Source organism: Bufo gargarizans, chromosome 6 (genome assembly GCF_014858855.1).
Source record: "Bufo gargarizans isolate SCDJY-AF-19 chromosome 6, ASM1485885v1, whole genome shotgun sequence".
NCBI lineage: Eukaryota > Metazoa > Chordata > Amphibia > Anura > Bufonidae > Bufo > Bufo gargarizans.
The window spans coordinates 60,190,421-60,251,368 of record NC_058085.1 but is presented as its reverse complement, the minus strand read 5'-3'; the positions used below and the strand labels follow the sequence as shown (position 1 = coordinate 60,251,368).

Genomic DNA, 60,948 nt, shown 5'->3' with positions numbered 1-60,948 from the left:
AGGACATTTATGGCATATCGCTAGGATTGTGCAGGTCCCAGTAATATCTTCAGTACGGAGCCCAGAGGCCATACATGGGCAGTGCCCTCTCCATTCACTGCTATGGGACTCTCGATAACAGGTGAGCGAGCGCAATCGCTTATTTTTGTAAGTCCCATTATGGTAAATGGAAAGTAAGCCGCACTTGTGCAGCTTGTACTCACTTTACTTCAAGCCCTGTTCAGGAGATAGAAGTGGGTCCCAGCAACATGCCAAAAATACCACAAATAGGAAAATCCCTTTAAAAAGGTGGAGGCGCATGCGGAGGTGTCTGGCAGCAGCTCATTCTCCTCTTATTATGGAGATCACAACCGTATCCACAACATATACCTCAGACGTGGCACTCTCTTTTCATCCCACATTTACTGTGTAAACCGAGAATATACACAGGGTGTTATTACAGTCCTTTTGGGATATGTCTGACTAGCATGTGTCAGTATACCTTTACTCCAACTGTACCAGAAAGCATAGTCAACCATGCCTTCCAATACAAAGGAATTATGTGAAATCAAAAAAGTATAGCCGGGGGGACGGGGGGACCACACTAAATCTAGTGTGAACACAGCCTTACCATTTAAGACCGTGTGCTTAGCACCTTGTCCACGGGGACTGGGAAATATTGCTTAATGATATCTTTATTCTGCCCTTACTCTCCAGGGCTGGTCTCAAATACCATTCCTATTTGCTTGGCAGGTTGTGGAGAGCAGAATCTGCTGTATTTCCAATGACAGAGCTATTACACATCACACAGCTCTCAGAATATCATTGTTTTTTTATTTCTCCATTTGGTGTTACTGATATGGTAGTGGAAGATAATATGGGGACTCGTAGCACAAGTGATCTTCCATACTGTCGTCAGTACTTGTATGCCATCCTGGAGAATGGTCGGGAGTGAGTGACTGACCAGAAGTTGCGTCGATTCTGCAGAGACTGGAATCCATTTTTGATTCTCCATCTGTCCCGTCGAAATTTGATCTTTTTTACCTAAAAAACAAACAAACGCATAAGCTAGAGTTAGGCTACTTTCATAGCTGCAGAAGACAATGCCAGGAATTGGACAGACAAACAAGTTTTCAGCATATTTGCCGGGAGCGGCTGGATCTCCTCCGGATTACATAACAGTCAACAGGCAGACGGCACTATCTGGCAATGCTGGATCAGGACGACTCCAGAAGGCTGTTCTTTGCCGGATAGCACTGCCGCACACTCCTCCTTCCATTACTTTTGCAGGAACTTTACTTAGCCACTTAAGGTAAAGGAGTTTTCCAGCCCTTCAAAAGTATATCTGTATCAGCATAACACATCTAGATCACCCACTTACTAATGTACATGGCATTGCCCAGATTCACAGGAAATCTGCTTTGCCACATTCATCCTATATATATGACCCTTTGTATATTGATCACGGTCCGTTTCCACTTTGAATGCTCAAGCTACAAAAGTCACATATCAGGAGGCAAGTCCTTTAGGCATGCTTGAAATCTGATCCAATCTCAAGCAGCGAGAGCTGCAGAGGGGGGACAGGAGGACAGTGGGGCGATGCCAGTACCATCATTTGAGCTTAAGAGAGTGAACAGCAAAGAGGAAGTTAATGGAGCTGTCATATTCTATGCAACCCCATTAAAAGGGCCTCTAATGAATGAAATGTAATTAATCAAAAAAAAAAAAAAAATCAAGAAGTCAGCTTTATTACCTTTCCCATGTCAAATTCCTCATCCCAATCATCGATAACCGAGCTATATTTTGAGTCATCGGCATGGTTCTCAGCATCTTGGCCCACAGCAGACTCTTCGCCATTCCAAGTATGCACTGTGACAGAAAACATTCACACATTCTCCATATTAGTTATGCCAATATACAGAAAACTACATTTCTCGCCCAATTCCTTGGGGGACACAGGAACCTTGGGTATAGCTCAACTCCCTAGTAGGCGTGACACTAAGTGAAAACAGTTAAGCCCCTCCTCCAGCAGCTATACCCTCAGCCTGGAGAGAGACTATCAGTTTTTGCTTAGTGTCCAAGGAGGCAAGACACTCTCTGCTCTGCAGAGCTGTCTTTTCTCTTTCATTTTAGTTGTTTCTATTTTATTTTATGCTTTTCTCAGGGACAACAGAGCTGGACCTCTCTGTGTCTCCTGGGGTTGAGCTGCGCCAGTGCCGGCTATCCGCACTGCTGCCTCACCCACTGAAGAAAAGGAGGACCAGGGCAGCCCAGCTCCCCTGCATCCCGCCAGCGCTCCTGGGGTCGAGCTGCGCCAGTGCCGGCTATCCGCACTGCTGCCTCCACCACTGAAGAAAAGGAGGACCAGGGCAGCCCAGCTCCCCTGCATCCCGCTAGCGCAAGGGTCACCCACACGCCAAGCCCTCTCCAGCTTCCTGACACCTCGTGCCAGTGGCTGAAGGGGCGACCCTGCTGGAATGGACAAGAGGGTGAAGACATCAGGATGGTGAGAGTGGCTGTTCCAGCCCTGCTCCTGCTCCCCACCATCCTTCTTCTCTCTCTCTCCCCATCTTCCCCAGTCTAGGACCAGGAGCGCCACTCGAGGCCGTCCTGTTTTTTTCTCGCTTTAGGTCCTCCCGCAGGGCTTCCACTCCTCGATCCGCTTCCGGTCCGTCATCTAATTCTTCCCAGGATAGGCGTTAAAAGCCTTTTTTTCAGACCCAGTCCTCCTGGCGCAAGTCCCAGCCTGCTCGCCCTCCCTTGGCCAAGCAGACCCCCGCCTGAAGGTGCGCCCCCACCCACCCGGGTGGGGGGACGACTCCTCCTGTTCAGGGACATCTGGCAGGCGCACGTCTCTGACGCCTGGGCTCTCGAGGTTGTATCTTCCGGGTACAAACTCGAATTCGCGTCCCTCCACCCAGTTCGCTCCCTGTGTCCCGGGGGATCCCCAGTGTGCGGCCAACTTCTTCGCTGCCATTCGCACCCTTCTGGACAAAGGAGTAATCGCTCCTGTTCCTATGAAGGACCGATTCAGGGGGTTCTATTCAAACCTTTTTGTGGTCCCCAAAAAGGAAGGTTCGGTAAGACCCATATTGGACCTCAAGCGGTTAAACCGTTTCCTCTGTCTTCAGAGGTTCCGGATGGAGTCCCTCAGATCAGTGGTGGCCTCTCTGGAAAAAGGGGAGTTTCTGTCGTCTATCGACATCCAGGATGCCTACCTCCACGTCCCGATCGCTCAGTGTCACCAGTGTTTCCTTCGCTTTGCGGTGGGGAATGACCATTACCAAATTGTCGCCCTCCCCTTCGGCTTGGCGACGGCTCCTCGGGTGTTCACCAAGATCCTTGCCCCTGTCCTGGCCTTGCTCCGCTCCAGGGGCGTTTTTCTACTTCCCTATTTGGACAATCTGCTCATCAACCTTGGAGCGGTTCGTTTGGATGATCAACCTTCCCAAGTCCTCTCTTGTCCCTTCCAGGCAGCTTGTCTTTCTGGGGATGGATCTGCCAATGACCTGGTTGGTGGTTACCACCGATGCCAGTCTGCAGGTAGTCTGAGTCCAAACTACCGATAAACATTCTGAAACTGAGGGCGATTCTCCTATCGCTCCGGCATTGGACTCCCCTGCTTCAGGGCCGTCCCGTTCGTGTCCAGTCGGACAATGCCACGGCTGTGGCGTATGTGAATCATCAAGGGGGCACTCGCAGCGCAGCGGCTATGCAGGAGGTGTCTCAAATCCTCCACTGGGCGGAGAGTCATGTTCCGGCCCTGTCAGCCATTTACATTCCAGGCGGCGGACTTACTCAGCCGGACGACGATCGACCCGGGCGAGTGGTCTCTGCACCTGTCGTGTTCGAGTCCATTTGTCTCCGTTGGGGTCGGCCGGACGTGGATCTCATGGCCTCCAGATTCAATCACAAACTCCTCACCTTCCTGGCCAGGTCCAAGGACCCAAGGGTGTACGGTGCCGACGCGCTCGTTCTTCCATGGACGGAGTTCTCCCTCCTATACATTTTTCCACCCCTCCTTCTTCTGCCATGGGTTCTCCGGAAAATCACGGCGGAAGGCATGCCTACGATTCTAATAGCCCCGGATTGGCCTCGCCGGCCTTGGTACGCCGACCTAATGCTGCTTCTGGGAGACCTCCTCTCTCAAGGGCCGATCTTCCACCAGCATTTAGGGTCGCTACTTTTAACGGCATGGCTATTGAGACCGCAGTTTTAACACGACGGGGGTTTTCTGCAGATGTAGTTCGTACCATGATCCGCGCGCGTAAACTGGCCTCGCCCAGGATTTATTACCGAACCTGGTGGGCCTACCATGGTTTTTGCGAGACCCCGGATGTTCATCCTCTTCGTTTTTCCCTCCCTACGGTCTTGTCCTTCTTGCAGTCTGGTCTGGACCTGGGTCTCAGTACGTTGAAGGGTCAGATCTCGGCGCTCAAGGCACCCACCTGGTCTTACTTGCACACTTTCACCAAGTTCTACAGGGTGAACACTTATGCATCGGCGGATGCTGCTTAGGGCCGCCTGGTCTTGCAGGCGGCGGTTTCTTGATGCCTCCGGTGGTTTTCATCTTGGGCTGTGGTCCCTCCCCTCTTGGACTGCTTTTGAAAGTCCCAAGGTTCCTGTGTCCCCCAAGGAATTGGGCGAGAAAATTCGATTTTTCACCCACCCATTGTTTTGGTTTACCGTTACAGTTTAGTTGCCCCTGTCTGGTAGTTGACTTGTTTGGTTTTACATGGTTGGTCATTACCTTATTTCACTACTTGGGCACGCAACTGGTAGTCTCTCTCTCCAGGCTGAGGGTATAGCTGCTGGAGGAGGGGCTTAACAGTTTTCACTTAGTGTCACGCCTCCTAGGGAGTTGAGCTATACCCAAGGTTCCTATGTCCCCCAAGGAAGAGCGAGAAAGATTTTACTGGTAAGTTATACAAAAAAAATCTCGTTTTCCAGAAATTTTTACGTTATCACATATGAGTATACAATGGTAGCAAATCTTACCTGCTGTCCCGTATGCTTTATTACTGGAATTTTTCAGCAGTTCTTGGACAACAGTCGAATTCTTTGTACCATCCCAAGCGGGGCGAAATTTCTTTTCAGCACCGTTAAGTGAATTATTTCGTTTGTATCCGCCTTTGATGTGGGTGTCCCATACAAACACGGAATCTAAGGAGGAAAAAGAATAGAGTATTTTACTAGATTCATTAAAAGGGGTTCTCCAGGCTTTTAATATTAATGACCTATCCTCAGGACCATATCAGATCGGCAGGAGTCCTACACTCGGCACCCCCGCCGATCAGCTATATGAGGATATGGCGCCCATGCAACACTTTTGGTCCTTACCTGTGCACCATGAAACAAAAAACACGTGCCATTCAAGCAGGTGTCCAATGACGTCCGACTAATTGTCATAGAACTAAGCCACTTCCTGGTCCTGCAGGACTAGAAGTGGCCAGGAACAGAGCAGCAGTGTGGATATGGCAAGACCTCAAACAGGCGTGTTTTGTTTTATGGGGCACAGGTTAAGATCAAAGAGGTTGCCTGGCTCTTAGGTCTGGACAATCCATTTAACCCTTTCAGGACCAGTCCCTTTTCCATTTTTGGGTTTCAGTTTTTTACTCCCTGCCTTTCCGGAGCCATAACCATATTTTTTTTTCCTTTCACTGAGCTGTATGAGGGGTTGTTTTTATTTGCAGGATAAGGCTAGTTTCACACTGGCATTGTGAGATCCGGCAGGCTGTTCCAGCAGACAATGTTCCCGTGTCGCCCCATTAAACTATAATTGTGACAACCCAGCAAATATGCAGAGAAGCAGCTGGATGAAACATATTTGCTGGGTTGCGGCCGCATATCCACCAGTGATATCACAACGCTGAAAAGTCTGAAACTAGCCTCAGTTGTACTTTCAAATGGCAGCATTTAATATTGCATACAATGTAGTGGGAAGCTGGCGAAAAATTCCAATTGGAGTGGAATTGGGGAAAAAAATGCAATTCTGACAAGTTTTATAGGTTTTGTTTTTATGGCGTTCCCTATGCAGTAATACTGACCAGTTCCCTTCATCCTCTGGGTCCTTAAGATTACAGCAATACCACATTTGTACAGTGGTCCCTCAGGATACAATATCGTCAGCCTACAATGGTCTGTTCTGACCCATCGTAAGTTGAAACCAGACTCCACATACAATATCTCAGACCCAGATCCAACCAATCAAGACCTCTTCTCTGGTAAAATAGCTGGATTAGTTGCTAGTTATCAGCTATTCCTGACTGTTATATGTAAGGACTTCTGTCTTAATTATCTGCTTATTTTTCTTAAATCTTAATTTTCTCTCATCTTGGATGACATTTTGGGCTTTGGAACCGATTACTCAACATACAATGGTTTCAACATACAATGGTCGTCCTGGAATCAATTAATATTGTAACTTGAGGGACCACTGTATAATATTTCTTGTGTTTTAAATATTGAAAAAATAAAAAACTTTGGAACATATATAGTTTTATCTATGAGGGTTCTATTTTTGCAGGGCGATCTGTACTTTTTATTGACACCATTTTGGAGCGTGTATGACTTTTTATTCATTTTTTAGGGAGTTGAAGTGACAAAAAATGGCGAAAAGGAACTATTACTGTGGTGGAAGTCTGATTCTTTAGTGGGACCCAGCCTACCACAGCAAAGGTACGGCTTCCCCGATTGCAGACAATATCCCTGGTTAACAATAAGAGAGGCTCCAGCACTATAACAAGTTTGTTGTAATTGCCTTTATTTACAGTTGCACATTGACACGTGGAGACACATCCTTTCACTCGTTCTTAATCGTAACTGTGTGCGGTGCCAAATACCCAGGTTTAAGTAAGGCCTCACCAGCCACATGTAGTGGGGGGGAGGAAACCTCACTCTTTCCTGCAGGGCGCAGCACACTCAGTCATGTGCTACACCTGTGATCAACATTCAATACCATCTTGAAATAATAAAAAAAAAGTGTGTCTCTCTCTCTCTCTCCCCCTCTCTATCCATCTATATAAATATATATATCTCTATCTGTCTGTGAGACCAAGCGGAAAACCATGTCTTCCAGGACAAGGGCACGATCCTTTTATATCAACCATAACATAACATAGGTACATACCAAAACCTTGCATGTTACATATAAAGGCAATTACAACAAACTTATCTTATAGTGCTGGAACCTCTTTCTTATTATTGACGTCTGTTCCGTAAACAAGGGGTTATCAGGATACGGTGAGCTGTATTTTGTTTATATTAGCCCCTGTTTGAAACAGCAGAAACCTAGCAGCTATGGCACCGGCTGCACTCGTGAGCGAGCACCTAAAACCTAAAGACAGCAGAAGCCCAGCAGCTATGGCACCTACTGCACTCATGAGCAGCGCTATTTTTAAAGAACGGACTTCAGCTGTACATGTGTGGCGGTCCTGAAGGGGTTAAAGATAAGCTTGCAAATGCCCCACGACAGTTCTGCAGACCAGTGACAAAGCTCTTCTGATGAACTCAATGAATTTCCTTGCATCCTTGGAGGTTATCAATGAAAAGCAAAAATCAAACTACAACAAGGTAAAGAATTGTCATTGATAAGGGGAATAGTAGCTTCCAGTTGTCAATTTAGTCACACATTTCTGTGAGGAGCAACAGAAAAATGTCACAAAGCAGAGGATTGTAGAAGAAGCATTTACTAAGACATGTGACCTAAGTATGCTACAGCAAGTACAACGCAATCCCTCTGTGGCTAGAACAGTATTTCTCTAACAGAGATCCAAAGTAACATCTTACCAGAATTTTCTTCCCGAACCATCTGCTTCTGTTTACTAGATTCAGCTTCCATCTTAACACTCTCTTCTTGAAGCTTCCTTTTCTTTGCTTTTCTAGCCACATGGTCCACTTCCTTGTCAACAACTGGATGGTCAGTGGTACTAAGAAGAGGTCAGTACATAAAATTAGTATATGTATTATAGTTGGGTTATCATTTCCTATTGACATTCTATTTTTGGAAAAAAAGTTTTTAGTATTCCAATGCAATGGATTTACATTTGCTCATTTATGCATTCATTTTAAAGTCACTGTATTTTCACACAATTCCATTTAATAGAGAATGGTGTAATTAGTACATTTTTATTTATAAATGATTTTAAATAACTTTATTTAAAAAAAAAAAACATATCTGCCTGCAACTACCTGAAAGAAATGCTGTAAAGTCATGGCCACTAGGGGTCTCACTTCCACCTAATTTTCAGTCCACTGCCTGCTGTCAGGCAAGATCCGTCCCTGGTAACGTACAGTCAGAAGACGGTTCACAGGAAATGGGTGAGTATCAGAGCTAGCTGAAATCCTGTAGTTGATAAAACAACTGCCTATGAAAATCAGAGAAGCCCATGTGTCTGTAAGTCTGACCCCTCCCTCCTTAGCAGCTATCTGAGCTTCCTAGAAGAAAACAAACATAGTAGTAAGTAAGGTCACTACATACAGTCCTGGCAGATTCAACAGAAATGAGACATCCACTGCTTCTGAGTGAAATGCATCTAGCTGTGCAGCTGAATCAGGGAATAATATGGCTGAAAAATACTTTACAGAAGCCCAAAAAACACCAGTTCTTTCACAGTTATTATTGTACAAAGTAGCACAACCTTTATGCTAACTGCAGAGCCCCATGGTGAGGGAAGCTACACTGGCATTTTTATGGGGACCCAGAGGGGGGAAAAATAAAAAATGATGTGAATGCTGGTGGATTATGGCAGATTTGGCAGTGTGCCGTACCTCCTTGCAATCTAATTGTAGGGAATGGGCAGCAGGTTTGATGACCTGCTGGTATCCCTCCTTGGTAGTGGGGAAACGGGGCTTCTACCTCCTGTATTCCCAGGTGGAAGACCAAAAATTAAAAATAATAAAAAGGATAGCAGACCTGCCCACAGGCATGTCTGCCTCCTTAGGACACCGAGCTAAAACTGATTAGCTCAGTGTCTGCAGGAGAAGCTAACTTTTTTCCCCCCCACCATCGCCTCCTAATGGCATCATCTATACCCACTGGGCCAGATTTATCATTAGCTCAGGTCAGAATAATGGAGTGAAAAAGTCCCCAAAAAAGTCCCAAACGCACTATGCTCCCCAGTTTTCTGATGTAAATTAATCTCTAGACAGATTTACTATTGGGACTATTTAAAAAGTCGCAATTTCACTCCAGTGAGGACCATGCTTATCTTATGAGACTTTTTAATAGAACATGCGACTTTTTCGTAAAGATGTGCGACTTTTTCGTAAAGATGTGCGACTTTTGTAAAGCTGCTTACTGACTGATAAACTGCTACCATCAAACCACATTTATTACAGTCTTAAAAGGCCGATCATAAATCTGACTTGGATAAAACTGACTTTAGCCATATGTTGAAGTGGAGTGAGCTATCAGAGTCATGATAAATCTGGCTTACCTGTCTTCTGTGCCCCAATGACACGAGCAAGAAATCCAGCTTTAGGTATCAAAAAAAAAAAAAAAGTTGACTAAAATAGGGGGATTACACTCCTTGAAAAGTAAGAGCAAACCCTATAGATTTCCTGAAAGTCGACAACTTGATAACTGCAGCTGCCTTAACTGTTGACAACCAAAAGATTTATAAAAATGAATCAAAACCAATATTGTGCCAAAAACTCCATTCCAAGGAGAGGTTTACACACAAACAATGTAAAAATAAGGCTACTTTCACACTGGCGTTTCTGGGTCCGCTTGTGAGATCCGTTTCAGGGCTCTCACAAGCACCCCAAAACGGATCAGCCCCAATGCATTCTGAATGGATAAGGATTCATTCAGAATGTATCAGTTTGGCTGCGTTTTTTAGACGGTCACTAAAACGCAGCTTACAGCGTTTTGGTGACCGTCTGACTATGCGGAGCCAAACAGATCAGTTTTTCACTGATACAATAGGAAACGGATCAGTCCCCCATTGACTTTCAATGTAAGTCAAGACGGATCAGTTTTGACTTAGATTTTTTTTTTTTTTATGAATAATGCAAACGGATCCGTTATGAACGGATACAAGCGTTTGCATTATTGGTGCGGATCCGTCTGCGCAGATACAAGACTGATCCGCACCAAACACAAGTGTGAAAGTAGCCTAATATTAATAACAAGTAGGGATCGACCGATTATCGGTTTTACCGATATTATCGGCCGATATTGAGGACTTTGACCGCTATCGATATCTGCATCTATTTTGCCGATATTCCGATAACGTATGGGGAACACAGATCGCGCTGCTGACAGCGCTCTCCGTGTTCCCTCAGCAGCACAGGGGAGAAGGAAGCAGTGTCTCCCTCCCCCCTGTGATGCTGCTGCTGCTGCCACCAATGAAGAGACAGATAAGAGAGGGGAGGAGCTAAGGCCAGTGCGCTACCAATGATGTTAACTTACTCATTCATTCAAATTGAACAGGAGGCGGGAGCTGGCTGCAGAATCACATAGCCGTCTCCTGACCTCTATGAGCTGTAGCTGCGATCCGCGGTAGTTAACCCCTCAGGTGCCGCAGATCGCAGCTACCGCTCATAGAGGTCGGGAGCCGGCTATGTGACGGCTATGTGATTCTGCAGCCAGCTCCCATCTCCTGTACATGAATAAATGAGAGATTTAGCTTCATTGGTGGCCCTGTGCGTCCCCCCAATATTAATCATTGGTGGCGCAGTGTGCCCCCCACCCCAGTATTAAACACATTGGTGGCGCAGTGCGCCCCCCCAGTATTAATCATTGGTGGCAGTGGCCACAGGGTCCTCTCTCCCCTCCTCCGATCGGAGCCCCAGCAGTGTAAGCCTGGGGCTCCCATCGGTTACCATGGCAGCCAGGACGCTATTGAAGCCCTGGCTGCCATGGTAAGCTCCATGCTGCTGTGTGCACAAAGCACAGAGCAGCAGGGACAGTGTGAGATCCTATTCACCCTGACAGAGATCTATCAGGGTGAATAGGACAAGGGTTCTAGTCCCTAAGGGGGCTAAAAGTTAGTTAAAAAAAATAAATAAAAAAAATTAAATTATTAAGTATAAATTAAAAAAGATTAACAAAAAAAAATACCTACACAATAAACATTCATTTTCAGCAGGTGTAGGAATTATTATTATTTTTTTTCAAAAATGAAAATTCACAGAATATCGGTATAAATTATCGGTCTGAAAGTTCACAAATTATCGGTATCGGTCCTAAAAAAAATAAAAAATCTCAATATCGGTCGATCCCTAACCACAAGTGTAAAAATCTAGAAGAGCATGCTCTCAAAATCAGAGGTATTATTATTTTCAATTTTAGCGACACCATTTTGGTGTACATATCACTTATTAATCAACTTCTATTATTGCTAAATGGGAAGTAAAGCAGTTCTGCCATTGTTCTTTGCATTTTAAATACACAACGTTCACCGTGCAATACAATTAGCATGTAACTTTTATTGTACGGGTCAGTATTATGATGGTGATACCAAATAAGCATATTTTAATTTTATTTTTTCTAGTTTAGCACGATAATAGCATGCTTAACGCACAGACATTTTAGGGATGACGTGAGAGGACAAGTCGCTTCCTCCTCCTCCCTCTGTCCTGCCCTTGCATCGCTTTATCGCTTGTTGCGATCGGCTCTGTGACACCTATGCTTCGGGCCTGCGTGTGAGCAGGGATCGGCGTGTGTAAAAGCCGGCGTCCCTGCTGTTGGACTGTGGTCACACTTCAGCGCCAGCCTGCTCTTCTCTGCTCCACACTCAGCTGCTGCTGCGGCTTAAGCCACTGTCTTCCTACCTTTCCTACCCTCTGTTCCCTCGTCCCTGCCCTTTCCCTTTTGCCCTCTGGTGCCACCTGCTCCTGCTCTCCGGTTGCGGTCATGATCTCCTGCCTGCCTTGCTGGAGGTGTGACCTCTCCCCACGTGGAAGCTGTGGCATTGATCTGACAGCCGCCCAAGGACTTTGCTGTCATCCTGTATTAATACCGAGAAAGAAAGAAAAAGGAAAGAAAGGAAGAGAGAGAAAATAAATAAAACACAAGGATCAAGAAAGACCAGAAAACAAAATCCAGGGACTTGTGATCCTCTGTACTTGAAGACTCTGGTGAGATCTACCCACATAGTTTCTTTTTTCTTTTAATTTTTGTGGGGAAAATGGCACCAAAGCAAATTCGGCGCTCTACAGACCTCTCTAAAATAGGGCAAAAACCTGCAGATACTCAAAAAATTTATCAAAATTTGAAATCCCCTAGTGTAAGTACAAGAACTGCACAAAAAAGGAAGCAAGATGCAAATTCGAAAAAAAAAAATGCTATTGGCAGTTAATGATCATTTTCAGGAGGATGAGGGAGAGAGGGTGGATGAACTTGAGAACCCTACAATGGAGAAAGTTCCATTAGAAGAGATTTTAGTCACTGTTAAAAATAACGGAAAATTGGTACAAGACCTCTGCTTCCTTCTGACCTCTCACCCAGCCTAGGAATACTGTGAAGGAAGTGACTGGCAGTGCTGGGGGTAAACAAGCAAAGAGAAATGCAGGAGGACCCAGAGGAGGGTCAGCATGTGGGACATCACTGCTGATAAAAGTAAATACAGGGCTGGTACTTTACTGCCGCTAGCTGTGGGAGCAAACTTCCAAAGACATCACAGAGGGGAGGGCACATTAGGCAGTGAGCTGCTACCTGATTGGAGGAAGCGGCTGCTCACTCTCCTCTCCCTCCTTCGAGCCCAACCCGCTGATATTAGCGCTAAGCATAGTGCAAAATGTAAATATGTAATGGCCCTGGGGCATTTGGGGTGGCAATTGACACTGGGCCCGGGGCTGCCAACCCAAACGCCCTATTATAATCCGCCATTGCCAGGTTTTTATCTCTCTACTGTTACTAATGCAGCATTCAGTCCGGAAAGGGGGCGGAGCCATACAGCCTGGCCTGGCCCCCTAACCTCACGGTTTGGGGTTGTTTAAGTGCTTATAGTGATAGCGATGTATCATATTTTTTTGAAAGATTGTTTTGTGAATCTACTAATAAAATTATATAAATAAATAAAAAAGCATGCTTAACGCAAAATCATTTGTTTATGTCGTTGCATTCCAGGAGTCAGAACTTATTCATTTTTCCCTCTACGTATTTTTGCGGGACAAGATGTGGTTTCATTGGTGCCATTTTGGAGTACATGGGACTTACTACCATTTATTTTTTGGGGCAGTGTAAATAACATGTTATCTTTATTATACAGGTTGTGGCGAACACATTGTGATACAATAGATGGTGGGGTTTTACCATTTTTACAAATAAAACCACTTTTTTAATGGAAAAAATGGTTTACTTTTGTTTACATAAATAGACTTTATTAAAAGTTAACGTATTTTCTGCTTTATAAGACGCACTTTTTTCCCGCAAAGTGGCAATTTTATTTATTTTTGATCTGATGTCTGATATGGCAGTTTGATATGTGGTCTGATGGAAAAAAAAATAAAGATAATTTCAGACTTTCCTGCTTTAAAACCTAGGTACGTCTTATAATCCAGTATGTCTTATGAAGCAGAAATACCGGTAGTCATTTTTATTTTATTATACTCTCACTAAGGGACATTGCTTTTATAATACATTGGTATAACTTGTATAGAGCTGCATTACAGTCTATGACTGTAACAGTGACATAGTGTAGGAGACATACAGTATGGCGGGCCTAGGGACCTTTTTTAGACCCCAGGATGCCATGGCAACACATTGGCTTCCTGATATTCTGTTTGCAGGGGGGAGGTTGGGATGGTGACAGGGAATCTCTGTGTAACCACCTAGATGCTACAGACGCTACTGAGCTCAGCATCTAAGGAGTTAAGCAGCTGGCATCAAAGTAATCTCCTACCCGTCTGTTACAGCGGGAGCTTGGCTACAGTCAGTGCTGGGCTCCCACTGCGATCCAAAGTGCTGTATCAGTGCAGCCTGTGCATGGTCTCTGCAGGCCCTGCAACCAGAGCCTTTGGCTACGCTGATACAGTTCAAGAAAAATTGATTATTCGATTTTTTTTAATTTTTTTTTAAGTTGTTAGGCACTAAAAGGGCAAATTAATCAAATTAATTTGATTAATCGCCCAGCCCTAGTCAGGGGCCATGTAATATTAATAAATGTGTTAAATATATACTGTACACTGCAAACAGCTGCTATGCTACCAAAATCTTTATTTTTCTAAGCGAGCAAAGCATACCATGTATAAAAATACAACCTAATAATTACAGTGAAACCTCCCTACAAGGCCACCCCTTTGGCAACATAGGATCATAGACAATAATTTACAATCTACTGGCCAGATAGCACATAGCAGACGAAGGTTTAACCTGCATTTGTCACTCCTAGGAGAGGGGTCACTGACTGCAAGACACCCTGAGGACCGACTTCTTTTCTCTTATGCCACACTGAGGAATTGCAGCAATGTACAGTAAAATACATGAACATGGGGGTCTTCAAAATACCACCCACACAGAAATATGAGCTGCTGCTGATATTGAAGTCCGCACCATACTCATTTTTTTTTAAATTGTTTTACTGAAAAGAAGGTGAAGTCAACCATTCAACAAACTTGTATTAAGACATACGAGAAAAACATACATAGAAATGTGAGTAACCATGTCCAACAGAAGTAATCAGTAATGTTACAGTCAAAACAGAGGTGGTAATCAAATCAAAGTAAGCCAACACCAATCAGGGAAAACTACACTGAATGAGAATATGAACAATGCAAATAATACTGGAACCAAGGGACCGAGTAGAGATTCTTGTTGAGAAATACAATCAGCATATACAATATCTGGATCCTCCCTTCCCCAATGCCGTAGTCTCCACTGAGGGCTTTTCCGCACAGATATGGCCACATTATAGTCAATGCAGCTGAACAGGAAAATCAGTGGCCACACCCGGTAGGGAACTGGGCGGAAACGGGGAGCGAAGGAGGGCAAGTACTATGTAAAAGAGCTTTCCTCCACAGGTTAGTGACAGCTGCTAATTAGACAAAATGCCCAGAGAACCCCTTTAGGCCTCTTTTCCACGAATGTATGCATTCCATTCCGTGCATTGGGGGCCCCAATTTGCGGTCCCCAATGCACGGTCAACGTCTGTGGGGCGGCCAGGACGGATCCAGACCCATTCACTTAAATTAGTCCGTGATCCGTCTGTTCCGCAAAGTGATAGAACAAGTTCTATCTTTTTGCAAAACAGAACCCCACAGAATCACTCCGTAGTGCTTCCATTCCATAGCACATCTCCGGATTTGAGGACCCATGCAAGTGAATGGGTCCGCATCCGTGATGCGGAATGCACACAGCCGGTGCCCCATGTATTGTGGACCCTCCGTATGCAGGACGCAATACGGCCACGGGGGACACGCGGTTGTGTGCAAGAGGCCCTAAGCAAAACATGCATCCATGAAGTAGTATAAGTTGTTAAGGAAGAGCTAATCCACAATCCCCATATTGGAGCTAGCTTATTGGGACAATTCCTTTAAAAGTCCATTAAAAGCGGACACTGATGCCTTTCTAAGAAACGGACGTTAACATGGGCCCCTTCGATTGTATGGGGTCTGTCGGTCAGTAACAACGGACAAGATAGAAAGTGTTCTATTTTTTGATGTCCGTTATTCACTGACCATCAAAAAAAACTGCTGTGTGAATAACCCCCTAGACTACCACTGTTCTTAAAACGAACGCGTAATGGCTGTCACAGGTCCGTTTTTCACTGTTGTGTGAATGTGGGGGATTTCCACATAGCTAGTAGCTGGCCTGTACCAAAGGAGCGCTATACACTTCCCTTCTATGAATCTTTATTTTAAAAATATTTTCATATAATGTGACCAGGCGACCTCGGATGCAGACCTAAGAAGGACATGGTACCAACAGTGCCAGAAGATTGGACAAGATCTTCCAAAATCTGGCCATCGAAGGACATGACCACAGCATGTGCGAAAAGTCTGTGTCAGGATAACGAAACCTAGCACAGTTAGTAGACGCGGCCCTGCCCATTCAGAGCATACAAATCAGAGTTAAAAGGACATTCATCATGGTCTTGAAATATTCTCTTTGGAACTGCAGAATGTTGTAGTGAGTAAAGGCTTTTAGGTAAGATAACTTAAAGAGAACCTGTCACCACAAAATACAATGCAATCTGCAGGCAGCAGGATATAGTGCAGACAGATATATTTGTGGGAAAAGATTCAGTAAAACTTGCAATTTATACATTTATAGCTCTGCCTTTTCTAAGTTTAAGGGGTTGTCCGCTTTTGTTATATTGATGACCGGGGGGGGAGGGGTCATCAATATAGCAAAAGAGGACAACCCCCTTTAAGTGTCTTAAAATGTATAAATTAAAAGTTTTAATAAAAAAATTTCCCACAAAAATATACATCGATCTGCTCAGCTCCTCCTGCTCTATAACCTGCTGCACAAATTGCTCTGAATTTTGTGGGACTAGTGTGCTTTAACCAAGTTCACCGGAATTAAAGTGATCCGTTATAACAGATATGTCACTAAATACATTGAAAGTCAATGCATGCTCCTAAAAACACGGATCCGTCACCATTAGCTTACATTGTTTTCAGTGCCGGATCCGTTTTTATGACTGGGCACAAAACTGCAGCTTACTAAATACCGGAAAACAACAATGCAAGTGTGAAAGTAGCCTTAACTACCTTTAGACCGGAAATAAGGGTTGAGACATCCCCCCTCCCATGTATGTACACAGATTTATTCCTATTCATCCAGATTAGTCTTTAAAGTTGTTAATAATGCAGGCGGCTTGTGGTAGAGAAATATGGGAACCATATCATCGGCGTACAATCTAAAGCCTCATTCACTCGTCAGTGTTCTACGGACGTATGCGGTACGTTTTCTCCATGGACAGCACACGTCCCCTTTCACTTTAATGTGTGTATTCACACATCAGTGTTCTAGTACGGTCCGTAGGTGAGTGTTTTTAGCACGGATGCATGCTCTATTTGGTCCTTGTTCACGGATCCATCACGCCCATTATAGTTTATGGGTCCGTGAAACACGGATAGCACACAGACAGCAAAAAATTGACTCACAGACCATGAACCTTCACGGACAGCTCAACAGATGCATCATTAACTACCTTCTCACGGATTTGAGCACGGATATGTGAATGAGGCTCAACTCTGTCCTCCTGGGAACTATGCTCATTGTTGCACAGAAATCTTGTGGATTTTCAGTGACTTTAACCCTTTAAATGCACAGGGTAAAATCTGGAACACGTCGGGTCAATAAAAGGTGGCGTACTTACCCATTTAACTGTATGATGGGCTCATCCTCCACATGCTCGGCACATGGCGCACTCTCCCTCTTCTTTTTTTTGACGGTTATCTCTCGTGAAGTTTCCGATGCAGGTTCTATACTTTTGCTGCCCTCTGGAGCTCTACATTTCTTATGCTTTATTTTACCCTCCTTTATTTCATGACTGTTCAATGTCCGTGTCTCCAAGTGAGACAGAACACTTTCTGTCCTGCCTTCCTTTTCCAAAGATTTCCTTTTCTTCTTCTTTTTCTTCTTTACGATATTACTTTCCTCGCCGATTCCACTGTCCCCATTGCAGCTTATGTAATGAGCTCCCAACTGGTATTTGTCTTTTGCATTTGAGGACCTTGTACCCAGGGTTTCAGTGCTTTGGAAGGATATGGTCAGCGAGGATGTACTATCTGTAGAAAGGCTGACAGGGTGGCTGAGTGGAGGGCCGTGTTGGGATGATTCGACACTGTGCTTTGTATGTTTAACATGTAATTTGATAGATTTCTGCTTGGAAGTATTGCTACAAGTCCCAGGAACACTGTCTGCAGCTTGAAGTGATTTCCTGGAAGACAAGAAAGGTTTTAGATGTCGTTACCCAGCAAGCAGCTTCGGTGAATACACAGAACAATAACTTATGGCTATGACCCTATGGACCACAGCCTCTATCGGCTAGATCTCTTTGCTTTTACATGAGCAAAATATAGAGGTGATGCAGTGTATATGTCTACTAGAAGGGTGACAAAGAAATACTGGAAGTATTAAGACTACCATTAAAATTCTGTACTGGTTTGGTCTATCCCTTCATCTTTTGTTATCAATACAGATATACAATTGTCATGGGGCCATGACAGTGTCAATATTTTATATCGTACCTGATGTGTTAGGTGACTGTTCTCAAGCAGAGAGTAAGTCAGAGCTGAGACTATCTGAAATGTTATAGATAGATATACAGTACAGACCAAAAGTTTGGACACACCTTCTCATTCAAAGAGTTTTCTTTATTTTCATGACTATGAAAATTGTAGATTCACACTGAAGGCATCAAAACTATGAATTAACACATAACAAAAAAGTGTGAAACGACTGAAAATATGTCTCATTCTAGGTTCTTCAAAGTAGCCACCTTTTGCTTTGATTACTGCTTTGCAAACTCTTGACATTCTCTTTCTGAGCTTCAAGAGGTAGTCACCTGAAATGGTCTTCCAACAGTCTTGAAGGAGTTCCCAGAGATGCTTAGCACTTGTTGGCCCTTTTGCCTTCACTCTGCGGTCCAGCTCACCCCAAACCATCTCGATTGGGTTCAGGTCCGCTGACTGTGGAGGCCAGATCATCTGGCGCAGCACCCCATCACTCTCCTTCATGGTCAAATAGCCCTTACACAGCCTGGAGGTGTGTTTGGGGTCATTGTCCTTTTGAAAAATAAATCATGGTCCAACTAAACGCAAACCGGATGGAATAGCATGCCGCTGCAAGATGCGGTGGTAGCCATGCTGGTTCAGTATGCCTTCAATTTTGAATAAATCCCCAACAGTGTCACCAGCAAAGCACCCCCCACACCATCACACCTCCTCCTCCAGGCTTCACGGTGGGAACCAGGCATGTAGAGTCCATCCGTTCACCTTTTCTGCGTCGCACAAAGACACGGTTGGTTGGAACCAAAGATCTCAAATTTGGACTCATCAGACCAAAGCACAGATTTCCACTGGTCTAATGTCCATTCCCTGTGTTCTTTAGCCCAAACAAGTGTCTTCTCCTTATTGCCTGTCCTTAGCAGTGGTTTCCTAGCAGATATTCTACCATGAAGGCCTGATTCACACAGTCTCCTCTTAACAGTTGTTCTAGAGATGTGTCTGCTGCTAGAACTCTGGGTGGCATTGACCTGGTCTCTTTCTGAGGCTGGTGACTCGGATGAACTTATCCTCCGCAGCAGAGGCGACTCTTGGTCTTCCTTTCCTAGGGCGGTCCGCATGTGAGCCAGTTTCTTTGTAGCGCTTGATGGTTTTTGTGACTGCACTTGGGCACACTTTCAAAGTTTTCCCAATTTTTCGGACTGACTGACCTTAAATTCTTAAAGTAATGATGGCCACTCGTTTTTCTTTACTTAGCTGCTTTTTTCTTGCCATAATACAAATTCGAACAGTCTATTTAGTAGGACTATCAGCTGTTTATCCACCTGACTTCTCCACAACGCAACTGATGGTCCCAACCCCATTTATAAGGCAAGGAATCCCACTTATTAAACCTGACAGGGCACACCTGTGAAGTGAAAACCATTTCAGATGACTACCTCTTGAAGCTCATCAAGAGAATGCCAAGAGTGTGTTAAAGATGGGTGAATTTTATTCTATATTTTGTAAATCTAGGATTGTAATGAGTTAACTTTTTCTACTTCCAAGTGCCCACCCACCCCCCTCTTTGTTTCAAGACTGGAAAGGAGAGAGAGGGGGGCAAAGAGCTGTGCTGTGGGAAGTGTCTGATTTCTCATCTTTTACATGTGTTCCATAGAGTGTCAGGCATTGCCTTATGCATGAACAGGTGGAATGCGTAAGCCAATCATATGGCTTGATGATATGTATATATTATTCACTGCCTATAGAGAAGCACCTCTTTAAAGTGTCACATATGACGTAGGCAGTATTCTTGTTAGAATAAACTCCATTACAAAATGGCGATGGTAACCAGATGTTTACATTAGTTCACATTCCAAAGTGGTACTCACTGCGCAGATGTTGAAGTGTTATCTCTGTTTCTCTTATCACTTTTTCCTTTTTGACCAATGAAACAATGTTTTAGCCTCAGAGAGGACTGCCCTCTTCTGAAGATTCATAAACGCTTAGTCCATGTAATAAAGTTAGAGATTGCTTTGACCAACTTCTGTGTCAGTGTCCAGTCTCTCAGCCACGCGTGGATATTAACCCCTGGGGGGGGTACATTGATCAGGAACACCAGAGTGTATCTAAAATGCCCTAATTTAGGGTGGTTTTAACAAGTGTGCAAAGCAGTAATCAAAGCAAAAAGTGGCTACTTTGAAGAACCTAGAATATGACATATTTTCAGTTGTTTCACACTTTTTTGTTATGTATATAATTCCACATGTGTTAATTCATAGTTTTGATGCCTTCAGTGTGAATCTACAATTTTCATAGTCATGAAAATAAAGAAAACTCTTTGAATGAGAAGGTGTGTCCAAACTTTTGGTCTGTACTGTGTAATTTATATATTATTTTTTTTTTCTTGTTCCTTACCTCTCCCTAGCTCATCGTTCGCATCATGCTCCCTCATTTTCCCTCTCTAAGGCCTTATTCCCACTTCAATGTTTGGTCAGTGATTTCCATCAGTGATTCGTGAGCCAAAACCAGGTGCGGCTCTAAACACAGAACAGGTGCAGATCTTTCCCTTAGATCTGATGTCTGTGCAGGCTACACTTCTGGTTTTAGCTCACAAATCACTTACCAAACACTGACGTGTGAATGAGGCCTAAAGAATTCTATGGGCAGCAGCTGTAATCTGATCCCTCAGTCAAGCTATTAATCCATCTAATCTCTGCCTCACTAAACATGGATTTCATCAGTGAATTCAGTGTGAATTATCAGTGCATGTGACAGTGTGAAGTGTCAAAAGAGGCATTTTTATGTATTAAGATATACATCAAATTTTCTTGTCACCTGTATAAGGGTCCATTCACACATCCATAGTGTATTGCAGATCAACAATACACCCGGCCAGCACCCCCACAGAACTGCCTATTCTTGTCCACAACTGCGGACAAGAATAGGACATGTTCTATTTTTTTCCCAGACTGGAAGATCGGGGGCGCACTCCGGAAATGTTGATAGCATATAGCACACTTTGTGCTGTCCGCATCCATTCCTGCCCCATAGAGAATGAATGGGTCCACACCTGTTCCGCAATTTGCAGAACGGATGCGGACCCATTCTACAGACGTGTGAATGGACCCTTATTGATTTATGGGGAAAAAAATAAAAACGAGATTTTTGTATAACTTACCAGTAAAATCTCTTTCTCGCTCTTTCCTTGGGGGGACACAGAAGACCTTGGGTATAGCTCATCTCCATAGGAGGCGTGACACTAAGTGAAAACTGTTAAGCCCCTCCTCCACAGCTATACCCTCAGCCTGGAGAGAGAGACTGCCAGATGCGTGTCCAAGTAGTGAGAAAAGGCAAAGTCCAACAAGTGCAAACAACAAGCCAACTACCCAACGGGTAAACAAAACTCGGAAACCGTGCAGAAAAAAAACCAATGAATGGGTGGGTGCTGTGTCCCCCAAGGAAAGAGCGAGAAAGAGATTTTACTGGTAAGTTATACAAAAATCTCATTTTCTCGCCCAATTTCCTTGGGGGACACAGAAGACCTTGGGACGTTCAAAAGCAGTCCAAGAGGGGAGGGACCACAGCACCAAGGCGAAGCACCCGAAGGCAGCAAGGAAATGCCGCCTGCAAAACCAGGCGGCCCAAGGCAGCAGCCGCCGAAGCCAGAGTACGCACTCTGGAGAACCTGGTAAGGAGTGCAAGGAAGACCGTGGCCACCCTGCACAATGGCATGGCCGAAGCCCAATGCCTCCGGCTGCGGAGGCACCAACCGCTCTGGTGAAATGAACGGTGACACCAAAAACAAACCCCTGACTTTGATGCAGCAACCTCAGCAACAGCCATTTGGTTAAAGCGGAGGAAAGCACCCAGGAGCCGTCAACCTTAGCGCGGACCTCCCGGAACACAAGAGACCGAGCGTCGACAAGAGTCGGAGAAGTCCAAGCAAAAAAACCGCAGACACTGCAAGTAACAGAGTCCCAGTCGCAGGACCAGGCCAGACTGGAGAAGACAGAATCATGGGAAGAGAAAGGCCGAGTGGGGGAATGCCCAGCTTCCTAAAGAACCCCAGGTAAGATCCGAAATCAGACAACAGAACCTGGACGAAGCACGGCCGGGAGCGAACACTAGCGTGCTCGCTGGACTCGTCTGGGCAGGCGGGAGGAAACCCAATGCGAGCAGGCGCAGATCAGTGGCACGGGCAAAAAGGTTGGTAAAACTGGTCTTGTCGGCCCCCGAGCAACGCCGTCCCGTATCCACACGGAGTGGGGGAGCAGAAGGACAAACGGAAGGAACCGAAAGCGACCCGGCCAGCATCCAACAGACGCCAGGACAAGGCAGGCTAAAGTCCCTGTCATTATACACCACAGGAAGGTGTTCTACAGTCCCGGTGTGGGGACTTGAAGGGTAATCTTGACAGAAGAAGTAGTCCCGCCAGGTTACCGAGAAGGTAAGTCCAAGCAGGACCATTGCCCAGAATGGAAAAAATAATCTGCACCCAGCGGGAGGACAGAATGCAGCAACCCGGGAAACAGGCACACAGCTAGTACCGCCAGTGTGAACAATGGAGACAGTATGAGGCCATAAGGAACACCGGAACCATCCATATGAACAACCATGTTCTCCCCAGAGGGGAGGGCAGCGAAGGAACAGCCCCTGAAGCCTGGCCGGGGCAGAAGCCACATCGGAGTAAAACTGTCCCAGCGGAAGCCAAAACAGAGCAGTCGAGAAAAAACAGTAGAGAAGACGGATGACACCCTCCAACCGAAAGGAGGAGTGGGCAACAGGGAAGCCATAGGACCGCTCAAAAGCAGAACTCCGCTACTCCGAGATGTCCGGCTCACCAATTCGCAGAAGGCGAATACCCTAATGAACCGAAAGTGGAGGTCCCTGGGACCTGGGTAATCGAGCACCCAAGAGAAGTTGGGCGACCTGCTCGAAAAGAGCGGCTAGAACCCGGTAGCAAAACAAACTGAAGCACGGAGAGTGCAACAGGAAGAACTCATACCAAAACGCATCCAAGAAGAGGAATGGCAATAGGCGAGGGAACCGCAATCCCGCCAGAGCCAACGTAGACTTCGAGGGACGCTGGAGAAAGCACTCTCGACCATGTGACCGCTTGCGCTGGGAAGCAATGCCACAGGGGAACTAATGAGTACGCATCTAGGAACCACGAACACTCCCCAGGCGGAAGGGCCAACGAACATGGTGGACACCGTCACAACGGAAACACAATATACCCTCCGAACAGAGAATGGATACCACCCAGCTCGCTGCAGTAGAGAGCAAATAGAGCCCGACCAGGTCAGGTGAACAGAAAGATCTCTTCAGAGAAGAGTGCCAGGCTGGCGGCAATCATCGTATCCCAAGAGAAAAACGGTATGTCGCAGGAAGAATGGAGGCATACGTACAAGCAGCCCCGTAAGCAGTGAGAAAGCCAACCCACCTACGGAGGGAGAAGGCATACACGGCCCAACAACGCACAGAGTGCACAAGAGCGTCCGCCCACTGCAAAATAGTCACTCAGCGAAGAGGGCCAGCCACAGAGTCCCACAGAATCCACGGAAGTGCAAAGTGCAACTGGAAGGGGGGGATATACACAAGACTAGTATGGCATGCGATGGAACGCAAGCAGTCCGCCCAGAAGAGAGGGAAATGTACTTGGCAAAAATTGCAGACAGCAAGCGTGCAAAGCCCGCCCCACAAGGGGGTGATGCCCAAGACCAGTACCTACTTCAGAGAAGTAGGACATACCATATCCCGCCCAGAAGAGGGCCATGCACATGGCCACACAGCATCCAGCAGGACGTCCACCTAGTGAAATGGGGACATGCACAGGGTTATCCTAGCATTAAGTGAGTGCAATAATCCACCAAACACCGAATTTCGTGAGAGTACAACTACTCCGCCAATGAATGGGGACAAGTACAGGTCCAGCACAGCATATACAAGGACAGTTGTGAGTCCTGTGAGCATACAAAATTCCACCCATGGAATGAGGGGTGGTCACGCACAAGGCCAGCACCGTATCCAATGGGAGTGCAAGTACTCCACCCATCTTAGAGGCCAGCAACGTATCTGGTGAGAGTGCAGTATGCTGCCCAGAAGGGGGAGCCCTGCCCATGGCCAGTATTGCAACCAGGGAGAATGCGAGCACCCCGCCATGGATGGGGGTCATGCACCTGGCCAGCAGCATACTGGCGAGAGAACAAACACAGCCAGTGAGAGTGTGTGTATGTTGCCTGAGGAAAGGAGACCTGCCCATGGCCGTCAGCGAATCCAGTAAGAGCGCCGTACACCGCCCACGGAAGGGGGAACATGTATATGGCCGGCAGCGGATTCAGTGAGTAGCAAGCACCCCACCATGAAAGGGGGTCATGCACACGGCCAGCAACTTACCGGCGAGAGAACGACTCCAGTCAGTGAGGGTGTATGCATGGCGCCTGAGGGAAGAAGGCATGCCCAAGGCCGGCGGCGAATCCAATGAGAATGCAGCATACCGCCTATGGAAGGGGGTTATGCACATGGCCGGCAGCAAATCCAGTGAGAGTGCAGAATTTCGCCTACGGAAAGTGCTTTCTGGCCGGCAACGAATCCAGTGTGAGTGCAGCTTTTCCCTATGGAAGGAGGCCGTGCACATGCCCAGCACCATAACCGATGAAGTGCAGTATTCCGCCTATGGAAGGGGGTCATGCACAAGACCGGCAGCGAATCCAGCGAGTGCAGCATTCCGCCTATGGAAGGGGGTCATGCACATGGCCGGCATCAAATCCAGAGTGTGCAGCGTTTCGCCTATGGAAGGGGATCACGCACATGGCCGGCAGCGAATCCAGTGAAAATGCAGCGTTCCCCTATGGGAGGGGGTCGTGCACCAGACCAGCACCGTATCTGGTGAGAGTGCAGATTCCATCTATGGAAGGCGGACATGCACAAGACCGGCAACGAATCCAGTGAGTGCAGCATTCCGCCTATGGAAGGGGGTTGTGCACATGGCCTGCAGCGAATCCAGTGAGTGCAGCGTTCTTGTGCACATGGCCAGCACCGTATTCGGTGAGATTGCAGTATTCCACCTAAGCAGGGGGTCATGCACCAGGCAAGCCCGCAGCCCGAGAGAGTGCAGTATCCCAAGAAGGGAAACATGCACCAGCCGGGGAGTGCGACACCATGCCGCTTATGGAAGGAGCATGCATACAGCAGCACTACTGAGATAAGGCTGCAGCGTCTCATGCACATGGCCGCGCACCAGAAATCCGTTAGTTATCCATTTTATTTAATTCTAAATAAAACAGCCTCTCTGAGGCAGAAAGAGGGGCCACCATACCGGTGCCCAGCATCTTAGAGAAGTAGTTAACAGGGCCCATCGGGAGCCGCCGGTACCCGAAGGGTTAACAGACATCCGACCTGGGGAGGGGGGAGGAGGCGGCGCCGATCCCCTGGGGGCGGGGAACCTCCAGGCGGGAAGAATTCGCGCCTGGAGAAGTTCCCGCCCCCTCCAACAGAGGCCGGAAGTTTGCGGCCTAGTAGGCCGTGAAGCCGGGGCCTAAAATTTTTTGCGGCACCCGGCTGACCGGGGCCGCACAGGAAACCGGAGTAGACTGCCTGTGCATACCGGCCGCGGAGGCCACCCCGCGGACCGGAGAGTCAGGGAGCCCGGGTGGAGCGACGGAATGCGGCCCAGTAGGCCCGAAGCCTGGGCCAAAATTTGCGGCGCCCGGCCGACCGAGTCTACCACGCAGGCCAGAACAGTCGGGGGCCGAAGGAGCGCCGGAGGTGCGGCCCAGCAGGCCGGGAAGGAGCGCCGTAGGTGCGGCCCAGCAGGAAGCCTGCAAAATTTACCGCACCGCCGTCAGGAACGGGCCCCCGGCCCAGAGCAGCGCATCGGTAAGGGGATGGGGGGACCCTGAGACCGGGTGCCTGTGCAGATGAGAGTACAGCGTTCCCAGGAGGGACGCTGATAGGTGAAGGGAGGCGATGTGGCTGCCTATTTGCAGCATTCTGCAGCTAGCGTGGGGGCTGCAATGTCCCATGAAGGCCAGGAAGGGAGGAGAGGGAGCAGGGAGTAGAATGTCGCCCTGCAGCACCCCAGGGGCCAGCCTAGGTTCAGTAGTGACAGAAGGGTCCAGAGGCCCAGTATGGGGGCCAGGCACGCAGGAGACCATTGGGTGGGGGGTGGGGGACGTAGGGCTGGAGAAGCCACTCTCTTACCACAGCCGTCTTCACCCTCGGTCCATTCCAGCAGGGTCGCCCCTTCAGCTACTGGCACCGTAGTGGCAGGACGCTGGAAGAGGGACTTGGTGTGCGGGCGACCCTTGCGCTGGCGGGATGTAGGGGAGCTGGGCTGCCCTGATCCACCTTGCCTTCTGTGGGGGAGGCAGCAGTGCGGGTGACCGGCACTGGCGCAGCTCAACCCCGGGAGAAACAGAGAGGTCAAGTGCGTCTCTGTTGTCCCTGATGATCTGGAACAAAAAGAAAAGAAAAAAAAAAAGAAAGAAAAAAATTTAAACAAGGAGAAAACAGCCCTGCAGTAGCAGGGAGTGTCTTGCCTCCTTGGACACTAAGCAAAAACTGGCAGTCTCTCTCTCCAGGCTGAGGGTATAGCTGTGGAGGAGGGGCTTAACAGTTTTCACTTAGTGTCACGCCTCCTAGGGAGATGAGCTATACCCAAGGTCTTCTGTGTCCCCCAAGGAAATTGGGCGAGAAAAATACTCTTCACTTTAATTTTTATTAATCCCACTGGCTCCCTAAATCTTCAGAGATCCAGGATTATTTTGGGCTCCAGTACAGACAATTTGTGTAATTCCTATGAATTTCCACCATGTCCAATGACAGTTGTGTCAGAGGTTTCCCATATCACTAAGATATGCAACTTAGACTCATTAAGTAGAAAAATGTAGATGCTGCAAATCTGAGGAAATAGCCAACTTACTGCACTATTAAAATTTTGTTAATGGGGTTGTGCCACGATATTAATTTATCTTCGATCCACAGGATGGGGGACCGATTGCTGGGACCCCTTCCATTCACAAGAATGAGGGCTTTGGGTCCCGAGTCAAGGATGCACTCAATTTATTCTCTGTGGGACTAATTGGTGCGAGTCCTAGTGGTCAGACCTCCAACCAATCAGATACTTATCCCCTATGCCGTGGTAAGTTAATATGGTGAGACAACCTCTTTAATATCAAAGAATCCTAAGTAAAAAATTAACAGCGTTATGCATGTATGACTGCACCTGCGTGATCTTGAAAGTGATGAGCATGATGTGGGCTTTCTCCTTTCTGTGATATCTATTCCCACACGAGGCCGCTTCACTTACCGATGCGTATGTAGCAGCTTGATTGTGGTGGGACCAGGGGAAACAGAGATGGGATGAGTGGAGCCAGCAGTGATGGAGTGGGGAGGAAGGGAGCGGGCGTCATTTCTGCTTCCCTTCTGCGGCATGCTGCCCTGTAGTTATCGACATAAATAAAATCTTGGTGGTGTAAAGAAAAAAGGGAGGTTTGAGGCAAATTAAAACAAATGAAAAAGAAGGGGGAAAAATAGAGATTTTATATATACTTAAGCCACATAAATAAATATGAAATATGCGAGTACAGGGATGAGTAAAAAGGATATAGGATGAGAGAAAGGATACCGACAGGTTCAAATGGTAGAGCACAGCAAAAACAAGAGACATAGTTTATGGGATAATAAAAGATTAGGAAAAAAAACAAAAAACAGAACATGACATAAAAAGGATCTGTCACCTCTCCTGACACGTCTGCTTTAGTAAATGCTCATATTCTCCATCAAATTGTTCTGGAGCATCTTTTCTTAGGACTCCGTGTTCTGCCGTTCCTCTGTTATTCTTCCTGATTATATATGAATAAATTGACAAACGGGTGTTACCATTCCCCTTGTCAGAGGGCTGTGTCCCTACACAGTGGACCACTGTAACCACAGTGCAAGACTGTGTAGGGAACACACCCCAACAAGTAAGACCCAGTTGTCAATTTATTCATAAATGTCTAGGACCGGGATCAACAGATTTTCCTAAATATATTTGTCACTATTTAACAAGAATGTAACAATTATATAATGTATATGTGCTTAAAGTGTTTGTGTCATATACTTTAGAGTAAAAAGTGGTTTAATTTTCATCAATTACTCTAGCTCCCATTCCTCCTTGGATAATTTTTTTTTTTTTATTAACCTCATTTGCAGTTTTCTCTTATCCCCATGTTTGAATCCTACTTCCTGGTTTATCATGCAACTGCCTTAGGCGAGATGTTTCCTGACATCAGCAGTTCATGTGACACTATATTATAAGTGTGCTTCCTACATCGTACATTATAAGGCACCAATGCAGGAAATAACCAGCAACAACTGAAAATCCAGCTGAGGATCAGGCTACCCAGTATCCAGTGTTGCCAGATACGATCGTGTACCGCGGGATCCCCACTGACATAAATGCCAGGTTTCATTCGGACAAGGTCTCTGTCCGGACGACAGCCAGCATTTATGCCGAAACAGCCCGTGGGATCAGGCTACTGGATTTACAGCGCTATTGTAAAAAAAAAAAGGATAACATTTATAAATGCAAATCAAGTAGTGTCACTGTAATTACGAGCCTATCGCTGCTGCAGCTCCTTTAGGCACATAATGTCAGGGTCTCTAATGTGACAAGATCTAAGAGATTGACTGCACGTGATGTGATCTGACAGCCTCTTTTGGTTTCACGTGTTTCGGTATTGTTGCTGGTAATGACCACACCTCTTGTCTCAGGTGTAGCTTAGTGGTCATTCCTACTCTCCTATTTAATCTGGCTTCACCCATCATACTAAGCGGTTGATAGCTTCAGTTTAGTATTGGAAGCGCTGTTGTGTGGTCCTCTTCTGAGTTCCTGCTCGTCCATTTACTTCACAAGTTAAGTGTCACTTTGCTTTTATATTTTGTTGTTTTCAGTCTGTCCCCTTTTGCTTCTAGGCTTCAGGGAGACGCCTGTTCTTTCTTAGGTCTCATGCACACGTCCGTGCCGTTTTTTGAGGTCCGCAAAAAACCGAAGCCACTCGTGTTGCCTTCTGCAATTTGTGGAACAGAAGCCGGCAATATAAATGCCTATTCTTGTCCGCAAAGCGCGGACAAGGATAGGACGTTATTTTTTTCTTAGCGGGGCCGCGGAACGGAGCCACGGATGCGGACAGCACATGGAGTGCTGTGCGCATCTTTTGCGGCCCCGTTGAAGTGAATTGGTCCGCATCCAAGCCGCTGATGCGGACCCAAACAACGGTCGTGTGCATGATGCCTTATTGGAAGGAACAGATAGTATCAAGCCCTGACACTATTCCTGGGCAAGTCAGGGTCATAGGTTCCAGTGTATGAACATTACTACCCTCAAGGTCTGTTCATACGGATAGGAGTCAGGGCTAGGATTAGGGTTTCTATAGAAGGTGTACGTTTCCCTTTCCCTAGCTTTGAGGCCTAGTTCCTTTTCCCTTCCCTCCTGTTGTCGGTGTGGTGTTCCCTCCCACATCACTAACGCGACACATAAATGCTGCAGCCGTGACTATGAAGTTCCTACCTTTTTATCATTTTATGCAGCTATATGCCCCTTTGGTGCTACTGCTAATCTGTGCAGCTAGTACAGTTTCTAGGTACAATCAGTCTCCTTCTCCCTATGGCAGCTGACAATATAGTCCCTTATTTTCCTGCAGGCATCCCTGAGAAGCAATTTCAATTGGCTGCTCTGCAGTGAATAGAGGATTACTATGTGGAGACCTGGCTGTGGGGAGAGTGTCTGAACAGGTGTGTCCACCAGCACTCAGTTCATTAGGTGGTAGTGCACGCTGATAACACTCTGAACATCAGGATCGTACATTTAAAACAGGGCAGTGGGTTGTAATTTTGGCCCCAGCCACCACGTCCATCTTCATTAATCAGCAAATTTAGGCATTAATGTGTGACTGTACAACATGTAAGTTCTTAGTGACTATCTGCTTCACAAACTCACCTTTTTAGCTGAGAGGGCTAGTTTTTTGGCCGGTGGTGGCGACATTGTAGTTAAAGCCTCGCATACACTAGCCAGCGTGGGCGACTTTGATTTCATACTACTGCTTGTCCCAGGCTGTTCGGCTTCCATTGTTGGAGAGCAGCATGGAGAGGTCATATTGCCAGATGTCGGGGAGCTCTGCGTTGAAGATTGACCATTCATGCGAGATTCCTGTTGCTTTCCGTTTTCCATGTCTTCTTGCTTTATCTTATCACTACTTTCCGGGGTTTCAACATTCCTGGCTTTGGCGACGGAAGATGACAGAGCCTCATTATCCCAGTTTGTCTTAGAATCATCTTGCATCACCGCTTCATTAGGGGGGCATGCGGCATGAGAAGCCTTTAACTTGGCATGAAGGGGTTTTTTCATTCTACTCAACGGATCGTCCAAAAGACAAGGGGCATATGATGTTTTACAGCCGAGCTTAGGAGAAGGGCCTGCGCTAAGAGGCCGCGTACGGTGAACTCCATTATGGTCCTTGCTGCATGGTAAAATGTGTGTCTGACTGACTGGGATCCCAATATCTTCCCCTTTTTGTGGCTTCTTCTCATGTAACCCCTCGGGTTTCTGGAAACAGATAAGATTTCTGTGCATAAAATGTTACAAGACAATGCAGTAAAACCCATTCCTGACCTTCTGCATCAGTATCTATAGTGCTGAGCCTCAATAACAGAGCTCAACTGCAGTAGCTGCTGGGCCTTAGCAACCCAGAAACTGCTCTGCCGTGCAGTCAGGATGCTGTATTCCAGGGTTCAGCAACCTTCGGCACTCCAGCTGTTGTAAAACTACAATTCCCAGCATGCTCCATTCATTTCTGAGAGCGTTCTGAAAAGAGCAGAGCAGGCATGCATGCTGGAAGTTGTAGATTCAGAACAGCTGGAGTGCCGGAGGTTGCCTACCCCTGCTGTATTCTAGCTGGAACTGTGGCTAATAAGTCAGACCCAGTCACAGGTCGAATCATCAATCAATGCCACTCCTAAAATGTCCTTTACAGCCTTAGGGCTAGTTCACACGGCGGATTTTGCCGTGTATTCTGTAGAAGAAATCGCCGTAGTTTCTGCAGCAGTTTTTCAGTTTGTATGCCGCCGACCTGCTCACAGTTTAGCACCAGTGAATGTTGTTAAATGACGTGCGGACAACTGTGCAGGTTCCAGCAGCATCTGTCTGGACACCACTCCCAAAAAGGCCATGTCCATTCTCAGTGCGGTTGTGACTATAAACTGCGATTACATGCGGCCTCCCTTTGAGAACAATCGGAGGCAGATTTGGCGTGGCATCCGCTCCAGATTTGCACGTCTGGGGCATTATGGGAACACCATGCCTAAAATAAATAAATGCAAATAAAAAAAAACTCCACCAACAGAAATAATCTCTGAAGGAATCACCTTCCCAATAAGAGGGGAGTACAGACTGCCATTGGACTGGGTCTTCTTTAATGTAGGAGGGACAGAGCTGGGGCGAGGCATTTGCGTTTGTGACACTTTACAGACAGAAGCATCAAAACTCTTCTTGGACTCTGGAACCCTGCAGAAACAGGAGAAAATGGAAACAAAGGAAATGTGAAGGCGAGAGAAGCGGACATTGAGAAGAGAAGGGTGAGGACAGGAGATTCCCATTCTTGTAATTGTGGGGGTCCCAGTTGGATAAACCCCAATCTTACAGTTAACCCACCCCTATTCAGTGGATAGAATATAAACTAGTAACAAGGATACTGAGGAGAGGTCGTCAATATCCCAGAAAACCACTTTAATTATTATTATAATTTTTTATTTATTTTTTCGATGAAGAAAAAACCTACCTCAAGTAAAAGAGAACATAAGCCTGCTGATTCAACACAACCTTGATGTTACTGGCGTGAACAAGCGAGTCGTTCATCTGATACCACTGTCCATTACTAGCCTGCAGAAGAAATGGTCAAAACATTACTGCTATCAAATTTTGATAAATGCATTTTATTAGCTCATTTGTCTAAACAAATTTACTGGAACCCAATACATACGGCGCCGATCATTTCTAATCAGGCTTCATGTATTGCTGCTTGTACTGAAGCACTTTGGATGGATTCAAGATATTAAATAGATGGAAATATATTTTTCAACTATTTTGCATTTTCAGAAAAGACTAAAGAGACAGCTACTGGTCACGCGATCCAGGTTGGCTGAGTAGCGGCGATCCCATGGAAATGAATAAGATGCACAAGTTGCAAAAAAAATCCAGCAGATCCAATTGATGTAGGAAGCCTTATGGGCAATGTTCCCTGGAAAAAGTTATGCAAACTCGCTACCCAGAAGAAAGAAAACGGTCTCTCTAGTGCCACCTGTAGATAGCACCCATGTAAGTCAATGCCCATCCCATTAAAGAGCCCTAAAACAGGATCCAGATAGTGTAAGGAGACTTATAGACAGTGCTCCTTGAGAAAACGTATGCAAATGAACCCTTCTGGAAGGGTGACTTGTAAGACCAGACTGGAAGCCTGCAGGGCATTCATATTACAACAGAGCTCTGATCATTAAGAGATTTTATCAAATGGATCAAACTTTTAGACCCATTTATTTATATACACATGCACAGTGTTAGAGAAGGAGGTTATCTTCATTACAACAACCCCTCGGTAGAACCGCCAGCAAGCACACTAGTTGGTTGCCCTCAGACAGACGATACTAACCTTTACATAACAATAGTAGTGTCCAGCATGGCAACTGTAACCAGAATGCACAAGAACAGCATAGAGTGCGTACATGACAGGGTCTCCATTAGTCTGGGACATGTATGGACGGATATTTAAAAATTCCGGGTATCCGACATCCTACAAGGGAAACAGGTAATGATTAGTGAGAAGGTCTCCATTATTAGCTGAACCCTACGCTATCGGAAAATACGCACACATTTCAGTTTCTCACCTTTGTTATTTTGCCGCCACTGAAGTTGGCAAATCTTTTCAGGGACAGAGTGAGAACATTTGAGGTTCGATGAACACTGAATCGTTTGGTGGCAGGAACTTTTTTCTTACATCTTGAAAAAAAGAGTAAAAGAATAACAGATATAAACCATAAATAAGAGGAACTGTAAGCAGGCAATCACTGCACAACTCAGTGTCGAAGATAATGTATTGGCAGAATACAACCTGATGCTTAAAGGGGTTGTCTCATCATAGACAATGGGGGAATATCGCTAGGATATGCCCCAATTGTCTTATAGGTGCGGGTGCCACCGCTGAGACCAGCACCTATATCGAGAACGGAGCCCCGCAAGGTGGTGGCTGGAGGACTCCGGTCCGGCCACCACCAAGCTGGCTCCCCATAGAAGTGAATGGGAGCGTACCGCGCATGCAGAGCCCCCGCTCCTATTCATTTCAATGGTGCTGACGGAAATAGTCGAGCCAGCACTCCTGCTATTTTTGGTTGCCCCATAGAAAATGAATGGAGGGCGGTTGCACATGCGCAGTGCACCCTCCTTCACTTGCGGGGCTCCTATTCTCGATATAGGCGCGGATCCAAGCGGTGGGATCCGCACCTATAAGACAATGGGAGCATATCCTAGTGATATGCTCCCATTGTCCATGATAAGACAAACCCTTTAAACGAGTTGGTCCCACAATATGAACTTACAATTGGTATTCCAATCTGAGACAACAGGGACATATCACTAGGATATGCCCCCATTGTCTGATAAGTGCAGGTCCCACCTCTGGGACCTGTACCAATACTGAGAACGGATCCCCGAAAGTTATAGAGGGCGCACTGGCAATGCGCAGCCGCCCCCCATTCATTTCTACGTGGCTACCGAAAATAGCTGGCTATTTCCGTCGGCCCCATAGAAATGAATGTGAGCAGTGGCCACTCAAGCGCGGTGTGCTCCCATTCACTACTACAGGGTCCTCCAGCCACCAACTTCCCCGCTCTGTTCTCGGTGTAGATGTGGGTCATAACAGACAATGGTGGGAAAACCTAGCGATATGCCCCTATTGTCTGAGATTGGAAAATCCCTTTAATCACTTATCCACAGGACAGGAGATAAGTATCTGATCAGTGGGAGTCTGACCACTGGGCCACCAGTGATCACAAGAATAGGGCTCCCAGATCAAAGGGAGCAACTGTTGTGCATGTGTGACGTTGCTCCAGTCATTCTATGGGACTGTTGGAGATAGCAGAGTGCTGTAGGATCCACCATTCACACAGCTCGCCACCTCGCCCTCCCTGCACAATGACACTCCCATTGGAGTTAATAAATCATATCTACTTTCCAAGTTCCTAAGGTCACTGTAGCTGCTGTAAAGCATATCTTTTCATTTACTATTTGATTTTCTTTTTATTCTGCTTTGCTTATTTCATCTATTGATTGTTTCTCCCGATTGTAAAGTGGTGGAGGTAGTGTTCAGCCAGACAAGATTATTGCATATAACTAAAGCTTCCAGCCAATACTTTACAAACACATATACATGGAACTCTTACTTTGCACACATGTAGGCGTTTTCTCCACTTAAAACATCTGATCTTACAAACTGCTCCAGTGCGCGAATTATGTTTGCCGAGTGCTGTCAAGACAACCAAATCATAGGTTAAAAAAATAAAAAGGCAGCATAAAATAGAAAACAAGCATGTTCTGCCAAACTGAATGTGCGTGTCATGAGGGTAGGCTGATTAAATGGAATGGTCAGTTTTCTAACTCTACAGCCAGGGACTTGCTTCAGTGGTCATATATGCCAGTGTCTGGACATCACAAGCAGTAAACAATGGGGGGCTGAGCATCCTTGTGAGAAGAGCTGAGGCAGAGCAGAGAGAGCCTTTTAGCTCACTGCTTTAAAGTAACCCGTCCAGCTGTATGATTAGGATGGGTATTCTGTGCGGTAATAGGGCAGTGGCTATTTTATTTCCTGTTAATTGCCCCCACTAGAGAAAACAAGCCATTTTACACTATCAACGCTATTTGGGAATTTGTTTATAATACAGTAATTTTTAGTTTTTTTCAGTAATTTTATTAATTCCCCCCCAAAAAAAACTTTTAAAGTTTAAAGGGAACCGTTTTCCTTCCCTCACCTGTCACCACAATGCCTTATACTGTAGTCAGGGAATAGGTTCATGAACATATCCACATGCAGATTATCTGTGCTGAGTCAGTGTCTCCTGAAGAGTCGCGTTGGCAAGTCCCTTAAAGAGGACCTGTCACCTTTCCTGACTAGAGATGCACTGGGTATCGATACCCAATAGATACTTTTAGACCCAGACCAATATGATACCGGGTCTTACTATTTAACTGCGCAGCCTAGTATCTGAGCGCGCCATGTTCTCGTCAGCAGCACAGTGGAGAAGGGAGGGAGTGTTTTCCTCCCTCCTCACTGTGCCGCTGCCACCAATAGCACTGCGGAGGAGGGTAGGGGCTGTGGCTACTGCGCCACCAATAAATGTAATTAACAGATTAATTCAAGTGTAGGCAGCGGGTGCTGGCAGCGGTATCACAGGCCCGGCACCTGGCCTTAATATCAGGGCGTGCGATCCGCCGAACAGCGCCAATTAACCCATCAGGTTTAAAAAAAAAATTTTTTTATAAACAAATAAAAAAAATTACAATATAATTAGTGTTGGGTGAGCATGCTCGGCACATCGCAGTGTTTGGCCGAATATCGCATGCGCTCGAGTCAGTGTATTTAAATCTAATTTAACCTATTTCTGAAAAGTATCTGGCGAGTTTCGAACTCACAACCTTCTACATTATAGCCCAGAATGTTAGCCACTACACTATACAGCTGCATGGTTACAAAAAATAAAAAAATATTAATAATAATAATAAGACTTCTGCTGTATATGAATACTTATACAGCAAGTATTCCTATACAGCAGAAGAGATTATATACACACACACACGTACATCCGATAGGTGAAAAACAGTAGGATTCTTTATTCACCCATATGTTTCGATCTGCTTGCTGGGACCATTTTGAAAATGGTCCCAGCAAGCAGATCGAAACGTTGCATGGGTGAATAAAGGATCCTACCGTTTTTCACCTATCAGATGTGCTGCGGTGTATTCATTTATTTTTATGAATCATCACTTTGGTTAAGTGCAACACCGCCGGCACCCATCAGCTGCGTTACCAGGAGTGCTGCCCTGAACTTTCTACAAATTTTAAATTATATATATATATATATATATATATTTTTTTTTTATTTTTTTTTTAAGTAACTGGCTATGCAGCTGTATAGTGTGGTGGTTAAGATTCTTGGCTGTAATGTAGAAGGTTGTCAGTTCGAATCCCGCCAGAAACTTTTCAGAGGGTAAATTAGATTTAAATACACTGGGTGTCCCCAAGCACTGACTCCAAATGTGGACATAGCTATATATGGAGTCAGAGCAGGGACTCCTAAGCCGAACTAGAGTCCCGACACCCTCCCCTCTTCAGAGCAGGGGGCGCCTGGTTTACTGCTCGGGTTCTCCCATTGACTTCCATTGTGCTCTGTAGAGCACCCGAGCATCGGGAAGTGTTCTACTCGAGCACCAGAGCACACGAGTACTTTGGTGCTCGACCAACACTGATAACAATATAATATATAACAATATTAAAATATATTACATATCGCCACGCCTGAAAAAGTGAGAACTATTAAAATATTTCAATAATATTTCCTATGCGGTGAATGCCATAACAGAAAAAAAAAAAAAAAAAGGGCGAGATTCGACATTTTTTCTCACCATGTCCCCCCCAAAAAAATGGGACAGGACTGTTCTATTATGGGCCAGACGTTCCATAAAATCCAGAATGTACACAGCATTTTTGGCTTTTTTTTTTTTCATGTGGTAGAAAACTTTTTTATGGTATTGAAATCGAATCAAAATTTTGGTATCGTGACAACCCTATTCCTGACATGCCTGTTTTAACCAGTATAGGACCGCCGTACGCAGGCGCGCGCGCTCACAGGAACGGAAGGTAAGAGAGTGGATCTCCAGCCTGCCAGCGGCGATCGTTCGCTGGCAGGCTGGAGATGTGATTTTTTTAACCCCTAACAGGTATATTAGACACTGTTTTGATAACAGCGTCTAATATACCTGCTACCTGGTCCTCTGGTGGTCCCTTTTGTTTGGATCGACCACCAGAGGACACAGGTAGATGTGTAAAGTACCACAAAACACTACACTACACTACACCCCCCCCCCCCCGTCACTTATTAACCCCTTATGAACCCCTGATCACCCATGATCACCCCATATAGACTCCCTGATCACCCCCCTGTCAGGCTCCGTTCAGACGTCCGTATGATTTTTACGGATCCATGGATCGGATCCGCAAAACACATACGGACGTCTGAATGGAGCCTTACAGGGGGGTGATCAATGACAGGCGGGTGATCACCTCATATACACTCCCTGATCACCCACTGTCATTGATCACCCCCCTGTAAGGCTCTATTCAGACGTCCGTATGATTTTTACGGATCCACGGATACATGGATCAGATCCGCAAAATGCATACGGACGTCTGAATGCAGCCTTACAGGGGGGTGATCAATGACAGGCGGGTGATCACCCCATATAGACTCCCTGATCACCCCCCTGTCATTGATCACCCTCTGTAAGGCTCCATTCAGACCTTTTTTTGGGCCCAAGTTAGCCGAAATTGTTTTTTTTTGTTTTTGTTTTTTCTTAGTAAAGTCTCATATTCCACTAACTTGTGTCAAAAAATAAAATCTCACATGAACTCACCATACCCCTCACGGAATCCAAATGCGTAAACATTTTTAGACATTTATATTCCAGACTTCTTCTCACGCTTTAGGGACCCTAAAAAGCCAGCCCACATGTGACCCCATTTCGGAAAGAAGACACCCCAAGGTATTCGCTGAGGGGCATATTGAGTCCATGAAAGATTGAAATTTTTGTCCCAAGTTAGCGGAAAGGGAGACTTTGTGAGAAAATACAAAAAATAAATAAATAAATAAATATCTATTTCCGCTAACTTGTGCCAAAAAAAATAAAAAATTCTATGAACTCGCCATGCCCCTCATTGAATACCTTGGGGTATCTTCTTTCCAAAATGGGGTCACATGTGGGGTATTTATACTGCCCTAGCTTTTTAGGGGCCCGAAAGCGTGAGAAGAAGTCTGGGATCCAAATGTCTAAAAATGCCCTCCTAAAGGGAATTTGGGCCGCTTTGCATATCTAGGCTGCAAAAAAGTGTCACACATGTGGTATCGCCGTACTCAGGAGAAGTTGGGCAATGTGTTTTGGGGTGTCACTTTACATATACCCATGCTGGTTGAGATAAATATCTTGGTCAAATGCCAACTTTGTATAAAAAAAATTGGAAAAGTTGTCTTTTGCCAAAATATTTCTCTCACCCAGCATGGGTATATGTAAAATGACACCCCAAAACACATTCCCCAACTTCTCCTGAGTACGGCGATACCAGATGTGTGACCCTTTTTTCGCCACCTAGGTGGCACCTTTAGGATTTCACAGGTCATTTTTTACACATTTTGATTTCAAACTACTTACCACACATTAGGGCCCCTAGAATGCCAGGGCAGTATAACTACCCCACAAGTGACCCCATTTTGGAAAGAAGACACCCCAAGGTATTCCGTGAGGGGCACTGGCGAGTTCCTAGAATTATTATTTTTTTGTCGCAAGTTAGTGGAATATGAGAATTTGTAAGAAAAAAAAAGAATAAAATCATCATTTTCCGCTAAATTGTGACAAAAAATAAAAAGTTCTATGAACTCACTATGCCCATCAGTGAATACCTTAGGGTGTCTACTTTCCGAAATGGGGTCATTTGTGGGTTTTTTCTACTGTCTGGGCATTGTAGAACCTCAGGAAACATGACAGGTGCTCAGAAAGTCAGAGCTGCTTCAAAAAGCGGAAATTCACATTTTTGTACCATAGTTTGTAAACGCTATAACTTTTACCCAAACCAACAATTTTTTGCCCAAACATTTTTTTTTTATCAAAGACATGTAGAACAATAAATTTTGCGAAAAATTTATATATGGATGTCGTTTTTTTTTCAAAATTTTACAGCTGAAAGTGAAAAATGTCATTTTTTTGCAAAAAAAACGTTACATTTTGATTAATAACAAAAAAAAGTTAAAATGTCAGCAGCAATGAAATACCACCAAATGAAAGCTCTATTAGTGAGAAGAAAATAAGGTAAAATTCATTTGGGTGGTAAGTTGCATGACCGAGCCATAAACGGTGAAAGTAGTGTAGTGCAGAAGTGTAAAAAGTGGCCTGGTCATTAAGGGGGTTTCAGCTAGCGGGGTTGAAGTGGTTAATAGCTTCATGCATTTCCCATGTAATAACCGTTCTAGAGCATCCATTGTTATGGCTCTATGTTGTGCCATTCCTGTATTATTTCTACTAGATGTTATGAATGAATTGCTAGCAGTCTGCAGTAAGGGTACAGAGGGGTGGTAACCAGTTGGGAGGGTGTACCTGCAAATGCTCAATCTATCCAATCAGTGCTGCCATTTTCAGACTGTGCAGGTACACCCCCCCCCCCCCCACCAAGTGGTTACCACCCTTCTGAACCCTTACTGCAGACTGCTAGCAATTCATTCATAACATCTAGCAGAAATATAACAGGAATGGCACAACATACAGACATAAGAATAGATACTCCAGAATTGTTATAACATGGGGAATGCATTAAGCTATTAAAACAGGGATGTCAGGAGCGGTGACAGGTCCTTTTACCCATTCCCCCGACTTAATTTACAGCCGATAGGCCAGGATACGTTATCCAATGCATATGCGGCGTGCAGAGTTAGTACACCTCGCTTCACTGCGCATGTGCTGGCTTGTAATGACGTTTTCTCACTTGTCAGTTGTAGTCTTGGCTTTTTAACGAAGATCTTTTATCTGTTTAACCCTAGTCTAATTAGGGTCTTACCTTACAGGGCGGCCCCCACTGATGTCATCAGCCTTTTTTTTTCCCAAAGACATCCGCTGTTGTCCCCCGTTGATTTCGGAGCCTTATATTCTAATTAGCCGACTTGGTTATACTAGGCGGAGACAGGAGTGGTTCTCTTCTTCCTGGCTGTGAGCGCATCCAATCAGAGCTCACCGCTTATAGCTAGGTAGAATGAGCTCCTCCCTGGCTATGAGCGGTGCTCTCTGATTGGATGCTTTTACAGCCAGGAAGAAGAGAACCGCCCCCAGCGAAACTGCGAGTCTCCTCCTAGTATAACAGAGTCTGCTAAATTAGAATATAAGGCGCCGAAATCAACAAGGGACAACAGCGGACGAAAAGAAAAAAGGCTGATAACATCAGTGGAGGTCACCCTATAAGTAAAGGCCCTAATTAGACTAGGGCTAAAACAGAGGAAAGGTCCTCTTTAATATACATTTCAATTCAAGTGAACAGAGCTTAGCCCCCCCCAGGCCAGTTGATACTAGTCGTGACATGACTTGGCCAGCGGTAAACAGTGAGAAGGCTGCGGCGCTACTGGAGCGCCGCTGCCTTCTCAAACAGCTGATAGTCGTGGGTCCCGGGTGTCGGACCACCGCCGGTCAGATGCTGATGATCTATCCAGAGGATAGATCATCAGTTAAAACAAACTGCAGAACCCCTTTACGTATATGGACACCTTTGCACAGTTTTATTGCCCATTTGCTTTCTAAATGCGAAATAAAGCAACTTCCTATATAGGCTTTTTACTGTGTATAACCCTTATAATGTACCTCTCAGTGCCAAGACAGAAAGCAATTTACGGAGGCGAACAGGAGACTAGTGTATACAAGCATTTAAATAAGAAGAGTTAGGGTTAATCACAGGCATTCAAAAACAAGTGACTGCAAATAGTAATAAAATATAGCTGCATTGATTATAGACAAAAAGGTAAATAATTACCCGTATCTCTAGTGCAATGTCCAGATACGGGTCAAACGTGTCCGAGACGCTCTTACACACTGAACATTTTACTAAAAGAAAAATGTAGGAAATAGTTTGTGGCATGTCATAGGACCGACACAGCCGTAATACTGTAAATTTACGCCGTTTTCCTTCCTCACTCACCCCGAGAGCGCAGGTAGCCCCCAAATATTTGATGAACCAAAGTTGTTGCCTGACTTTGGCGATCCAACCTAGGAGGAACATGACATTTTTATTCAGTCCTATTCCAAAAAGAATTGCAACATAAAGTAGATTTAATCAAACAAAATTTTTGAGAGCCTCTGATATCAGCAAATATCCAACAAAGGGTTAAACTAGTAAGTGATGGGAGCTTCCAGACTGAGAATTCGGGAGCCCCGTATGTGGTGCCTGGCATTCAGCCAGAGAAGACATTAGGAAAGCAGCTCACAATGCCCCACCCCCAAATGTCCTTTTCAGATGGATTCCGGGCACAGCATAAAGCTCTGCATCTGGGAACTGGATGGAGGGAGCTCTCAGAATCCACTAGATTGAAGGGGTTATCCTGGAAAAGATGATGACGACTGAGGATAGGTCATCATTATTACATTGGCGGCAGTCAGAGTCCCGACACCTCTGCCGATCAGCTGTTTAAGGAAGCCGCAGCACTCACCGGGGCTCCACCTGGCAGTTTACCAATCACAGTGCCTTACACTGTATATCAGCTGTGCTTGGTATTGCAACTCAGCACCATTGACTTGAAGGGGACTGGACAGCAACTAGTCTAAGTGACTGATGTACGGTGACATCACTGGCCCAAGAGGAGCACTCAGCCTCTTCTAACAGCTGATTGGTGGGGGTCCCGGTTGTCAGACTCCTACCGATCTGTTAACCCCTATAACCCTGTACCGAAAACATAATATTACAATCCTTTACTAAGACTAGGCTTGTGGAGGCACCTCTGTCTCTTTCTGTCAGAAGATTTTTTTATTTTTAGGCATCTGATTTAACAACTTGTAAGAAAGGGGCCATGCACATCATTCATCATCTATCCTCGGGGAGGTGATAAACGATGTCTGTGAGATAATCACTAAACATAAAAAAATCTCTACAAAGGATATTAGGACCCTTACTTGGCGTATCCATTTAAACAAGCTTTTTGCATGGCGTCAATCGTGTACCGCAGGAACTCATGTGCGTCTTCTTGGCTCCCAAATCGGAAGTGACGGGCGATTTCTAAATGAAGAATAATAGAAGTCAAGGAATAGCATTAGCACAGGAGTATATCGCAGACATTTCATCAACAGTGCTGGAATAACACTCATGCCTGACCTAATTCAGGAGTGACTTGATTTCTGCACTATGTATAGGTGTTCGGGCACTGCAGGGGTTGGAAAAGGGGGGTGGCAGTCATAAAGTATACATATGTCAGTATCTATAAAGGGATTATTACATGCTATTTATTTTCATCAAGCTTTTCTCCTTGACGGCTTATTACCTCCGCTCCCCTGGGACAGAGCTGTGATCTGTGACTACAGCTTAACTACAGTGCCTATAGGAAGCCTGAAGTAGTCTGAGACACATCCCATCTCATGATTGGTTCAGGCTGCTGCTCTGTCCCTCCCCCAAGCAGCTCCAGGTTCTCTGATAGGCTTGTGTAAAACACAGCAGCCAATCACAGGCTCAGCAGGAAGTCAGTTCTTTGAGAAACAGAAATGTAAGGTCATGCTCTTACTCTTCAGTTCACGAATAAAAGAGACCGGCTTGATAGAATTTCCGCTGTTGGCAAAGGCTTGAATCAGATGGTTCTGCATAATGCACAGCATACAGAATCCACCCTGCTGACCTGCAAAAAAGAAAGGAACTGTAAAAGATTGTCACATCTAGGGAACGGGACGGTAATCGAACACCTTTGTGTAAGGGTCCATTCACACGTCCGCAATTCTGTTCCGCATTTTGCGGACCCATTCATTTCTATGGGGCCGCACGATGTGCAGCCCGGATCTGGAAATGCCGACCCGCACTTCCGGGTCCGCAATTCCGTTCCCGAAAAAAAAAAATAAGAACATGTCCTATTCTTGTCCGCAATTGCGGACAAGATTAGGCATTTTCTTTTAAGTGCCGGCGATGTGCTGTCCGCAAAATGCGGAACGCACATTGCCGGTGTCACTGTTTTGCGGATCTGCAAAACACACACGGATGAGCGAATGGACCCTTAACCCCTTAAGGACCAGGCTCATTTTCACCTTAAGGACCAGGCCATTTTTTGCAAATCTGACCAGTGTCACTTTAAGTGCTGATAACTTTAAAAAGCTTTTACTTATACAGGCCATTCTGAGATTGTTTTTTCGTCACATATTGTACTTCATGACACTGGTAAAATAAAGTCAAAAAAATTAATTTTTTTGCATAATAAAATACCTAATTTACCAAAAATTTGGAAAAATTAGCAAATTTCAAAGTTTCAGTTTCTCTACTTCTGTAATACATAGTAATACCCCCAAAAATTGTGATGACTTTACATTCCCCATATGTCTACTTCATGTTTGAATTATTTTGGGAATGATATTTTATTTTTTGGGGATGTTACAAGGCTTAGAAGTTTAGAAGCAAATCTTGAAATTTTTCAGAAATTTACAAAAACCCAATTTTTAGGGACCACTACAGCTCTGAAGTCACTTTGCAAGGCTTACATAATAGAAACCGCCCAAAAATGACCCCATTCTATAAACTACACCCCTCAAGGTATTCAAAACTGATTTTACAAACTCTGTTAACCCTTTAGGTGTTGCACAAGAGTTATTGGCAAATGGGGATGAAATTTGAGAATTTCATTTTTTTGCCTAATTTTCAATTTTAACCCATTTTTTCCACTAACAAAGCAAGGGTTAACAGCCAAAAAAGACTATCTTTATTTCCCTGACTCTGCCGTTTACAGAAACACCCCATATGTGGCCGTAAACTACTGTACGGCCACACAGCGGGGCGTAGAGTGAAAGGTGCGCCGGATGGTTTTTGGAAGCCAGATTTTGCTGGACAGTTTTTTTGACACCATGTCCCATTTGAAGCCCCCTGATGCACCCCTAGAGTAGAAACTCCATAAAAGTGACCCCATCTAAGAAACTACACCCCTCAAGGTATTCAAAACTGATTTTACAAACTTCGTTAACCCTTTAGGTGTTGCACAAGAGTTATTGGCAAATGGGGATGAAATTTGAGAATTTCATTTTTTTGCCTAATTTTCAATTTTAACCCATTTTTTCCACTAACAAAGCAAGGGTTAACAGCCAAACAAGACTGTATCTTTATTGCCCTAACTCTGCCGTTTACAGAAACACCCCATATGTGGCCGTAAACTACTGTACGGCCACACAGCGGGGCGTAGAGTGAAAGGTACGCTGTATGGTTTTGGAAGCCAGATTTTGCTGGACAGTTTTTTTGACACCATGTCCCATTTGAAGCCCCCTGATGCACCCCTAGAGTAGAAACTCCATAAAAGTGACCCCATCTAAGAAACTACACCCCTCAAGGTATTCAAAACTGATTTTACAAACTTTGTTAACCCTTTAGGTGTTGCACAAGATTTAATGGAAAATAGAGATACAATTTCAAAATTTCACTTTTTTGGCAGATTTTCCATTTTAATATTTTTTTTCCAGTTACAAAGCAAGGGTTAACAGCCAAACAAAACTCATTATTTATGGCCCTGATTCTGTAGTTTACAGAAACACCTCATATGTGGCTGTAGACCGCTGTACGGGCACACGGCAGGGCGCAGAAGGAAAGGAATGCCATACGGTTTTTGGAAGGCAGATTTTGCTGGACTGGTTTTTTGACACCATGTCCCATTTGAAGCCCCCTGATGCACCCCTAGAGTAGAAACTCCATAAAAGTTACCCCATCTAAGAAACTACACCCCTCAAGGTATTCAAACTGATTTTACAAACTTTGTTAACCCTTTAGGTGTTGCACAAGATTTAATGGAAAATAGAGATACAATTTCAAAAAGGAGATTTTTGTATAACTTACCAGTTAAATCTCTTTCTCGCTCTTCCTTGGGGGACACAGACCTTGGGTATAGCTCAGCTCCCTAGGAGGCGTGACACTAAGTAAAACTGTTAAGCCCCTCCTCCATCAGCTATACCCTCAGCCTGGAGATAGAGGCTACCAGTTGCGTGTCCAAGTAGTGAAAGGAAAACAACCAATAACAGGAACAACCAACCAGCAACCCAACGGGCGCCAAACCATAACCCTGTAACCAAACACAGAAGGGTGGGTGCTGTGTCCCCCAAGGAAGAGCGAGAAAGAGATTTAACTGGTAAGTTATACAAAAATCTCCTTTTCTCGCCCATTTTCCTTGGGGGACACAGACCTTGGGACGTTCAAGAGCAGTCCAAGAAGGGAGGGACCACAAACCCAAGGCGGAACACCACCAGAGCATCAGGAAACCGGTGCCTGCAAAACCAGGCGGCCCAAAGCAGCATCCGCTGATGCATGCGTATGCACTCTATAGAACTTTGTGAAAGTGTGCAGAGAGGACCAAGTGGCTGCCTTGCACAACTGTTCAGCCGAGGCCCGATGCCTCTGCGCCCAGGAAGCACCGACTGCTCTGGTGGAATGAGCAGTGATGCCGAAAGGCGGAGCTCTGCCCTTGGCTCGATAAGCCTCAGACACCGCCAGTTTAATGAAACGGGCAATAGCCACCTTGGAGACCGCCAAACCCTTGCGCGAACCCTCCGGAACCAAAAACAGGGAGTCCGTGCGCCGAAAGGATCCGGTGACCTCCAAGTAAATCCTCAACGCCCTGACCACATCCAGACGGTGCAGTTCCCGTTCTCTGGGGTGGGAAGGAGAGGGACAGAGCGACGGAAGGACGATGTCCTCATTGATGTGAAAGGCGGAAACCACCTTTGGCAGGAAGGTCGGGACAGGCCGAAGCACAACCTTATCCTGGTGGAAGACCAGGAAAGGGTCGGAGCAAGAAAGAGCCGCTAACTCCGACACCCGTCGGAGAGACGTGATGGCCACAAGAAAGATGACCTTGCAGGACAGAAGACGAAGGGAGACTTCCCGTAAAGGCTCGAAGGGGGCGGATTGGAGCGCCGAGAGCACCACATTCAGGTCCCAGGAAGGAACTGGAGGGCGGTACGGCGGAACAGAGTGAGCCACCCCTTGTAAGAAGGTCTTAATGGGCCCTAGAGGGGCCAGGGGACGCTGGAGAAGAATAGACAGCGCCGAAATCTGTCCCTTCAGAGAACTGAGGCTCAGCCCCAGGTCCAGACCCGACTGGAGGAAGGACAGGAGTGTGGGAAGGGAGAATCGGAGAGGAGGGATGCTCCGGGACTCACAGAACCCCAGATAGGACCTCCAACCCCGATAGTAGATCCTAGAGGATACAGGCTTACGAGCACGGATCATGGTGCGGATTACGTCCGCGGAGAAACCCCGTCGCGTTAAGACGGCGGTCTCAATAGCCACGCCGTCAAACGTAGCGAGCCTAAATGCTCGTGGAAGATCGGTCCCTGAGAGAGAAGGCCTTCCCTGGAGGGCAGTAGCCACGGTGCGTCTGCCAACAGCAACATTAGGTCGGCGTACCAAGACCGGCGGGGCCAATCCGGGGCGATTAAAATCGCGGGAACACCCTCTGCCGCGATCCTCCGAAGAACCCGTGGCAGGAGGGGAAAAGGAGGAAAGACGTACAGAAGGGAGAATTCGCGCCACGGAAGGACGAGCGCGTCGGCGCCGTATGCCTTCGGGTCCCGTGCCCTGGCCAGGTATAGGGGGACCTTGTGGTTGAATTTGGAAGCCATGAGGTCCACGTCGGGGCGACCCCAGCGAAGACAAAGGGCTTCGAACACCTCTGGGTGCAGGGACCATTCTCCCGGGTCGATGGTGGACCGGCTGAGGAAATCCGCCGCCCAGTTGTCCACCCCCGGGATGTAAATCGCAGATAAGGCCGGCACGTGCGTCTCCGCCCAGAGGAGAATGAGGGTCACCTCTTGCATCGCTGCGAGTGCCTCCCTGATGGTTTATGTATGCCACAGCCGTGGCATTGTCCGATTGGATCCGAACAGGGTGGCCCTTCAGTAGATGGGTCCAGTGTCTGAGGGACAGAAAAATCGCCCTCAGTTCCAGAATATTGATTGGAAGTCTGGACTCCGATAGAGACCAAACGCCCTGGACGGACCGGGGAGGGAAAACCCCCCCCCACCCCCGTAAGCTGGCATCGGTGGTAATCACCAGCCAGTTCAGTGGGAGGAAGGACTTCCCCCTTAGAGGGATATGCAACCACCAGCTGAGGGAAGCCCGAGCCAGGGGAGGCAGAAGAAAGGTCCTGTCCAGACTCCCCGACAGAATTGCCCTCTGAAAGGTGCGGGATCGGAATTGTGCGAACGGCACCGCTTCGAAACAGGCAACCATCTTTCCCAACAACCGCATGCTGGATCTGAGGGAAGGGCGGCGATGACGGAGGAGACTGTGAACCGACCCGCGAAGGGCCAGACGCTTGTCCGACGGGAGGCGGACCTCCGCCAACTCTGTATCCAGGAGCATCCCCAGGAAGATCAGCCGTCTGGAGGGGATAAGGGAAGACTTGGGGTGGTTGATAACCCAACCGAACCGCGTCAGGGTCTCCAGGGTGAGGTCCACACTGCCGGATGCCTGAGAGAAGGAGGGTGCCTTGACCAGGATGTCGTCCAAGTATGGGAGAAGAAAAACACTTCTTGAACGTAGAAGGGCCAAGACAGGGGCCAGGACCTTGGTGAACACCCGAGGAGCCGTCGCCAGACCAAAGGGAAGGGCGACGAATTGGAAGTGATCGTCCCCCACCGCGAAGCGCAGGAAGCGGTGATGACATGGAGCAACCGGAACGTGGAGGTATGCATCCTGAATGTCGATCGAAACCATGAAATCCCCTCTTTCCAGGGAGGCCACTGCGGACCTGAGAGACTCCATCCGGAATCTCTGCAGTCGGAGAAAACGGTTCAGGCGTTTTAGGTCCAAGATCGGTCGCACTGAGCCTTCCTTCTTGGGAACCACAAAGAGGTTCGAGTAGAACCCCCTGAACCTTTCCGTCGGAGGCACGGGGGCGACGACACCCTTGTCCATTAGAGAGCGAATAGCCGCGAAGAAGGCGGCCGCTCGTACGGGATCCCGCGGAGGACGGGATCGGAAGAAACGGTCTGGCGGAATGGACGCAAATTCGATCTTGTATCCGCAAGATACAATCTCGAGCGCCCATGCGTCTGAGATGTGGGCCCGCCATACGTTCCTGAACAGGAGAAGGCGGCCCCCCACCCGGGTGGGTGGGGGCGCACCTTCAGGCAGAGGGCTGCTGGCCTGTGGGAGCCCGTGCAGGCTGGGACTTGCGCCAGGTAGGTTGCGTCCGAAAAAAACGGCTTCTTGCGCCTATCTTGGGCTGGGCCAGAGGAAGAAGAACTGGCCGCGGGTCTAGACCCGGTGGTCTTGCGAAAGGACCGAAACCGGGACGAACCAGCGCGACCACGGGGAGCGCCCTTTGGCCTGGACTGGGGGAGGAGAGTACTCTTCCCACCCGTGGCCTCTGATATAAGTTCGTCCAGACGGGTCCCGAACAGGCGGGAACCCGTAAATGGTAGGCCGGCCAAAGAGCGTTTGGAAGCGGCGTCCGCCGCCCAAACCTTCAGCCAGAGTTCCCTCCTGACAGAAACTGCCAGGGCAGAGGAACGGGCAATGAGGGCACCCGCATCAAGGGAGGCCTCACAGACGAATTTTCCGGCCTGAACAATTAGTTGGGCTAAGGAGCGGAGGTCCTGAACAGGGACGTCCGACTCTAACTGCCGTTCCAGTTGCAAACCCCAGTCAGAGACCGCTTTACCAACCCAGGCGGAGGCAAAGACCGGTCTAAGGGCCGAACCAGAGGCAGTAAATATGGCCTTGGAGAGGGATTCCGTACGACGGTCCTCAACAGACTGGAGGGAAGATCCGTCCTGTACCGGAATAGTAGTGCTTTTGGACAGGCGAGCCACGGGAGGATCAACCTTAGGCGGGGATGTCCACGTGGTCACAGAATCCGCTGGAAAGGGATAGCAAATGTCCAGCTTTTTGGGTGTAATAAAGCGGACGTTAGGCCGGGTCCAAGCCTTGGATACCACAGAAGAAAAATCAGCGTGTATGGGAAAAACCTTGGAGGCCTGTCTGGGGCGGAGAAAGGACACGCCGGCCTGTTCGGAGCTGGGGGGGTCATCGTGTATCTGAAAGGTATCACGGATGCTAGCGATAAGATGCCCCACCGCGGACGCCAATTTGGACGGAAGCTCTGAGTCCATGTCCACGTCCGAATCCGCCAGTTCTCCCTCAGAAAGCGTATCCCTTTGAGAGGATAGACTCGACTGAGCTCGCACGCATGGCGGAGAGAGCGAAGCATCTGGAGAAGATGTGCGCTCAACCCTTGAACGTTTCTGAGTATGCCGGGCCCTGGAAGATTCGCTGGGAGGCAGGGAACCAGTGGGGGCGGCAGAAACGGTAGTCCCAGCGGGTGCGACAGGGATTGTGGCAGCCTGCGGGAGAGGCGGTCTATCCACGAGACGGCCCACTACGTGTGTAAGGCTTTCCACTGCCTGAGACAGAGACCTAGCCCAGTCAGGGGGTTCAGAGGCACCGGGGGTCGCAGCGGGAAGCGGGCCCTGCATCGGGGCCTGACATGCAAGGCAATGCGGCTCAGATTGTCCACGCGGAAAAAGTTCCTTACAGGCGGTACAGGCATGGTACCAGGGTTTGGGGGCACCCGTGGGATCTGACATGCTGAAAGGTGGTTGTACTCTAATACAGAGACCACAAAGGGTTATAGCAGCTATGACCAGGAGGGTTAGGAGAGGGTTAACTGTCCTACCAGTGCCTCAGAAGAACGTCAGGAGTAGAGATGGAGCAGATCAGCAGCAGCAGAGAGCAGCAACAGCAGTGAGCCAGCAGATAGCGCCCACAGAAGCCGAGCGATGTACACAGGAGTTTAGAGTCCCCCACCGTGTCTCAGCTTCCTGTCAGGAGTGAGGAAGCGCGGGAAATCTCAGCAGAATCGCGGGAAAAACAAGCTCCGCCCCCTCCAGCGCTTGCTCCGCCCCCAACAGGACGCGCGCGTAAGCCACGCCCCCTGCTGCCGAAAATGCTCTCAGGGCTAAGAAGAAGCCAGATGCCAGAAAATAAAGGGCCCGCAGGCCCCTGGAGTGCGGCGATTTGCCCAGGTGGGTGACCCTCTGCCACCAAGTCCCCTGTTTCGCCGAGAAACAAGCTCCGCCGCGATCTGCCCATGTCGGGCATAAGCCCCGCCCCCCGATCGGAACGGAGCGGGCGGCGGCGGGAAGGGAGAGAGGGAGAGAGAATGCCGGGCTGAAGAAAGCAGCGTGGGGGGAACGGCGTGGAGGAAGGCGGCCCCCCTGCTGAGGATAACCTGAGGGGAGCTGGGGAGGGTCTGCTTGAGCGCTCAGAATAAGCGACCACGGGTGCCCCCCTTACCCAGAGGGGTAGGTGCTGCAAATAGGGACGGGGTATGGGCTGGAATAGCCATCTCACCGAACGACGTCTTCACCCTCAGTTCCTTCCAGCAGGGTCGCCCCTTCAGCCACTGGCACCGCAGTGGCAGGAAGCTGGTAGAGGGGCTTGGCGTGCGGGCGACCCCCTAGCTGGCGGGATGTAGGGGAGCCATTGCTGCCCAGATCCTCCTATTGCTTCTGTGGGGGAGGCAGCAGTGCAGATAAATTGGCACTGGCGCAGCTCAACCCCGGGAGAGCAGAGAGGTCCATGCGTCTCTGGTATCCCTAGGAAAAAGTAAAATAACAAAATTAGAAAAATAAGATATCAAGGAGAAAACAGCCCTGCAGTAGCAGGGAGTGTCTTGCCTCCTTGGACACTAAGCTAAAACTGGTAGCCTCTATCTCCAGGCTGAGGGTATAGCTGATGGAGGAGGGGCTTAACAGTTTTACTTAGTGTCACGCCTCCTAGGGAGCTGAGCTATACCCAAGGTCTGTGTCCCCCAAGGAAAATGGGCGAGAAATTTAACTTTTTGGCAGATTTTCCATTTTAATATTTTTTTTCCAGTTACAAAGCAAGGGTTAACAGCCAAACAAAACTTATTATTTATGGCCCTGATTCTGTAGTTTACAGAAACACCTCATATGTGGTTGTAGACCGCTGTACGGGCACACGGCAGGGAGCAGAAGGAAAGGAATGCCATACGGTTTTTGGAAGGCAGATTTTGCTGGACTGGTTTTTTTGACACCATGTCCTATTTGAAGCCCCCCTGATGCACCCCTAGAGTAGAAACTCCAAAAAAGTGACCCCATTTTAGAAAGTACGGAATAGGGTGGCAGTATTGTTGGTACTAGTTCAGGGTAGATATGATTTTTGGTTGCTCTATATTACACTTTTTGTGCGGCAAGGTAACAAGAAATAGCTTTTTTGGCACGTTTTTTTTTTTTGTTATTTACAACATTCATCTGACAGGTTAGATCACGTGGTAATTTTATAGAGCAGGTTGTCACGGACGCAGCGATACCTAATATGTATACAATTTTTTTTATTTATGTAAGTTTTATACAATAACTTCATTTTTAAAACCAAAAAATTGTTTAGTGTCTCCATAGTCTGAGAGCCATAGTTTTTTTCAGTTTTTGGGCGATTATCTTGAGTAGGGTCTAATTTTTTGCGGGATGAGATGACAGTTTGATTGGCACTATTTTGGGGTGCATATGACTTTTTGATCGCTTGCTATTACACTTTTTGTGACGTAAGATGGCAAAAAATTGCTTTTTTTGCACAATTTATTATTTTTATTTTTTATGGTGGTCACCTGAGGGGTTAGGTCATATGATATTTATATAGAGCCGGTCGATACGGACGCGGCAATACCTAATATGTATACTTTATTTTTATTTATGTAGGTTTTACACAATGATTTTATTTTTGAAACAAAAAAAATGATGTTTTAGTGTTTCCATAGTCTAAGAGCCATAGTTTTTTCAGTTTTTGGGCGATTATCTTGAGTAGGGTCAAATTTTTTGCGGGATGAGATGACGGTTTGATTGGTACTATTTTGGCGTACATGCGACCTTTTTGATCACTTTTATTACCTTTTTTGGGAAGTAAGGTGGGCAAAATTTCAATTTTCTCATAGTTTTTATTTTTTTATTTTTATGGCGTTCACTGTGCGGGGAAAGTAACATGACCGTTTTATAGATCAGGTCGTTACGGACGCGGCGATACCTAATATGTGTAGTTTATTTTTTTTTTTATTTTTTTTATTCAGTGATAAATGTTTTTTTTTTTATCTTAACTTTTTTCACTTATTTTTTTATTTTTTTGACCCAGACCCACTTGGTTCTTGAAGATCCAGTGGGTCTGATGTCTGTAAAATACAGTACAGAACCTATATAGGTATCTGTAACTGTATTTTACTTACACTGAGCATAGATCTGTTCAGCACCATGGACGGCGTCCTGTTGTCATGGGAACCTTCCCCTCTGCTCAGTTATGGTCAGAACTGCGCAGACGGGGAAGGGTAAGGACGGGGCTCTGGGGGGGCTGTCTGGGGGCTCTCTCCCTCTCCCATCGGGGGGCTGCAAAGGCACAGCAGCCCCCCGATCGGAGAGGGAGGGAGCTCCCTTTTACTGTTAACCTTTTCCATACAGCGGTCCGTACGGACCGCTGTATGGAAAGGGTTAAACGGCTGACATCGCATCAACGATGTCAGCCGTTTATACCAGGGTGCCAGCAATGTGCTGGCACCCTGGTATACCCACTGTACACCAACGATTATTCAATGGGAGGCGGGCGGGGGATCGCGATCCCGCCTGCCGCACCGCCCGCCTCCCGCAACGCGCCCACCGCCTGCGACACCCCCCCTGCACCACCCGCTGCCATCAAATCATGCAGGGGTGCAGGGGGGGGGTGTACTATATTGATTTTAGACACTCTAAAGTTTCTGATCCCCGCGGTCAGGGACCGCGGGGATCAGAAACTGCAAAAAGCGCAGCAAACCGCAGGTCTGAATTGACCTGCGGTTTGCTGCGATCGCCGACACGGGGGGGTCACATGACCCCCCCTGGCGTTTTAACAGGATGCCGGCTGAATGATTTCAGCCGGCATCCTGTTCAAATTAACCCCTGCGGCGCCGGAATGCCGATTTTAAAGTCAGGACGTACCGGTACGTCCTTGGTCCTTAAGGACTCGGGAAATAGGGCGTACCGGTACGTCCTATGTCCTTAAGGGGTTAAAGATGCCGCCAGTCACCGAACAAACTAACGTCTGTAAAAAAAAAAGTGATTGCATCTTTTATGTTGCACATAAAATCCTCATACAAGGAAACTGCACGGGGATGAACAATCGTAGTAATGATTGGAACTGTATGGGGCTGAACAATCACTGCTGTATGTAACTGCAGCTAACAAGCAGGTAATGATTGAGAACGAATGTTCATAGGCCCACGTGAAAGAGCCTTTATGTCTAAAGGGGGTGTTTTTAGCAAACCGCCCCATCCTGCCAGAACTGCTAAGGAAAGATGAGTTGCATGCTTCCCAGTGCTGGTTCCCCCCTCCTTCTCCTGCAGGTTGGCGATGCTCCGCTGGGCTCCATTGATGTCAACATCCGGTTTGACATCATAACAAACGATCACTGGGCGTAGCGGTGTCCAGATCCTTTTGCGTCATGACTAATGGTCACATGGTTGCAATGGAATCTGGACACCGCCATAGCCAGTGATTGGATGTGATAATGTCAAACCAGATTTTGACATTGATGGAGCGCAGCGAAGCATCACGGACCTGCAGGAGGAGTGGGGAGGTGGTACTGGGAAGCAGGTAAGTCCTCTTTTCTTTGCAGGTCCAGCAGAATGGGGGGGGAGTTTGCCTTCACCAATAGGTCAATGGTAAATATAAAATACATGAGACGCAAGTATTTCAGGTGCACATGTACTTACAGTTGCGGCTATGCTCCTTAGACAGTAGGTAATTAGCTAGCGGAGGGGTGTACGTTAGACACTGCACTGTAGAATTTAGAAAACAAGTGTTTCCCAGATTTTGAAGTCCAGCTCCCACCCTGGAGACTCGCTCCCACTTCAAGGATAACTTCTCAGTTGGAAAGAGAACCTTCTGTGGATGTGGAATTCCATCCGAGCTGCTCGACGCAAGGTCGTTGCCTGCAACGAGAAGGCAAACAAGAAAATAAGACATAAACCAAAACTGTGTTACATAAAACAAGACAGCACCAGCATGTGTCATCTCTTTCTTCCACCAGTCATAAAACAGAAGTGTAGGTAATGGACCCGCAACTGGCACCTTTATTAATGGGGTTTTACTGATGACCTATTTTCAGGATAAGTCCTAAATATGATATCACTGAGGTCCAACTCTTGGCGACTCGTTGATCAGCTGTTTCAAGGGCCAATATGATCGCATGATTGCTGTAGCTTCTTCATAGTATAGTAAGCACAACGCCAGACAGTGTATAGTGGCCGTACGTGGTATTGCAGCTAAATCCCATTCAGTTGTATAGGACAGAGATGCAGAACAGCCATGTGACCGATGGACGTGACATCACAGGAGAACCTAGTTTTGCTATAGCGCCGATATGTCTGTAGATTTCCTACTACTACATACCCTGCTTCTGGCGCCCTTCCAGGCTCCTCTGTGACACGGTAGGTTGAAGAGACGGACTCAGCAGGATATATTTGCTCTTCAATGTCTCCAGCTGGTAATAGAAACTTTTACTTGCAGGCTCGAACTCTATTTTTTGCAAGAGTATCTTTTTAGCAGAGGAAGTCAGCAGCTTCCCAAGTTCTACATCATCAGAGTACTTCCGACTCGGCTTCAGGGCGTCTTTTAGTTTCTCCACAATCGGCATGTTTGCTCTGTAATGGGAGAAGGGAAAGAACACACAAAGCGTCATATTTTACAGCACTAGTGCCTTATCCTCATGGACTTAGTCAGGATCCTGAAGGTTGCTCAGTGAGGTGCTGCTCACAGATAGGGAAGGATCCACAAATAGCGGTAATTGGTTGCTCCATTCTATTCCGGGGGGGGAGGGGGGGGGGGGGGGGGTTATACCAGAGGTATAAACACAACTGTGGATAGGGGATAAAAATCCCTTTCCTGTCATACATTTATAGCTGCACCTTCCTCTGTATCCCCTCCTAGTTGTACATTTACAACTGCATCTTCCTCTCTATCCGGTCCCTGTCGTATATTTACAGCTGCACTGTCCTCTCTATCCCCCCCGTAGTACATTTACAGCTGCACTGTCCTCTCTGTCGTCGTCCCCATCGTACATGTATAGCTGCACTGTCCTGTCCTGTCTATCCCCAACAACGTTTACAGCTGCACTGTCCTCTGTCCCCTCCTTGTTGTATATTTACAGCTGCATTGTCCCCACTATCCCCTCCTACTTGTACTTGCTCCGTCCCCTCCCTGTTGTACATTTTTAGCTGCACTGTCCCGTTTATCCCCAACTACTTTCATGTTTACAGCTGCACCGTTCTCATTTTTAGCTGCACCGTCCCCTCCTAGTTGTACATTTACAGCTGCACCGTCCCCTCCTAGTTGTACATTTACAGCTGCACCGTCCCCTCCTAGTGTACCATTAAGCTGGCACGTCCCTCTAGTTGTACATTTACAGCTGCACCGTCCCCTCCTAGTTGTACATTACAGCTGCACCGTCCCCTCCTAGTTGTACATTTACAGCTGCACCGTCCCCTCCTAGTTGTACATTTACAGCTGCACCGTCCCCTCCTAGTTGTACATTTACAGCTGCACCGTCCCCTCCTAGTTGTACATTTACAGCTGCACCGTCCCCTCCTAGTTGTACATTTACAGCTGCACCGTCCCCTCCTAGTTGTACATTTACAGCTGCACCGTCCCCTCCTAGTTGTACATTTACAGCTGCACCGTCCCCTCCTAGTTGTACATTTACAGCTGCACCGTCCCCTCCTAGTTGTACAGTACAGACCAAAAGTTTGGACACACCTTCTCATTCAAAGAGTTTTCTTTATTTTCATGACTATGAAAATTGTAGATTCACACTGAAGGCATCAAAACTATAATTTAGCACATGTGGAATTATATACATAACAAAAAAGTGTGAACAACTGAAAATATGTCATATTCTAGGTTCTTCAAAGTAGCCACCTTTTGCTTTGATTATTGCTTTGCACACTCTTGGCATTCTCTTGATGAGCTTCAAGAGGTAGTCACCTGAAATGGTTTTCACTTCACAGGTGTGCCCTGTCAGGTTTAATAAGTGGGATTTCTTGCCTTATAAATGGGGTTGGGGCCATCAGTTGCATTGTGGAGAAGTCAGGTGGATACACAGCTGATAGTCCTAATGAATAGACTGTTAGAATTTGTATTATGGCAAGAAAAAAGCAGCTAAGTAAAGAAAAACGAGTGGCCATCATTACTTTAAGAAATGAAGGTCAGTCAGTCTGAAAAATTGGGAAAACTTTGAAAGTGTCCCCAAGTGCAGTCACAAAAACCATCAAGCGCTACAAAGAAACTGGCTCACATGTGGACCGCCCCAGGAAAGGAAGACCAAGAGTCACCTCTGCTGCGGAGCATAAGTTCATCCGAGTCACCAGCCTCAGATATCGCAGGTTAACAGCAGCTCAGATTAGAGACCAGGTCAATGCCACACAGAGTTCTAGCAGCAGACACATCTCTAGAACAACTGTTAAGAGGAGACTGTGTGAATCAGGCCTTCATGGTAGAATATCTTCTAGGAAACCACTGCTAAGGACAGGCAACAAGCAGAAGAGACTTGTTTGGGCTAAAGAACACAAGGAATGGACATTAGACCAGTGGAAATCTGTGCTCTACATGCCTGGTTCCCACCGTGAAGCATGGAGGAGGAGGTGTGATGGTGTGGGGGTGCTTTGCTGATGACACTGTTGGGGATTTATTCAAAATTGAAGGCATACTGAACCAGCATGGCTACCACAGCATCTTGCAGCGGCATGCTATTCCATCCAGTTTGCGTTTAGTTGGACCATCATTTATTTTTCAACAGGACAATGACCCCAAACACACCTCCAGGCTGTGTAAGGGCTATTTGACCATGAAGGAGAGTGATGGGGTGCTGCGCCAGATGACTTGGCCTCCACAGTCACCGGACCTGAACCCAATCGAGATGGTTTGGCGTAAGCTGGACCGCAGAGTGAAAGCAAAAGGGCCAACAAGTGCTAAGCATCTCTGGGAACTCCTTTAAGACTGTTGGAAGACCATTTCAGGTGACTACCTCTTGAAGCTCATCAAGAGAATGCCAAGAGTGTGCAAAGCAGTAATCAAAGCAAAAGGTGGCTACTTTGAAGAACCTAGAATATGACATTTTCAGTTGTTTCGCACTTTTTTTTTTTTTTTTATGTATATAATTCCACATGTGTTAATTCATAGTTTGGATGCCTTCAGTGTGAATCTACAATTTTCATAGTCATGAAAATAAAGAAAACTCTTTGAATGAGAAGGTGTGTCCAAACTTTTGGTCTGTACTGTACATTTACAGCTGCACCGTCCCCTCGTAGTTGTACATTTACAGCTGCACCGTCCCCTCCTAGTTGTACATTTACAGCTGCACCGTCCTCTGTCCAATCCTAGTTGTACATTTACAGCTGCACCGTCCTCTCTGTCCCCTCCTAGTTGTACATTTACAGCTGCACCGTCCTCTCTGTCCCCTCCTAGTTGTACATTTACAGCTGCACCGTCCTCTCTGTCCCCTCCTAATTGTACATTTACAGCTGCACCGTCCTCTCTGTCCCCTCCTAGTTGTACATTTACAGCTGCACCGTCCTCTCTGTCCCCTCCTAGTTGTACATTTACAGCTGCACCGTCCTCTCTGTCCCCTCCTAGTTGTACATTTACAGCTGCACCGTCCTCTCTGTCCCCTCCTAGTTGTACATTTACAGCTGCACCGTCCTCTGTCCCCTCCTAGTTGTACATTTACAGCTGCACCGTCCTCTCTGTCCCCTCCTAGTTGTACATTTACAGCTGCACCGTCCTCTCTGTCCCCTCCTAGTTGTACATTTACAGCTGCACCGTCCTATCACCTCCTTGTAGTAACCTGACTAGTAGCCTCTAGACCCTATTAGGCAGCAATAAGGGGGTAGTGCAGCCTTTTTTTAAATATTGGCCTATCCTTAGGACAGGCCACCACTAACTGATGGGGGAGTGGGTCCACTACTCCACACCCCTGCTGAACAGCTGTTCTGTGCAACGCTGTCGCCAAAAGTCAGCGCCGGAGCTGTTAACATTGTAATGGACAGCTGCTCAATAAGAACAGTGCTGCAGTGACGAGCGCAGGCCACTACAATGTTGACTGTGCAGTGTAGTTCCGGCGCAGAAACTACACAGAACAGCTGATCAGTGGCGGTCCAGAGTGTCGCTGAACATAGGCCATCACTTAAAAACTAAACAACCCTAGAAACTTTCTGTTGCAACCATTTCACATTAAGCACTGCAGAATTGCAGACTGATAATCCTCAGCATTTACAGCGGCAGCGAAGCAGATCTCATCCACACTCTGCGGACATTTTTTGACATGCGGTCCGCAGCATATCCCTTTATATAGTGGATTTCGTCCCTTGCAGTACAATTTGTGGCCCTGATTTGCACAATATGCTGCTGACCTGCAGGGTATGCCATACCCTTAACTAGTGTTGAGCGAACTTGTGTTTTAAGTTCGGCGTCTAAAGTTCGAGTTCAGGTTATCAAAGTATCCCGTTACAGATTCTAAATTCCGTTATGGTCCGTAGTAGCGGAATCCGTAACGGGATACTTCGATAACCCGAACTTTAGGCGCCGAACTTAAAACACAAGTTCGCTCAACACTACCCTTAACACGTTTTGGATCTGACGCAGGTACGGCATTGATTCTGCGCCAAAATCCAAATGAAACCCGACAAAATTCCACATGGCGCCCCTGCGGATAATAACATGCTACTTGTTTTTTCGGGTGGAAACACTAAGGATTAGACTGATTGAATGACAATGGGGTTAACCCTCAAGAATCTGCTGCAGAAATACAGGTGGGATTTTTATCGGCAGTGTGAACACACTCTTACGGGTCTGCACCCACTCCACTGGCTTCTTGGAGAAGCAGTGGGCATGCTGTGTCTGTATCTTATGGAGCATGCTCTTACATGCAGCACATGCCGCCATACTGCTCCTGTGGGCACATGTGTGGCAGTGTGCCAGGCTCTGCACAACAACCCGCCTGGAAGCTCTGGCACTACCAGTAATGGGCGCCATACAGAGGGGGGCACACCACAAGCAGCAGCAGGTTATATTTCTGGCTCCAGCACTTACCCGGCCCCACTTTCTCCTCTCCGGACTCTTTGACTTCCTGCTCCGCCCCTAACAGTATCCGTTCACAGCACGGAAGGCTACCTCATGTCATACAACGTTACTAAACGGAAGGTGACATGTTCCTGACTGCGGTCACACAAGGCTCCGGTTCGGTGCCTGCTGAAAAAAAAAAACGCCTCTAACACGGTGGTGAGTCCGCCATGATGGCGGAGCTCGGTGTTCTAGTGAGGCGTATGGCGGCAGCGCTGCTGTAGACTGGAATGTGACGCGGAGCAGCGGCCTCTGGCGGCTGGTGATGGAGAGCTATTTACGAGAAGTACAGGAGCCTGTGACGTCCGCCATTTTGTGGGCTGTACGTGAAGCCAATGGGAATGGAGCAGCTGCTGTGTGACGGGGCTGTCGTCAGCCGGTCCATGTGCTGCATTGTAGAGGGGGCTGACAACAACAACATGGAGGCCTGCAAGTGTCAGATATATGTAAAAAGGCAGGAGGTATTCATTCACCTTCTCTACCGTTTGCTTTATGTATGACATTTAAAGCAATTTTTTATTTTTGCATGATGAGTAGAGATGAGAGAATTTCATATTTTGAAATTCGTTAACGCGTTTTATGGACTCAGTTATCACGGACCATAATGCAATTCTATGACAGAATCGCTTTAGAGGCATTCCAGTATTCATTCTGTCGCAATAGAAGTCTATGGGCAGAAAAACGGATCTGTCCCGTTTCCGTTATGCAGGAGAGGGATCAGGAGAGGACTCAGGATTTTTGCAGAACGTAACAGTTGGCCCCTGACAGAACAGTACTATCCTTGTCTGTTATGCGGACAATTATAGGACATGTTCTATCTTTAAACGGAACTGAAAAATGGAAATACGGAAACGGAAGGCATACGGATTTTTGCGGATCCGTTGAAATGAATGGTTCCTTATACGGAACGCAAAAAAACAGAACCTAAACGGCAAAAAAAAACTGTTTGTGTGCAAGAGGCCTCAGGAGAGGACTCGGGGATCAGGAGAGGACTCGGGGATCAGGAGAGGACTCGGGATCAGGAGAGGACTCGGGATCAGGAGAGGACTCGGGGATCAGGAGAGGACTCGGGGATCAGGAGAGGGATGGGGATCAGGAGAGGACTCGGGATCAGGAGAGGACTCGGGATCAGGAGAGGACTCGGGGATCAGGAGAGGACTCGGGGATCAGGAGAGGACTCGGGGATCAGGAGAGGACTCGGGATCAGGAGAGGACTCGGGATCAGGAGAGGACTCGGGGATCAGAAGAGGACTCGGGGATCAGGAGAGGGATGGGGGTCAGGAGAGGACTCGGGATCAGGAGAGGACTCGGGATCAGGAGAGGACTCGGGGATCAGGAGAGGACTCGGGATCAGGAGAGGACTCGGGATCAGGGGAGGACTCGGGATCAGGGGAGGACTCGGGACCAGGAGAGGACTCGGGACCAGGAGAGGACTCGGGACCAGGAGAGGACTCGGGACCAGGAGAGGACTCCCTTGCATAACTGAAACGGGACGGATTAGGTAGTTTAGGTCAGGCCAGTTTGCTGGCCATTCAAGCACTGTGATACCATGGTTATTGAACCAGGTATTGGTACTTTTAGCTATAAAAAATGTTTTTGTTTTGGTAGAAGATTGCACTGACTTTGGACTTGATATCACACAGTGGACCACT

At 46.9% G+C, this 60,948-nt stretch overlaps 1 protein-coding gene across 1 annotated transcript; it reads right to left on the bottom strand.

Moving 5' to 3' along the window:
• Positions 1 to 793: 793 nt before the first annotated feature.
• On the bottom strand, positions 794 to 59,502 carry USP36 (ubiquitin specific peptidase 36). Its single transcript, XM_044297870.1, has 19 exons — positions 59,267 to 59,502; positions 54,575 to 54,825; positions 53,896 to 54,114; positions 42,685 to 42,795; positions 42,083 to 42,185; positions 41,115 to 41,182; positions 40,950 to 41,020; positions 34,558 to 34,640; positions 33,007 to 33,118; positions 32,772 to 32,912; positions 31,905 to 32,005; positions 31,492 to 31,630; positions 30,068 to 30,673; positions 27,395 to 27,525; positions 17,253 to 17,816; positions 7,768 to 7,907; positions 4,978 to 5,142; positions 1,733 to 1,848; positions 794 to 1,023 (listed from the first exon to the last, which is right to left on the bottom strand). The coding sequence occupies exons 2-19, from the start codon at positions 54,816 to 54,818 to the stop codon at positions 895 to 897; spliced, it is 3,243 nt and encodes a 1,080-aa protein (XP_044153805.1). The 5' UTR covers positions 54,819 to 54,825; positions 59,267 to 59,502; the 3' UTR covers positions 794 to 894.
• Between the last annotated feature and the right edge of the window lie 1,446 nt (positions 59,503 to 60,948).

Bases quoted from the DNA above. Each gene is read 5' to 3' on its own strand.
- USP36 (XM_044297870.1), bottom strand. From the start codon at position 54,818: ATGCCGATTGTGGAGAAACTAAAAGACGCCCTGAAGCCGAGTCGGAAG. The intron at 41,183-42,082 runs GTAAGGGTCCTA...TGTTCCTCCTAG, and splicing joins TGTTTAAATGGATACGCCAA to GTTGGATCGCCAAAGTCAGG. The intron at 41,021-41,114 runs GTGAGTGAGGAA...TTTTTCTTTTAG, and splicing joins GGGCTACCTGCGCTCTCGGG to TAAAATGTTCAGTGTGTAAG.